Here is a 72,089-nt window from a genome sequence, read left to right as displayed (position 1 = left end):
TGGCCCCATCACCGTTACTTCTCTCACTAAATCCTGCATTCCACTAAGAATTAAATCTAAAATAGTTCCTCTCTCGTTGGTTCCTGAACCAATTGCTCCGTGAAGCAGTCATTTATTATATCCAGGAACTTTATGTCTCTAGCATATCCTGATGTTACATTTACCCAGTCAATATTGGGGTAATTGAAATCGCCCATCATTATTGCACTGCCAAATTGGTTATCATCCCTGATTTCTCTTAGCATCTGTCTGACCATTTTGTCCAGGTGGACGGTAGTATACTCCTAGCACTATACTCTTACCTAACACAAATGGGATTTCTAGCCATATAGATTCTACTGAACATTTAATCTCTTATATGATCTTTATCCTGTTGGACTCTCTACCCTCCCGGACATAATCGGGTAGATTTTCAAAGGCTACCCACGTAAGATATGCATGTAACCGGAGAAAATCTGCCCCTGCATGTGCCGAGCCTATTTTGCATGAAGCCATTTTGATATGGCTACCCACATAAGATATGCATGATATGGCTTACCCACATAAGATATGCATGTAACTGGAGAAAATCTGTCCCTGCACGTGCCGAGCCTATTTTGCATGAAGCTATTTTGATATGGCTACCCACGTAAGATATGCATGATATGGCTACCCACAGAAGATATGCATGTAACCGGAGAAAATCTGCCCCTGCATGTGCCGAGCCTATTTTGCATGAAGCCATTTTGCATGAAGCCAGTTTAAGAAAACTACCATAACCCTTACCTTACCTGGGCTGGAAACTAATTTACACATTCACAAAATTCAGTACGAGAGGACAAAACATCCCTTAAGAAAAGATAGGTAATACTAAAGAATATTTTTATTAACAAATAAAATGCTTTTTAAAGGGAAATGAGAGAAAAATAGTTATTTTAATTAACATTGGTACCAGCCGTTCACCCCCAGTGTAAATAGTATGGACCAAAACATCACCAGAAAATAGGAATCACTATGGTAACAAGGAGGGGAAGCAAAGCTGTATCCAAAGAAACATAGCAATGGCTTCCCTAGTTATATATGTTGGGTCCGGCACAACTATACTAACCGAGGTCAAAGCACAGAGACATAATTTAAAATTAGGAAAGGATCAAAAGTTACTAATGGTATTAAAAATTCATAAATACCCACAATACTTGAAATTAATTAATAAGAACGTAAACAAAGATTATTAAAGGAACTAACTAAACAGCCCCAGGTACTATTTCCACCAATGGCTTCATCTGGAGGAAGGATAACCCCAAGCTAGAAACCAAGAAAGTTAGGAATTCTCCCCTAGATTTGAGAGCGAGAGTATCTATGGTACCATCAAGCTAAGGTGAGATAACACAGTACAAAAGTTCATCTTTGTGAGACTTTCCTCATTCCAAATGAAGTCAAATCTTCACCAAGGTGTACTGTGCTGTTCATATGTTTCACTCTACATGAGAAACTGGCCCCTAAACCCTTAAGCACCACCAACACCTCACCTCGACCTATTAGATGACCCTCCTATAGAGATATAAATAGTTGCACACTGTGAGGCCCTCCCCAGAGGCTCTTTGTACTCCACTCCCATCTCCCCACTCCACTCCCCTCTCCCCTCCAAGCCCAGAAATAGCCAAAATGCAATTCTAAAAGTTTATCACAAATTACATTATGGCTATTTTGGCCATATCGCACAGCCTAATGCCAGGACAAAAGGTATAGTTATTTCTAGTGTTAAAACCATGCGACAGCATGCATTATGCTATCACACAGTGCAATATTGCCCCTCATTTCCCTAAATCCTGCCGAAACTCCTCCCTGATCCCATCCCTCCCAAAAATTTGCATTTGCGCTGTGTGTTAGTGTTATCGCATGTGTTATGGTGTTAACACATACATTAACACGTTATCGCATGCGTTAAAACCATAACGGATTTTGATTAATGACACTATTAGTTAGTTAGGAGTTGGTGTCCAGAGGTTGAGGAGGTGCTGCTAGCTACTGCTCTCCACACTTTGAGGCCTACAAAGTATAGGGAAGCCTAGAATTTAAAAAGAATAGCTATATTATGATAGATCAGTGAATTTTGTGAATGTGTAAATTAGTTTCCAGCCCAGGTAAGGTAAGGGTTATGGTAGTTTTCTTAAATTTAAAAAATTGTTGCACCGTGAATTAGAGCAAAATTAGATAGTAATATTAATCAATGTGATTGATAAATGAGAAATATGGTTACACTGAATGTTTGATGGTAAAGCTGTTTTTTAAAGTTATAGTGAGAAACATTATCAAGAACTAGTTTCACTTGATAAGAATAGTGATGGAAAGAGAGTCTGAATGAGAATATAAGCTGTTCTTTTGCATGAGAAATAGGATTGAACGATTACCATTTGTTTTAATAGATAGTATAAATACAGTATCAAGTAGATATCGCTGATACACACCTAGAGTACTCTACAGACTTAGGGCTGGATTCACTAATGCCGCAAAGCATAGTGAATCCTGCAGTAACGGGGGGCGGGGGGGGGCGAAGCGGGGGGCGATCCTGCACTAGCCAGCATCGATTGCACCTCTGGTCAGCCCCGGTGTCGCCCTGACTCCTCCTCTTCCGGGTCTGACACCGCCCCGACTCCGCCCCCATCCTGGTATCGCACACGATAAGGGACTTTTCGCGTGCGAAACGTCCCTTATCGCGTGTGATCTGCTTAGTAAATGAACCCCCCTTAGACTGCTAAAGATGTAGGGTAGTTAAGGGAGATAGACTTTGTTATTGATTTGCTTTAAGAACAGAGTAGAGAACAGAACATGCTTACCTTTATTGAAGTTCATCACCAGAACAGATTTTCATCAGGACTGAAAAAAAAAGTATAACACAAAGAATCAGTTCTTAGGAATTGAAAACTGTGGATTATATTTAGTTGATGAAAGACAGTTATAAGGTAATATTAAGGTTACGTATCTGATAGTTTGTCAATGAAATATTGATCATAGCCTCAATTTTGAACAGATGTCGCTTGAAAGTAATTAATTCCTTAATCTGGAAAATAACAAAAAGTTAAAGAATAGAGATGATATGTAAGAATACAGTTTTATTTTTCACATAGAATACAAATGTTGTACTAACTTGTTGTTATAAATAAAAAGAATATACTCTTTGCTATAAGATACTTTCAGTGAAAAGTGATATTGTATAAAGTGAGTGTTATTTATTAACCTCTACATCTGTGGTGCAAAGCACCTATTTACTTGCTGCCTGGTCACTCGACTACACTTAAGCCCGGATTTTAAAAGGCCTGTGAGCGTAAAACCCCAGGTTTACACGAGTGGCTGAGCCTTGCATGTGCAGTGCACATTTTAAATGGGCCCAGCCACGTGCATAAACCCGGTACACACACACACATACCGGACCTCTCTGAAGGGGTGGGGAGAGGGGTGGGCCAGGACAGCGCCATTCTACACTGTCCCGGGGAAGCACGCGCCAGCACCAGCTGGCATGTGCAGATTACTTTAGCTCCAGAGGAGAAGTAAGTAAGAAATAAAAAAAAAAAAACATAAGCTCATAGGAAGGGTTTAGGGGGTGGGAAGGAGAGGGGAAGAGGGAGGGAGTTTAGGTAGGGAGGTAGGGAATGGAGGAGGGCCAATTGCGTCACCACGTGGATTAATAGAAAATTCTCCCCCCCCCCCCCCCCCCCCCGTGCACGCATCCATCCGATTTTATACCGTGCGCACGCCGACATGGGCATGTTATAAAATTGGCGTGTCCATATGGGTGAACCAGGAACCGCACGCACGTGGACACTCGTGCTCCTTTTAAAATCTACCCCTTTTTTAACATCTTATTGGTCACGACAGAAGTCTTCTGTCCCCACAGGCTATGGTTTACGCCATTTTTCATATCCCCTTCATGTGTCAGGCTATATAGCGATTCATGGGATTACACTATTTGAATGCATGACCAGAATCAGGCTGGTTTGAATTCATTTCCACATTGGGTAAATGAGCTGTTTATATACTTATGATTGATGCTTTTTTATTATTTGCAGAACTAAGGAGAACAAAATTAGTTATTCATGGCAACAAAGGTAATAAATTCATGATGCCAGTTTTATACTATGTAACCTCTAAATCTATGAGATGCTGAAAGCCTGTCTCATACAGGAACCTCAGCCCTGTCTGCACCTGAAAGAAATGAGAAAGAAGAGCAGATATCAGTAAAAAAAGAAAAAGAAAATCCCCAGAAGCAAGCCTAGACGCTGAGCTAAAACATGTATCACGTGTTCTGTCTGCAGTGGGTAAATTTATAGTAACATAGTAATGACGGGAGAAAGAGACCAAATGGTTCATCCAGTCTGCCCAGCAAGCTTCTTAAGGTAGTAACTGCCACTCTGTGAAGGTTACTCCCATGTTTCTCTTAAGGGTAGTAACTGCCACTCTGTGAAGGTTACTCCCATGTTTCTCTTAAGGGTAGTAACTGCCACTCTGTGAAGGTTACTCCCATGTTTCTCTTAAGGGTAGTAACTGCCACTCTGGGAAGGTTACTCCCATGTTTCTCTTAAGGGTAGTAACTGCCACTCTGTGAAGGTTACTCCCATGTTTCTCTTAAGGGTAGTAACTGCCACTCTGTGAAGGTTACTCCCATGTTTCTCTTAAGGGTAGTAACTGCCACTCTGTGAAGGTTACTCCCATGTTTCTCTTAAGGGTAGTAACTGCCACTCTGTGAAGGTTACTCCCATGTTTCTCTTAAGGGTAGTAACTGCCACTCTGTGAAGGTTACTCCCATGTTTCTCTTAAGGGTAGTAACTGCCACTCTGTGAAGGTTACTCCCATGTTTCTCTTAAGGGTAGTAACTGCCACTCTGTGAAGGTTACTCCCATGTTTCTCTTAAGGGTAGTAACTGCCACTCTGTGAAGGTTACTCCCATGTTTCTCTTAAGGGTAGTAACTGCCACTCTGTGAAGGTTACTCCCATGTTTCTCTTAAGGGTAGTAACTGCCACTCTGCGCAGTTATCCCCAAGCCTTATGGTAACCCATAAAAATTGCAGCTAGCAACACTTTTTACCGGGTGATCAACTTTCCTGAAAATTCAGACATTGCTGCTTGACGTGCTTTGCTTATAGACTTGACTGTAGAAGCCGTCCTGTGCTTTTCCCTTTATGCCTGCACATGAGTACCCCAGACCATAGAAGTCGGGGCCCTCTTGGTTGTTGTCTGAATCCAATTCCTCTTTTTCCCCTGCTTTCAAAGTGGGGAGCAATGACGCAGTTGCATTAAAAGCCTCAAGGCTTATTGGTTAAGGTTAGTAATCTCCATGCCTTCTGCTAAGGGTAGTAAGTGCCACACCAGCAAGTTAGCCCCCTGCCGGCTTTTCTCATTCCCGTCCTCTAGCCTTTAGAGACCCACAGTGTTTATCCCATGCCCCTTTGAATTCTTTGACTGTTTTCGTCTTCACCATCTCCTCCGGAAGGGCATTCCAGGCATCTACCACCCTGTCCGTGAATAAATATTTCCTGATGCTGGCTCTGAGTCGTCCCTCCTAGAGTTTCATTTCATGACCCCTAGTTCTATTGTTTTCTTTCCAATGGAAAAAGTTCAAAGTTTGTGCATCATTAAAACCTTTTAGGTATCTGAAGGTCTGTATCATATCTCCCCTGCACCTCCTGCTTTCCAGGATATACATATTCAGATTCTTTAGCCTCTCCTCATAAGTATCCCGATATAGACCCTACATCATTTTGGTCACTCTTCTCTGGACTGCCTCCATCCTGTCTCTATCCTTTTTGAAGTACGGGCTCCAGAACTGAACACAAAACTCCAGGTGAGGCCTCACCAAAGACTTGTACAAGGTCATGACCACCTTTTTCTTATTGGTTATTCCTCTCTCTATGGAGCTCAGCATTTTTCTGGCTTTAATTTCACCATCTTCACATCACATCTTCAGATCCCTCTCTTGGTCCATGCATATTAGTCTTTCACCCCCCTCTTTTGGATTACAAAAATATTGAACAGAACTGATCCCAACACCGATCCCTGTGGCACTCCACTTAACACTGATCTTTCTTTAGAGTAGATTCCATTTGGGGGCAAGATGGCTACCGCCTAGCAGGTCCATTGAAGATGCTCAAGGAGAAGCTAATACCTTTTTATCGATTTTCTTCTGAAACAATGCCCCATACTAAAAGAAAAGGAAGGTTCGGAGGCGTGGGTAATAACTCACCTCTGGTTGACCCTTCCCAGCCCCGAATCAAGGTTTTTTTTGCGGGAGCAACAACATAGCTGTCGCTGGAGGAGAGACACGGGAGCAAGCGTCCTCTTCCCTGACCTATGACACCACTTTGAGCCCTGGAAAGCCGAGAAGGCCTGCTCATCCAGGTAACAATGGCACAACCTCTAGTGACTTGGAAGTGGCAGCATCTCCTCTGATGAAGTTTCAGAGTAGAGCGAGGACCATGGTTCAAGAAGGAAGCTCCAGGGAGAAGACCGAGAAATGGAAGCAGTGGGAGATTATTCCCCAGAACAGCATTGAGGGAAATGAGCTCGGGACCTCCCTTGAAGAACTTACAGGAGCTAAGAACAACTCCACAACAAGGTACTGTGCAGAGTGTGTGTGTGATAGTATTGACAAGGGAGGGAGCCACTTGAGAGCCCTGACTACAGGTTTAGAAATATCTGCTTTAAAAGACGGAACTTTGGAAGGCATTTGGACTGCTTTAAGGTCAATTGAGCTATCTACCAAAACATTATCACAGGTAACTCTGGACACTAGAGACCAAACTGTTACAAACTAATCTTATTTCATCATATAATAAAAAAACTGGAAGATATTGATAAAAGAATAAAATCCACTGAAAATATTCAACAGAAATTCACAGTATCGGAGAAGAATATAAATAAAAGGTTAGAAGGAGTGGAGAATGCGCTAAGAGTGCACAACCTGAGAGTGCTCAACTTTCCCGTGATTCCTTAGATCTCTCCCTTAGAACTCTTTAAAATATATATACAGCAAATCCTTAAAATTTCAGAGCCAGCCATTCCTGTGCTTGTTAAAGCGTATTACATGCAACAAAGCACCCAAGCCGAGGAACCAGTGCCAGCTGGGCTACAAGCAACTAATTTGGATCTAACTAATTTACTGGATTCTTCTTTTGGGACAGAAATTACTCAACGAAAATCTTTGCTTATCACTTTTGCATTTCTTTCCGAATGAAATCATGTTCTTAGGCATTTTCTTAGAAACAGACAGTTACCTTTCTTTGGCCATCCTGTATGGATATATCCCGATGTAATTAAAGAAACGCAAATAAGATGCAAAGAATTCCTTATGATGCATTCGGAGGTACTACAGTTAGAGGCTATCTATATTTTAAAATACTCATGCAAATGTTTTGTTAGGTATTTAAATGTTCAATATGTTTTTTATGAGCCTGAACAGCTCAGAGCTTTCTTGCGGTCCCACTCCCAAGAAGTTCATACTATAGTTTCGGCTCAAGTAAGTTTAATATAGTTGTTGTATTACTAGACGACAATGCCTTTTTCTCCTTTTGTAAGATTATTGCTTTATAATATGCTCCTTTTCTGGCCCCTAAATTCCTATAATATCAATGTTGAGTATGATATTGATATTCTTGGTAAAATGTGATTACATATGTTATTTTGCTTTATGTACCAACATCTAACATTTTCTGTAAAAGAGTTATTCTTGGGTAAGTTTCAAAAATTTGAAAATAAAGAATTTAAAAAAAAAGAGTAGGTTCCATTTACCATCACACACTGTCTCCTAGCAGTCAACTAGTTTGTAATCCACATCACCACCTTGGTGCTGACTCCCAAGCTTCTCATTTTATTCACAAGCCTCCTATGCGAAACCATATCAAAAAGCAAGTAAATCACATCGAGCGTTCTTCCTCAATCCAATTCTCTAGTCATCCAATCAAAAAAATCAATCAGATTTGTCTGACAGGACTTCCCTTGGTGAATCCATGCTGCCTCAGGTCCAGCAACCCATTGGATTGTAGATAGCTCACTATCCTTCCCTTCAGCAGAGTCTCCATTAATTTTCCCACCACCAAGGTGAAGCTAACCGGCCTGTAGTTTCCAGCCTCTTCTCTGCTAGCACTCTTGTGAAGTGGGACCACCACTGCTTTTCTCCAATCCTGTAGCACCACTCCCATTTCCAGGGATCTAATGAACAGGTCCTTCAGCGGACCCACCAGCACATCTCTGTGCTCCCTCAGTTTCCTGGGATGTATCTCATCCGGCCCCCATGGACTTGCCCACTTTCAGTTTGCCCATACATTGTCTTCTGTAAACAGAGTTTCATCTATCCCCTTCTCCAGGGTGTTCTTTAGTGAGCACCGACCTGAAGTATTTGTTTAATATTTCCGCCATTTCTTAAATTTCACTTTACCACTTCTGGCCTCCCTTCTTTCTCTGAAAAATGTTTTGTCACCTTGCTTTACCTCTTTGTCAATCCTTTCTTCCACTTGACCTTTTGTTTTCCTTATTTCTTTCTTTGTCTCCCTCAGTTTTAACTGATATTCTTTGCTGTGTACCTTTTTTTGGGATCCTTTATACTTCTTGAGCACTGTTTTTTTTTGTCTTTATTTTTTCAGCCACCTTCTTAGGGAACCAGATTGGTTTCTTTTTCTTCTTACTCTTGTTAACTTTTCTAACATAGGCCTGTATTTATCAAAATGCACTAAATATCACATGTGATAGGAAAAGGGGTGTTTTATGGTAATTTATCACAAAGTGCACTAATTTTGGTAGTTTTGAAGCTCCTGGAGAGGGAGAGAGAGAGAGAGAGGGGAGCCATAATGCCCTCAAACTAGATAGGTATTTATATCTCTATGGGAAGCTCACCTAGTAACTCATGGTGAGGTTTAGGTATTAGTGTAGGGGTTAGGGACCTCTTTGACATTCAAAGTGAGACATACGAACAGCACAGTGCTCTCTTGTGAAGATTTGAGGACCCTCGGAGGGAGGAAACTCAACCAAAGATGAGATTTGTGCAATGTTCTCCCAACCTAGCTTGATGGACTCTCTACCTGATTAACATCAAGCTAGGTTGAGAGAACATTGTACAAATCACATCTTTGGCTGAGTTTCCTCCCTCCAAAGGTCCTCAAATCTTCACAAGGTAGAAGATGGACTCTCTACCTGTTACCCAGGTAGAGAGTCCATCAAGCTAGGTTGAGAGAACATTACACAAATCTCATTTTTGGTTGAGTTTCCTCCCTCCAAAGGTCCTCAAATCTTCACAGGAAAGCCATCCATTGCTCCTACCATGTGACAGGGGCTGACCAATGGCACCGGTAGCCCCTGTGACATAGAAGGTCAAAGACTATCGGCGTCATTTTGAATACTGGCAGCCGAGGGTGTGAGTGCAGGAGATGGCTCCTGGACCCCCTGCTGGACCACCAGGGAGTTTTGGTAAGTCTTGGAGGAGTCAGGAGGGTGGGGGGTTGTATTTAATTCAATTTTAGCCAGGAAACGAATAAGCATTAATGCATGTACGTATTGGGGGCCCCCCCTTGCCGAATGCAAAGTATCTGCCCCCCTGACGAATACGAATCCCGAATGCAATGTATGGCATCCTTCTGCACATCCCTAGAGCTAGGTCCTCCAAACCCCCCTGGTTGTTTAGCCTGCACTTCTCCCATTAAATTCAGACCCCCCTCAAATACTTCAGAAATGCCTGGAAATAGTTGAATTAAGACTTGCACCTTGTCCTTAGCAGAAGTAACTATGCACTGAAATATACCTGAGTACGTGGCCAGATGTGTAGCTACTTGCGCGCATATCTCCTGCCTTCACCCTGGAACACCCATGTCTCATTCATATTCTGTCCCTTTTTCCCCCAGTGCTGGATATGCACACATCGGTACTTTTGCGCGCACGTGAGCAGCTTTGTAAAACAGGGTGGACACGTGCATGTAGTAGATGAGTGCACATCTCCTGATTATGGTGCCCTCCTGACTTTTAAAATTCACCTTATAATGAGAAGAGAGTCAAAGAAGGTGGTTTCTGGATGATTTGAGGTACCAGTTTGTTGTGGTATTTTCGATTAGCTTGAAGTATTAATCATTTTGAATGAATTTTTCATTAACCCACTTACGCATATACCTCATCAAACGTGCGTGCGCGCTTTTACACAGGGGTGTAGTATTGTCCCATGCACCACCATTCATAAGGTGGTAGACTCCATAGTGCACAACCCCACTGTGTTCTAATGTGCCTTTACTTCCAGATGCCCAACTTTGAAACGTTCTTTCAGCTTCTCTGCAATGCTGTGCGGTGCGCCTCCTCTTTCCTCTGCTTCCTCTCCTGGTCCCAGGATAACAGGGAAAGAGTTGAAGAGCTGATGGTTCCGCGGGCCCAGGGGTGCAGGATTAGCAACTGAAAACTGCCGCACGTTTTGTTCCCACGGCAACCATGTCCTCCTCGGGTCACTGCAGCCTGTGGTTTCTGGCTTGAAAAGGAAGGCCTGCACTGTGAGGGCTGAAAGGCAACCCAGCACGGTGGGGATTAGGAAGCGCAGTGGGTTTACAGCGCCTGCTGGTGCTGAGCAGCTGCAGGTGGAGGGAGGGCAGGAAGGCTGAGAGGCAAGAAGTGCCAAGGTGGAGCACATTTAAGAGGGAGGTTTTCAGCTTATACCCCCTCCCGTGCCCCACTCCTGTCCACTCCCACCTCCTGGTGATTCCAGAAAACTCTTTATTTATTTGGCAACAACTGGAATGAATAGGAACGGCAAATATGTCATCTCCCCAAACTCTGCCTAGCTACCTAGAATAGGACCAAAAAGGCAGGAAATCCTTGCCAAAATTAAAAGAAACAATTTTTCAACCTGTGTCTGCAGTTTGATTCCTGTCTATCCCTGCTTGTTCTCAGTCTTCTCTTAGTTTCGTCTCTGCCTCCTCACTGCATTTTTTTTTTTTAACTTGTTTTTCCTTGATCCTCTCTTTTCCTGAGCTTTTTTGCTCTTTCCATCATTTGTGCATCTCTCAGTGCAGCAGACAGCTCCACCTTTTCCCCTCATGCCAACCTGTTCCTTTCTCTCACCTCCTTCTAAAGTCTTATACCTCCTCCCCTAACTCTTGTTTATTTTGCTATTTACCCTGCCCTTCCAAGATTGCTCAGGGCAGGTTACACTAAAACATAAAAACAGTCAACATATAAGTAAATGCACAAAACATAAAATGAAGCAGAGTATCTCTTCCTGTTTTCTCCTATCACAACTTACCTCTCCTATCAGCCACGTTCCCTGTCTTAGAAAGCAGGCTTTGAGGTGGAAGAGGACCTTTCCTGGGCTCTCTTCCCACTCACAGCCCTGTTTTCCTGCCCTCAGCCACACTGGTGCACTTGGGAAAGCAATTTGTAAGAGGAAGGGTTGCCATGCACTATATTAACCTCTGCCCCTCCGCCCAATCTAACACCCGCCCCACCGGATTGCTGAAGACTGACACCCACCCTGCTGATGCCCAGCATCCCGCTCATTCCCCCTCCTGTGTAAGAGTGAGGGTGGACCTCCTGCTCCCGTCCAGGACCTGATCGCTCACACACACCCCAAGGGCAACTGTTTGCACTCTCCCACTTGTGAACTTTGCTCAAAAGCAAGTCATTCCTTACTGCCTGGAATAACTGATACCTCACACCTGAGTAATCAACTGACACACACACATCTGCCTCCCAATCAAGCAACTTACACACACATACAGCCCCCTCCCCACCTGAGAAACTCACAAAAACACACATCCTCCCACCCCATAGCAACTGACTCACATTCCACCCAAAACCCATCCTTCCCCACCCCCCTCCTCGCCACCACAGCAACTCGCCTCTCACACCCTCCCATGGAACAAGACATCCCTCACCTCCTTCTCTCTCTCAGAGCCACTCATTCCAGTTTTGCTTCTCCTGCCCCACCCCCACCAGAATGATGCACCCTTCATCCTCTAGAGAATTCTTCCTCCAAACCTGCTGCTAGGGCAAATCGTGCCCTGGATGATAAATGTTGATGGCGCTCCTAAAACATTCTCTCCCTCTTCTCGCTCTCCCTTGGTCCATTCTTTCCCTTCTTTTCCTCCCTCCATGTATTCTCCTCCCTTCTCTATTCTCTTTCTCCCCCTCTCTCCATCCATCCATCCTTCCTCTCCCCTCTCTCATCCCCCCCCCCCGGGCCAACTCTCCTTTTTCCTGGCATCCTCTCTCTCCTCCAGATGTTCTGCCCCCTTTCTTGCTTTTAGGCATTCTCTCCACCTTCTCTTCTCCCTCTTGGCATTCCCCTTCCCCCTTCTGTCTCCTCCTTCCAGGAATCTCTCAAAATACATAAAGATAGATATTGAAAGGCTAGCCACCTAAGGAAGTTAGCTGAATAAACTTATCCAGCTAGGCTTAGCTGAGAAATTCAGCAGCGCCACAGAACATACCAGATTACTTTGTACTTAACTGGATAGGTTTATTTGGCTAACTTTAGACTTTGTCAATAGCAGGTCTAATTTATCTGGCTATCTTAACCAGATAAGTCTCAATATCGCTATTTATCTGGCTAAGAGCTAGATTTACTAAGTTGTGATAAGGCGATATCTCAAGTTAAATAGCATGAAACATGTGTTAAATGCTGTTTATCATGTGATATCTCTGTATTGCAGCACTATCAAATGATATCACACAATATAACACAAGATTTACTCCCCCTATGGAAATAAGCTGCTATGCATGTATAAAATTACTTAATGCATGCAAAGCAGCTTATGCATAGGCAATCCAATGTGAATAAAATAACATAGCTGACTTTAACAAAATGTCAGCTCTGTTATTTAACATATTTGAGGGAGACGTCGCTTTTTTCCTGCAGGAGCATAGGGACACTAATGCGAGTCCCAAATGGTCCTGCAGGAAAATTAAAGGACCAAGGTGCCCGAAAAACACCCCTTCCAAATCACAAAAAACTACCCCAGAGGTCCTTGAAAAACCCCATTGCCTTCTGAGGCAGCCTTGCCCCCCCCCCCACCCCCCCCAGTAAGAAAAATAAAACATGACAGGGGCAAGGTCCAGATCCGGCTTAAGCCATATGTTCTAGGCATTGACAGGCCTGGAGTTAAGGGACACTCTGGGCCCCCTCTGACTATCAAAGATGGATTTTAGAGGTACGGTGGGATTAGGGTTTTGGGGGTCAAGGTCTGCCTGCCCCCCCTAGATCATCAAGGTCATTTTTTTGGTGGTGCTGGGGGGTGGGAACACTAGATCCCAGAGATTTTAATTTATTTGGAGGAGGGTTGGGAATGGATGGGAATATTTTGGGGGGTCCTTAAGCTTAAGGTAGCAATTTTAGCAATCTCTCTCTATTTATCTCTTTCTCACCTACCAGCATTCTAACTCCCAGCCTCTTCCTATTCCTTCTTCCCCCTATCTTATCTCCACCCCATCCCGAATAACTTAAAAACCTACCCGGCTATATTCAAACATAACCAGTTAGGTTTTTAAAAGTTATCCAGCTAGATGTAGCAGGATATCTGGCCCTTATATTGCTGTATAAATTTTCCACTAACCGCCCTACTGAAAATTGGGCTCTGGACACTTTTACTTTTCCTTTTTCCCTGTATCATAGAGTTCTCGCCTCTACTTTCATCCTCTGGCTTTTTTTTTCCATTTGTTACTTTACCCTTCTATGACTTCCCTTCCTTTCTCTGGCTCTCCTCCCTACAGCTGACACTGTTTCCCTTCCTTGCCACCTCTCTCCATCTTGCTTCTCGTCACTTTTCTTATTCTATTGTATTTCTTCTCTTTTTTAACCTTTCACCCCTGTATCTCGTATCTTATTCTTCCATCACCTCATCACAGCCTTTTTCTCCCACTCAGTCATCTTTCCCTTTTCTCCTTCACACACCTCTCCCAGCTGGCTCTCTTCCCTATCCCTTCCCAACCTTTCATCTGTCTTTCTTGTGCCACCTATCTCTCAATATGCCCTCTCTTTCTCTCTCCTCTCCCTCCTCTGTGCCCTCTTCTCCTCTGCTGCACTCCTGTCTCTAAGACAAGAACATCAGAACATAGGAAATTGCCATACTGGGTCAGACCAAGTGTCCATCAAGCCCAGCATCCTGTTTCCAACAGTGGCCAAACCAGGCTACAAGTACCTGGCAAGTACCCAAACACTAAGCAGATCCTGTGCTACTGATGCCAATAATAGCAGTGGCTATTCCCTAAGTCAGTAATAGCACATAGGACTTCTCCTCCAAGAACTTAACCAAACCTTTTTTAAAACCACGTCACTAACTGCACTAACCACATCCTCTGGCAACAAATTCCAGAGCTTAATTGTGCATTGAGTGAAAAAGAGTTTTCTCTGATTAGTTTTAAATATGCTACTTGCTAATTTCATGGAGTACCCCCTAGTTCCTTTATTATCCGAAAGATAAATAACTGATTCACATTTACCCATTCTAGACCTCTCATTATTTTAAAGACCTCTATCATATCCCCTCTCAGCCGTCTCTTCTCCAAGCCGAACAGCCCTAACCTCTTTAGCCTTTCTTCATACGGGAGCTTTTCCATCCTCTTTATCTTTTTGGATGCCCTTCTCTGTACTTTCTCCAGTGTAACTATATCTTTTTTGAGATGCAGCAACTGGAATTGTACACAGTACTCAAGGTGCAGTCTCATCATGGAATAATACAGAGGCATTATGACATTTTCCGTTTTAATCACCATTCCTTTCCTAATAATTCCTAATATTCTGTTTGCTTTTTTGACTGCTGCAGCACACTGAGCTGAAGATTTCAATGTATTATCAATTATGATGCATAGATCTTTTTCCTGGGTGGTGGCTCCTAATATGGAATCTAACATCATGTAATATATAGTTTGTTTTGCTTCCTTTTTGCTATTGTTCTATGTAAGGGCCTTGCCCAATAGTTCTTAGTTGTATGTACACCGATACGATGTGCAAATGGTTATCGGTATAGAAGAAATTCGAAATAAATAAATAAATAAATAACTACTACATGGGTTATCTTTCCCTATATGCATCTTGCACTTGTCCACATTAAATTTCATCTTCCATTTGGATGCCCAATCTTCCAGTCTTGCAATGTCCTCCTGCAATTTATCACAATCTGCTTGTGATTTAATTAGTCTTAATTTTGTATCATCTGCAAATTTGATTACCTCACTTGTCATAGTCCTTTCTAGCTCATTTATAAATATATTGAAAAACACTGGTCCAAGTATAGATACCTAAGGCAGTCCACTGTTTACCCTTTTTCCACTTAGAAAATTGACCATTTAATCATACTTTCTGTTTCCTATCTTTTACCCAAAGGACATTGCCTCCTATCCCATGACTTTTTAGTTTTTTTAGAAGCCTCTCATGAGGGACTTTGTCAATGCCTTCTGAAAATCTAAATACACTATGGGGTAGACTTTAAAAGCCCTGCGTGTGTAAATCCTGCCGGATTTACATGTGCAGGGCACTCGCACGCCGGTGCACCTATTTTGCATAGGCCGCCGGTGCGCGCAAAGCCCCGGGACGCGCGTAAGTCCCGAGGCTTCATAAAAGGGGCAGGAGGGGGCGTGTTCGAGGGTGTGTCTGGGGCCAGGGGCGTGCCCGGGGGCGTGGCGATGCTTCGGGAGTGGACCGGGAGGGCGGTCCCGAATCCCCCGGCACTGCGGCCTGTGCCGGGGGATGCTGAGGCGGCTCGCACAAATTATGCCTGCCTCAAGCAACAAAGGTAGGGGGGGCTTTAGGTAGGACTGGGGGGTGGGTTAATTAGGGGAAGGGAGAGGAAGATGGGGGGACGCGGAGGGAACGGAGGCAGGTTGCCGATTTTGCGCAGCCTTGCACGTGCCAACCCCGGATTTTATAAGATATGCACGGCTACGCGCGTATCTTATAAAATCCAGCGTACTTTTGTTTGCGTCGGTTGCGCGAACAAAAGTACGCGCGCGCATACTTTTTTAAGATCTACCTCTATATGTACCGGTTCACCTTTATCCACATGTTTATTATCTCCTTCATAAAAATGAAGCAGATTTGTGAGGTAAGACATCCCTTGGGTAAATCCATGCTGACTGTGTTTCATTAAACCATGCCGTTCTATATGTTCTGTGATTTTATTCTTTATAAAAGTTTCCACTATTTTTCCTGGCACCGAAGTCAGGCTCACCAGTCTATAGTTTCCCGGATCACCCCTGGAGCCCATTTTAAATATTGGGGTTACATTGGCCACCCTCCTGTCTTCAGGTACAATGGATGATTTTAATGATAGGTTACAAATTTTAACTAATAGATCTGAAAATTCATTTTTTAGTTCCTTCAGAACCCTGGGGTACATACCATCTGGTCCAGGTGATTTGCTACTCTTTAGTTTGTCAATCTGGCCTACTATATCTTCCAGGTTCACAGTGATTTGGTTCACTTCATCTGACTCGTCATCCTTGAAAACCATCTCTGGAACCGACTCTCTTACAGGTGTCTTCCTTCAGATATATTTTAATTTATTATGAGTTTTTGCCTCTATGGCCAACTTTATTTCAAACTCTCTCTTAGCCTGCTTTATCACACCCTGATTTTAAAAAAGCCGCACAAGTAAATGTCAGGGGTTACGCGTGTGGCCTGGCCTTGCACGAGCTGCGTGCATTTTATAGGAAGGTTAGATAGGGGTATAGGGAACTGGGGAAGGACTTCTTGCGTCACTGTGCACCATGTTATAAAATACCTGCATCCATGTGCGCATGCCATTGAAGACTCCTGGACCGGAAGCTGGAACAGATGATCCAGGAGCAGTCCAGCTAGGAACTGACTCCTTGTGAAGGCAAACTGGAATGACTGCAAGGCCCTTAAATAGGACTGATGATGAAACTATGCCCTGGGAGGAGTTCAGGTGGGGCCAGAGGGACCACTCCCTACTGGCCCTTTAAATCTGGAAGGAAGATGCAGCCCTGTCCCTTAGGGGAAGTGGGCAGGACCATGGACAGCGGCATACTTGCTGCTGCATCGCTGGAAGCAGGGCTGGGCTGAGGAATAGGCCCCGATGCGGGAAGGTGGCTTCCTGCTGCAGAGAAGACAGCAACAGGTGGCTCCATGCTGAAGGAGAGCCTGGGGATGCAGCCTCCAGGCCGTAGAACAAGACGGCAGAGGCGGTGGCTCCTGAGAGTCCAGGGATGCAGCCTCTGGGCCGCGGAACAAGATGGCGGCGGCGGCTTCTGAGCCATGAAGATGGTCTGGTCGGCGGCTTCCTGCCATTCCTGCAAGCCGGCACAAGGAGCAAGGTGAGAGGCCTCCCATGGCTCTGGCCACGGGAGGGGTCGCAACACTCCTTGTGGTCACATAAACATGCCTATATAGCCACTTGGAAATCTATGATAGTTTTTTTAAACCCAAAAAATCATAGAAACACAGTTAACATCTAGATATCCATTCGATAGTGAATCTCATTGCATTTTTTATTCGAATTATAATCAAAATACAAGACCAATAGAGGTGCTACTACTGCAGCAATATACAATACAACTCACATACCCAATCATTCATACATCGTGCATACCAAGTGCTAGAAACATGAACCAGTATAATATCAAGGGCATACCAAATCCAATCCATTACATACCCCAGCACTTTTAATTTATCTCTAACAGATAGAGGCAATACATAATTTAAAAAAATCATAGTCTTTAAAATAATCTCTAGCTACATGTCCTTGAGTATATTTGACATCCAGGCATTCCACTTGCATCCAGTCTCTCATCTTTTGATAAAGTAGCAGAAAGGATGGCGAAGACTGTATCCAAATAATTAGCAAACAAAATTTAGCCAACACAATTGTTATCCAAATGAATTTAATGTATCCTTTAGATAACCCTGCAGCCCAACATAAAGACCCTAATAAAAGGAAAGCTCCACCGTATGGAGGCTTGATATCTATAACTTTTTCTACTGCGGTCAAAACGGCATCCCAGAAAGGAAAGAGTTTAACAAATAATACAAAACTATGCACCAATGTGCTCTTTTCGATTTGACATTTAATACACATCTGTGTCTATTTTGCCCATCTTATACCCCCAAACTGAATCAATATAGCAATGATACAACCTTTTAAATTGAATCTCCTGATACTTAGAAGCTAAGTATTTTGTCATATCTTCTAATGTCATCTTTACTCCAGTGTTATCAGTCTAAAGCTTCACTGAATTGGAACACAAAGCTGGGGCATACATGGAGAGTCACGGTTTATACCAATAAGAAAGTGTGTTAAGTCATTCTTTTACTAGACAAAGTACTTGAGCCAATGAATTAATATGAAATAACATTGGAAACTGTATAAGCTGTGCCTGAACATAATGTCTAGCTTGTAAATAAGCAAAGAAATGATGTTGAGGGAGATTGTACTGCGTTTTCAACTGTGTAAAGGAAAAACGTGTTTGCTGTCCTTTGCAGTAAAGTTGTGAAATACTAACAATCCCTTTTTGTCTCCAGTCTTTGAAAATAGTACTATGCAAACCTGGCAAAAAAATCTGAATTCCCAACTAATGGAAGGAGCTCTGTATAATAGGATGAGACCCGCATCCCCCTCTATTTGCACAAATATCTCTAGGCTAGCAGAGTGGGTCTAAAAGGAGTATTAGATTTCACCGTATCTGAAATCAATTTATCACTAGAATGCATTGCAATAAACCTATGGGTGAAAATGGTGTAGCTAAAGTTTTTGTCCAATGTGGAATATCAAATTTATATATTTCTGACTGCCACTCTCAGTAAAATTGTAATTGGCATATTGTATAAACAGAAATCAAGCATATTTAATCCTCCATATTTCTGTGCCCGCATTGAAGTGGTGTATCCAGTTCTAGAAGTTTTACCTCTACAAAGAAATTTGGCAGCCGAGCCACATCTTTTCTGGTCAGCCAACAAAGAATCACTGTAGTGTATATAGAAGTTTAGATAAGAGGGTCATCATGAATAAGGCACATCTACTATGGAGTGAAAGAGGCAATTCAATCCAAACAGACATCTGCTCTTGCATATCATCAATAATTTTACTACTATTCATTTTATACAGTAAAGAGCACATATACTCCCAGATATCTAATCTGAGCATCTGCCCATTGCAATGGGAAGACATCAGCCCAATGCTTTTTAGTCTGCAAAGATAATAGATAGCCTCAGATTTGTTAACATTTATTTTAAGACCTGCAAAACTACCAAATTTCTCAAATATCTCTGAAAGAGCTGTGGCAGGGTTTTGGAGAAATAATTACATATTTTCTGCAAATGAGCATATTTGTACACAGTATTGCCAATTTTAAAACATTGAATCCCAGCAGACAACTTTACTTTAATAACCAGTGGTTCAATTGTCAGAATGTATAAGAAGGGAGAGAGTGGACACCCTTGTCCGATTCCTATTGTCGTCACTGTTACACACCCTTGTCAAGTACCACCTTGTAAGTCAAAGGTATCATAAAAACCCCATTAACTGTTATTCTTGCTTGGGGACTTGTACATAATAATCATATCCATCTGAAAAGAGAATCTAGAAACCCATATCATCTTAACACCCAAAACATGTAATCCGATTGGACCAGTCAAAAGCTTTTTCTGCATCTAGGCTAATGATCATTGCCTGTGAATTATCCAAATCTCTCAACCACAATGCCTCAATAAGCTTGTACAATTTCACATGAATTTTCAAAGGGGTTACATATGTAAATGTAACAAACTGTCATAGCAATTTTGAAAAGCCATTTACCTATGTTAAGTGCACTTAATGTGGGTAAAACCTATTGACAATTCAATTGCATATATTGTAGCAATTTTCAAAAGCCCACTTACAAGGGTAAAGTGCATTTATACATGTAAAACCCAGTTGTAAGTGTGTAAATGCTTTTGAAAATCAGGTTCATATGTTTGACCATGCCTATCTTTGGTCTAATGCTACCACAGTGGGTAAAACCAAACTTAATATATTTGTCAATACTGTAGAAATCAAGATCTTAGCATCAACATTTATGAAAGACTTAGGTCGAAAGACATATTTAGGGATAGATTTTAAAAAAGAACGCCCGCACGTACTTTTGTTTGTGCACCAGGTGCAAATAAGAGTACGCCGGATTTTAAAATCCGGGGTCGGCGCACGCAAGGCTGTGCAAAATCGGCAGCCTGCGCACGCCAAGCTACGAAGCCTGCCTCCGTTCCCTCCGAGGCCTCTCCGAAATCGGAGCGGTCTCGGAGGGAACTTTCCTTCCACCCCCGCACCTTCCCCTCCCTTCCCCTACCTAACCCACCCCCCAGCCCTATCTAAACCCCCCCTACCTTTATTGCAAAAGTTACTCCTGCCCAAGGCAGGCGTAACTTGCGCGCGCCGGGCCGGCTGCCGGCGCGCCATGTTCCAGTCCAGGGGCTGGTCCAGAGGCCGCGGCCATGCCCCAGGGCCAAAACCATGCCCACGGCCCCGCCCCCAGATGATGCGCCGCCGCGACACCCCCCCCCCCCCCCCGACACACACCCGACATGCCCCCCCAGGAAAGCCCCGGGACATTCGCACGTCCCGGGGCTTGCGCGCGCCGCCGAGCCTATTCAACTTAGGCTCTGCGCGCACAGGGGGAGCTTGGGGCAGGTTTGAAAATCTGCCCCTTTATCTTTACCTGTTTTTCAGAAAATAGCTTTTAAAGCCTGATTAGCCTCAGAAGGAAAAGCACTCTTTGTTAAACAACTAGTATACATTTGCAATAATGGTTCACAAATATCCTCATTTAAGATTTTATACAATTCTGATTCAAGACCATCTAATCTCAGTGCCTTTGCTAAATGAACAATCCCTATGACCAGTTATTTCATTTAAAGAAATGGGCTTCCCTAACAACTACAGTTGTGGGGATGCAACCTGATGTAAATGCAACCCTGACAAAATTTCATAATACCTCGTTCTGGAGGAATGGGCAGCAGAATATAATTCTTTGTGATAATCTACAAATATCTGAGATATCTGATCAGAAAAGTATGTATGTCTCCTTTTTTATTTTTCATCTTCAAAACATGGGGCCAAATTTTAAAACTTATGCGCAGGCGTAGATTTGTGTGTGCAACCCGGCGTGCACAAATCTACGCCCGATTTTATAACATGCGCACGCAGCAGCGCGCATGTTATAAAATCCGGGGTCGGCGTGCGCAAGAGGGTGCAAACTTGTGCACCTTGCGCACGCCGAGCCCTAGGGGAGCCCCGATGGCTTTCCCCGTTCCTCCGAGGCCAGCTCCGATATCGGAGCGGCCTTGGAGGGAACTTTTTCGGTCCCCCCCACTTTCCCTCCCTTCCCCTACCTAACCCACCCCCCCAGCCCTACCTAAATCCCCCCTTACCTTATTTTATTTCTTACGCCTGAGGCAGGCGTATCTTGCACGCTCTGGCCGGCTGCCGGCCTGCGAACCTCCGGCATGGCCGCAACGAAGGAACCTCGGGACCGCCCCCGGACCGCCGCCACGCCCCTGGACCCACCCCTTCCCGCCCCTTTTTCGAAGCCCTGGGACATACGTGCGCCCCGGAGCTTGTGTGTGCCACCAAGGCAATGCAAAATAGGCTTGGCGCGTGCAGGGGTAGATTTTCCTGGTTACGCGCGTAATCTTTGAAAATCTGCCCCATAATGCTTAGGTTTAACATTTTTTTTTACTAATCTGGCCAGTAACCTATTGGACTTATTACCAAACCTAAAAAGTTGACTGCAAAAGTGCAGAATAGAATTCACCTCCCTCTGATAGAACAATTCATTTAAATAGCTCATATTGGTATCCATCTTCATTTTAATATCAGGAACCATCTGACGCAGATGAAATAAGTATGACTATAAACATTTGGGGGTACATTTTAAGAGCTCGACGCGTACCTAAGCCAGGAAATACGCATGTCTCTTGGGCCGGCACACGCCGTATGGATTTTTAAAAACGTGCGAGTATGCATATATCTCCTGGTACGTGCACAAAACGTTTTGGCGAAAAAAGGGGTGTGACGTGGGCATGGGTGTTCCTGGATTTTAGTATTGAAACAGCGTGTAACTATTTACACACACAAGCTCGTGCTAAGGTCCCTTTCCACGTAGTAGTATTCTCTCAAGAAAATTTTGTTGAGGTATTTGTCGTGATGTTAAGTGATGTTGTGAAAGGGCTCAAATACCTCTACTAATTTTTCCAGATAATATTTACCCAAAATTAAACCAATTTTTTGTTTTTTAATGACCTCATACCGGGCTCAGAAGTGCATATTGTCACAGTCGTTCACCACTATGAGCGGGATGAAGAAGGTTTCAGCCAAAACACGAACCGTGTCGAGCGGCTTGCTAACACCTCTGGACACACTGGGTCTATAAGTGTTTCTCCAATTTAAGCTAAGTAGCTTTGAAAAAAAAACATATATTGATAATAATAATGAAATGAATTTATCTACATAAAAGTTGCAACAATCACGTCACAAAAAGCATGACTGTCACGATTAGCAGAAAGAAATATTTTGATGACCGCTCAGAGTGGCGAACAACTGTGCCAATATGCACTTCTGAGCCTGGTATGAGGTCATTAAAAAACAAAAAATTGGTTTAGTTTTGGGTAAATATTATCTGGAAAAATTAGTAGAGGTATTTGAGCCCTTTCACAACATCACTTGAGGTCCCTATCCACGCATCTTTACTTCTGCTATGGATGGCGGGTAACTAGTATAATTTAAAAAATGAGGCTAGTTAGTGCGGATTGAAGAATTGGGGGAAAAAGGGAGGCAGGTTAATTAGGGGGGGATTAGGAAGTCCTAGCCCTTACCTGGGCGAATTGGGAATGGACTGGGGAAACTGGTAATTGCATCTGTGCACATATGTAATAAAATCCCCCCAGTTACGCGGTAGAGCTGGCATTTGCATTCACGTGCTTGCACCCATATAAAATTGTACATACATGTACACACGTGCTGCCGATTTTATACCATGTGCCATATATGCGCATATGTTTTAAAATGGAACAAAGTCAGCATGGCTTTACCCAAGGCAAGTCTTGCCTCACAAATCTGCTTCACTTTTTTGAAGGAGTTAATAAAGATGTGGATAAAGGTGAACCGGTAGATGTCGTGTACTTGGATTTTTAGAAGGCATTTGACAAAGTTCCTCATGAGAGGCTTCTAGGAAAAGTAAAAAGTCATGGGATAGGTGGCGATGTCCTTTCGTGGATTACAAACTGGCTAAAAGTCAGGAAACAGAGAGTAGGATTAAATGGACAATTTTCTCAGTGGAAGGGAGTGTGCAGTGGAGTGCCTCAGGGATCTGTATTGGGACCCTTACTTTTCAATATATTTATAAATATCTGGAAAGAAATAGGACGAGTGAGGTAATCAAATTTGCAGATGATACAAAATTGTTTAGAGTAGTTAAATCACAAGCAGATTGTGATAAATTGCAGGAAGACCTTTTAAGGCTGGAAAATTGGGCATCAAAATGGCAGATGAAATTTAATGTAGACAAGTGCAAGGTGATGCATATAGGGAAAAATAACCCATGCTCTAGTTACACAATGTTGGGTTCCATATTAGGTGCTACCACCCAAGAAAGAGATCTAGGCATCATAGTGGATAACACATTGAAATCGTCGGTTCAGTGTGCTGCGGCAGTCAAAAAAGCAAACAGAATGTTGGGATTATTAGAAAGGGAATGGTGAATAAAACGGAAAATGTCATAATGCCTCTGTATTCTCCATGGTGAGACCGCACCTTGAATACTGTGTACAATTCTGGTCGCCGCATCTCAAGAAAGATATAATTGTTATGGAGAAGGTACAGAGAAAGGCTACCAAAATGATAAGGGGAATGGAGCAGCTCCCCTATGAGGAAAGATTAAAGAGGTTAGGACTTTTCAGCTTGAAGAAGAGACAGCTGAGGGGGGATATGATAGAGGTGATTAAAATCATGAGAGGTCTAGAACGGGTAGATGTGAATCGGTTATTTACTCTTTCGGATAATAGAAAGACTAGGGGGCACTCCATGAAGTTAGCATGTGGCACATTTAAAACTAATCGGAGAAAGTTCTTTTTTACTCAACGCACAATTAAACTCTGGAATTTGTTGCCAGAGGATGTGGTTAGTGCAGTTAGTGTAGCTGTGTTTAAAAAAGGATTGGATAAGTTCTTGGAGGAGAAGTCCATTACCTGCTATTAATTAAGTTGACTTTAGAAAATAGCCACTGCTATTACTAGCAACAGTAACATTGGATAGACTTAGTTTTTGGGTACTTGCCAGGTTCTTATGGCCTGGATTGGCCACTGTTGGAAACAGGATGCTGGGCTTGATGGACCCTTGGTCTGACCCAGTATGGCATGCTCTTATGTTCTTATGTCCATTTGCACGAGTCAGCATACATGTGTACATATACGCCCGCGCGGCTGTTTGAAAGTTACCATTTTGGAGCGTTTATGGAGCATACCATTTTATGCTCCATAAAGCGTTTATGGAGTTACCATTTTGGAGCGTTTATTGGAGCATACCCTGACTCCAATCAGACCTAAACCCCCTCCACTGCCACTTCCAATTCCCTTACCCCTTCTAATCCGTTGATGCATCCTAGGGAATTGCTGATTTTGTAAATTTGTTAATTTTTTATTCTCAGTTTTTTTTTTTTTAACACAGTTCCTATCAATTTCTCTCTCCCCTAGCACTTCACTACCTTTCTCCTTCCCGCAACTTCTGCGCTTACTGTCACCTGACCCCCATCCTCTCCTTTTTCCTTCACTGCTCCACCTCCCCCCTCCCTGTTATTTGTAATTTCCTCTTCCTCCTTTACAATGTTGATTGTGAACCGGCATGATATGTCCTATGAATGTCAGTATATTTTAAAAGCATTTAAATAAATAAATAAATAAATAAATAATGTTGCATAAACCAAAATGGATGAAAAAGAATGCCACTATCACATAGCATCCTTCTTTATCGATAATTCTTTTACCCCATGTTGCCTACTCGGATAAAATGCATAATAATATTGGACCTATCCAATCTCTTTTTAATTTTTTATGTTCAGCATCAGTGAAGTGGGTTTCTTGTAAATACAATATTTGAGCTTACTATTTTTTAAACAGCATTAAAAGCTTCTCTCTCTTAATAGGGGAGTGCATGCCATCAATATTAAGAGAAAATAGCTTCAAATCACCTATTACCATACCAATAAGACTTATCAAACTAGTAAAGAACCTTTTGTAGTGACTCAGATGCCTCCCAGCTTAGACATCCCAGTCCACAACATTGAAATACAAAACTAGTCCTAGAGCACATTCCAGCACTCATCCCTCACCCATGCAGCCTCTCTTGACCATTCCTTCTTATAAACACACTAACTTTCACCCACACAAAACACATCATATAAGCAGAAATTACAGCTTCAAAGGATCACATCTTAAGTTGAAGATGTACCCTGTGTGCACCCCATAAACTGAAAGAAAAAGTATTAAATGTAGACACTAGAGAAGATGAAACACAGCAGATGTCCATACTGTCTCTCCAACTCAGTCATATGCAGAGCAAAATTTGAAATATAGCTTGTTGTTGCCCAGGTAGAGTGTCCATCAAGCTAGGTGGAGAGTACATTGTCCAAATCTCATCTTGGAGTGAGTTTCCTCACTCCGAAGGCCATCAAATCTTCACAAGAGACCACTGTTCTGTTCGTACGTCTCATGTTGAATGTGAAAGTGGCCCCCAACCCCTACACTCATACCTAATCCCCACCTCGAGTTACTAGGTGGGCCTCTCATAGGGATACAAATACCTGTCTAGGGAAGGGACACTATAGCAAGTCTCTCAGTCTCTCTCTCTCTCTCTCTCTGTGATATATACTCATAGTGCAACTTGTGCTAAGAGTGTGTTGCAAGCTGTTATTGTGATATGCATGCTTATTAGCATAAGGTAACACCCCTTTTTGGTATCATGTGCAATATTGGAAAATGAGGCCCTAAGTTTGTACCTGAAGTAATGGAGGGTACAATCTTTAAAAATGGCGTGGGCCATCCGTGCTCCTACCATGTGACAGGGGCCGGCCAATTGCACGGATACCCTGTCACATGGTAAGGGCAAAGGGCCATCAGCACCATTTTGATTAGTGGCAGCCGATGGCCTGGGAGCGGGAGATCGCTCCCGGGACCCCCACTGGACCACCAGGTACCTGTAAAAAGTTTTTGGGGGGGTTGGGAGGGTGGGGGAAGCTAAGGGATTAGTTTTAAAGGGTCGGGGTGGGTTTTTTGTTTATTGGCTCGGGCGCAGCCAATAAACAAAACCGCGATCGGGCCGGACGAAAAAAAAACTACGATGTGAATCCGAACCGGAATCCGAACCGATTCCGGTTCCGATTCACATCTCTACTAAAGATATACCCAGTTTACCTTTAGAAGTATTTTTGGACATTTACCATGTGGGGAGGTTTTTTGGATTACCCTCCCCACTGGGATGCTGTGCTGGCATAGCCTGATCCCCTTTTGACTTTTCCCCAAGAGAAGTTCACAGTATGAACAACTAAGAATAAAGGAGCAAGATTGGGAGCCCCCAATTGGATCTCCACCCTTGAGACCAGGATGAGCTGGGTGTCAAGGAAGGATATAAAGTCAGGTAGAACTGTTTTGCTGTGAAGTTGAGGACCCCTCCAATAAGATTCCTGGTTAGCCACTGGGTCAACTTTGAGGAATTAAAATCACCATGGGAGCTCTACCCAGATGCCAGAAACAAAAGGACACCTATCTTTACAGAAATAAACATATACCTGCAGTCAGATGTAACTTCAACATTATTGACAAATGGACTTTAAATTAATTATTACCAATCAGTAAACTTTATTTTAACACCCAGATCCTGATCCTATCTGATTTGTCCCAGCATCTCAGCACCTACTATCTATACACACTGAAAGCAAGATACCAACGCCTGGGCCAAAAGCGAGAGCTTCCCCCCATAAAAAGAATCTCCCCAGGATAAAGAGTTAAGGATGGGATAACTTGCTAGCTAGAGCAGCCCCAAAGAACAATAAATTTGTTTGTGTGCCCTCTAGTAAATAGCATGTCTATCTCCAAGATGACACTTTATGTTAATGATGCAGTAATCAAAGTTCCTTCCAACTGAAGATCTGCGGTATAACTCACATATTTTGAAAAAGAAAATTAATAAGTTCCTCTTACTATGTATTTTAATCCAAATCACTAAACAGGCATCTAGAACAATAAGTAGAACTCAGAGGTAAAACACAGCAAATCAATATCAACACAGTGGTCACAGGTAGATCTTCACAATGAAATTATCAATTTGTTCTTTAGTTTGCAAAAACATTCTTTACTTCATGAGTCATTCTTAGTTTCACTGGAAAATATAAAGAAAATTTTATACCTTTGCAGTATTACTCAGAGCGAATCGATCTTAGTAATTTTCTGCTTTCCGAAACCTTTGCTGAATAATTATTGAAGAGTAAAAACTTATGGCCCTTACATTCAAGACTGCCTTTTTTCTTATGTGCTAGCCAGTGCCACAGTTTTACATTGTCAGCGTACTTTAATATTCGAGCAATCACCGACCTCAGCCACAGTCTGAGCCTGTGTGCACGCTCAACCAAGACAGGTTCTGTTTCAAGAGGCAGGCCAAGGCTCTTTGAAAGCCATACTTGGATAAGCTGTAATAGTTCATGATCCTTCACTAATTCTGGCAGACCAATTACACAGATGTTATTCCACCTGCTGAGTTTCCTTGATCCTCCATTCTTTCCATAAGCACCTATTTTCTTTTCATAGGGTTTCTAATTGTGTTGCATGCTGATCTGTAACCAGCTCCTGAACTGCCATTCTGTTGTTCAAGTCCACAATTTTATTCGCATGACATTCAAACCCTTCCTGGATTTCATCTAGAGAGGTCTGAAGCTTGCTCAGTCTATCCTCCAACATTGCCAACATTTTTTTAAATTGCTTTGATCAGTTTCTCTTTAAGACCACTTAAAGAGATCTCAGTTTCCAGTGCCATCTATACTCCTGCCTTTAATGTATGCCATCCTCAGGGTCTTCAATGACATAATATCAATGAAGCTAAGGTAAGTACTTTAGAGTCCGCAACACAAACTCTGATATCCACAAAGGACCAATATTTAGAAGTAAGCAGATTTAGAACAGCTCCTCCAGTTTCAAAATATTTTAAAGCTGGGTCGCAGCAAAGCTTCTCTTAGCACAACCTCTCAGCAGGAATCCAAAATGGAAGTGCTCTACAAAAGTATGCATATCAGATACGTGCATATTATAAAATACTAGGGATGTGCATTCGTTTAAAATGAAATTGCAAAATGCAACAAATAAAGCTAATTCATTCCATTCAAGGGCCCCGAAACAAATCGGGGACACCCCGAATGAAACAAACCTTAATTGTTTGTTTTGTTTTACACAATTGCATCAGGCCTAGGTTTAGGCCTGAAGCTGGGGCCTCACCTACGGCATAGGGTGAGGCCCAAAGCAGGGGCCGTGGCTTATGCCCTAGGCAAGATGCTGGTTTCAGGCCTAAGCAGAGGTGCCGGCATCATGCTCGGGCATAGGCCAAAGCCCGAAGCAAGGACCATGGCGTAGAATCGAGCACAGTGCCGGGGGTCTCAGCTGAAGCCAGAAGCCTGGGCCTCGGCCAAGACACACACACATCCCCTCATTCAGGGTCCCTCTCTCTTGCATACAGACCCACACAAGTTCCCTTTCTCTCTCACACATACATTGTCACACAGGCTACCTATGTCTTTCTCTCATGCACCCCTTCACACAGGCTCTGTCTCACACACACAATCCCTTCACACAGGCTAGAACTCTCACATACAGATGATCCCTTTTTCATACACACGAGCTCCCAATCTCTCACACACATACATACTCCTTCACAATCTCTCACACACATACACACTCCTTCACAATCTCCTCACATAGGCTCCCACTCTCTGGCATCCACACTCGAGCAACCCCCCCTCTGCTCTCTCACCTCCCATGCTCTCTCTCACACCCTCCTGCTCACCCCCCTGCTCTCTCTCACACCCTCCCCTCCCCTTTCCTCTCTCACACCCCTCTCCCTATTCTCCCACCCTCCCCTCTCCTCACAGCCCTACCCCTCTCTCTCTCCTCTCACACACACACATTCACTCTCACCAGGGCCTTCATCTTCGCCATGAGCGGAGCACACTCCGTTCGCGGCACACGGGGGCCTTCATCTTCGCTGCGAACGGCACGCCGGGGCCTTCATCTTTACAGCGAATGGAGCGCGTCCTGCGGCACACATCTGTTCGGTGCATGCCGGGGTCTCTTCTGCCATTTTCTGCATAGAATTTGGCATTTCTGTGCAGAAAATGGCAATTCTGCACGGGGGAGATTTTGCACAAATTATGTGCCGTTCAGTAGTGCAGAATTCTCCCAGGACTAAATTACTTTCCAAATGTAGTGAGATAATTAAAACAAGATGTTATATCTATACGTGTTTGAGTCCTTGTATTTTCTTATACATTTTGAAGTCCATATTCAAATGGCTTGTCCAGCTAAATTTAACACTTAGCCAGACAAAGCACAGGATTTGAATTTCCTACTAAGTGCACAGCCCCTCACTTATCTGGTTAAGTTTTATCCAGATAAAAACTTAGCCAGATAGGTTGAAGGTGTTCTGTGGCAGGGCTGATTTAGCCAGATAATGCTGATATTCCGCGTAATCCAGCTATCTGGATGTCTGATCATGCTATGGAACAGTCCTAAATTTATCTGGATATTTTCAGCAGCACAGTCTCACTGCTGAATGTCCTGTCTAAGTTATCCGGATAAGTTTATCTGGACAACGTGCCTGGATTGCCCACAGCTGAATGTCAATCTCTTTACTGTAATAAATCTGCTGATATGTGTGATACAAAACTTGAGTAATTTTTTACATTTTAGTCTTTAGCACACTGAATCTTCCCCATTGTTTCCGCTGGAGCAGGGGAATGTACGTGCTTTAGAGCATATTTTAAGGAGAGTGAATCATGACCGAAGTTCGGGCAGGCATTTATAGCATCTTGCCCTTACTTTGTGCTGATATCACAGCATGAACCTGCTTTGTATGCTGCCTTCATCCTAATTCAGATGTTGGTAATGTCAGCAGAGTGACTTTGCATGTCAAAAATGGGGTAATAAGCTGATAATATATGATGCAACAGATAGTGCATCATATATTATCAGCTTATTACCAAGCTGATAATTATATATTATCAGCTGAAACACCAGAAAAGGAGGTTTATTTGCCTTTGCCAAGATGTGTGGTGCCTCTCAGGAGCCTTTCACAAGCACAGGTTATTAATATTTGTATTTTTCCAATGTAGCAAATACATTTTTGCCCCTACTTTTTGTAAGTTCAGCATGGAAGTAAATTGACCCCTGTGTGCACAGCACTTATAAGTGGATTTACTAAGGTGTGATAAGGTGCTACTGTGAGTTAAATAGCATGCAATGGACATGATAGGGACAAGGTAATGTCGGAGCCATTTTTAAAAATGACATCGAATCTAGAGCCAGGGGGCACTTTGGGGCCCTTACTGAACTCCAGTGTTTGCTATTTGAGGTACAGGAGGGTGGGGGCTAGGGGGTGGTGATCCAGAAGCCCCCGTAGACCCCCAGGCAGATATTTTTGGGGTGGGAGGGAACCCTAGAATCCAGGGATTGTATTTTATTTGGATGGGGGAGGGATGGGCAGGAGGGAAGATCTCGAGACTAAAGGGAATTTAATCACTATTAAGGGGATGGGGTGGGGAAGGCAGGGGGCCATCGTAGGGTTGGACACTTTCTAATTTTTTTGGGGGGGGGGGACGCATGGGGGGGGGGCGCATGCTTCCCTGGAACAGCGGCTAATGGCCGCTATCCCGGCTGGCCTCCATCCCACCACACCCCTCCCTGCCCAGACCATGCCCCCTTTTTCAGGGCCTGGCATTTGTGCGTGTATCAAGGACTTACATGCATGGCTGATCCTTTTGAAAATGCGCACGGCGCGCAGAGGGTCCAACCACCCATGTAATTCCCGATTTTTATGTGCATGGTGCTTTGAAAATTCACCCTTAAGTGTGTTATAAGGACAGGGATACAGGGACAGTGGCTTTTGGTGGCCAGATTCTATAGGGTTGCCACACTTCTTATCAAATAGCACTCCTTAATTCCAAACAATCTATGTAAATCATATGTAGGACAATTTGTGTGGATGAATATTGATTTACTCCATGTAAATTAACTGTCTGCAAACTTTCCTCCCTCACTACAGTTAAATGCATGTGTGCTGTTCCACAGCATGCTTACTTTGAGTCACATTTAGCCGAGGCGTGTTATGGGGGGGGGGGGATCATAAAATAGCATGTACAGATTGTATTTTAAAGGCTACATGTGTTATTTTCCTTATGCAATCTACCTGCACTGAAAGCGGATGCAAAAGTCCACCGGTACTTTGTATCCACAGCAAGTTCCAAAATGATAGTGTGTGTGCGCTTTCTCTTTGAAACTTGGTTCAAAGTCTGAGAATAAAATGTACTCACAGACTTTGCCTCCAAAGTGGACATTTGGAAATTGGCTTCCTGTGATGGCAAAACTTACCGTAAAACGTGGAGTTAGGGTCATGTCGGCCAATTGCTCTTTCTTTTCCTTCTAACCTTGTTGGAAAATATACAGTAGATGAAAAGGCTAACAAAAATGAGCGTAAACAGTGAGCAGGATAAGGTCATTTAGAAAGCTGAGCCCCAGTGTTTAAATGAACCAGTTTCCTCATTTTAAAAACTATTGTTCCAACATCTCCTCAACATTGCCAGCTATAGACTGAAATTGTGTACAGCATCGCTACAACTAGCAGCTACTGAGCCTTGAAATGAATTTAGCTAAGGAAAATACATAAGCCTTGCCAGCACTTGGATGCATTTTATCAGCTAAGCCATTTATAAGGATTAGTTATATTGAACTTCATTGATGCTTGAAGCTAGAGATCAACTAGTCCTGAATGCCCAATAGCAGCTGCATTCTGGGTAAATCCCCTATGCTGTTACCATAGAGCATTATCAATCTCCCAATCTCATTTCTTTTGCTTCTTATTCTTCAGCAAGTCATTGCTTGTATACCTTTAATCTTATTTCTTTCTTTGATTATGTTCCTCTGTACGGCATATAATATATAATATTTACTTTGGAGGAGCATATTCCTTACCTTATTGTCCCTGGAACAGCATCACACTGCCTTTTTTTTTTTTTTCCCTGTGAGGACCGTCACATATTCTCTAATGTTTACTGACACTCTCATTGGGGATGCCATCTTTTTCTGGTGCCCGCTACTCTCATGCTATTACAGTTTTGACAATGTCACACAGATTCTGGTTTGCCATGCCATCATCCACTGTCAGAAACTGTCATATCAATGTTCTTGCATAGATATCTACCAAGCATCTCATTTTCTTTCTCTCACTCTTTATATATAAGCCTAGGGAACATGGAGATTGTGCACTCCCTACAAAGCCACTAATTAGGCAACTGGTAATAGAATGCAGGGAGATTATTACTGGACCTAGCCAATGAGGAAAATGTTTCTAAAGTCATCACAGGTGGGCAGCTGAGTTCCAGACTGTCTATTTTACAAGGTCCCTAGGATTAAGGAGGGTTTACAGTCTCCAAACTGATCACATAGTTGGTGTACATTGTTATGGTCAAGAACCTCCTGTTCGGAGAGCAGGAAAGTAAGAGAATACAAATTAGTTGAATTATTACATCTAACTACTGTATATTGCCATTCATCCCCTTATCTGTTGTTTCTACTGAATCAAAAAGCAACCTCTAGTAGTTTTTTGTTGTTTTTTTTTCATTAAAGTTTTGGAATGAAGCTTTAAAAATGAGTAGGTTTCATTCTAATCAAACCAACCCCCTTATTTTTTTCTGAGGCAACCCTGATTTCCCCCTTTCATGATACAGTGGACACTTCTTGTTTGGGCTAGAAAGAAAAATGACTCTCAACACAGATATTTTAGAGTCTAATGAAATAAGGGTTTTCTCCCATTTTGTATCAATGAGGAAAACATTTACAGTCCATGAGATAGGTTTTAGTTTTTAGCAATTTAATAGCAGATGCCACCTGGTTTCCTCAATACTATCACAATCCAGTTGGCGATTAGCTTGCACATGACCAGCTGGGACAGTATGCTAGGCCATTCCAGGTGCAACTCGCTCTCCTTAGACTGCTAAATGCCCTTGGAGTCTTTATTGATCTGGGTGACAGCAAAGTTTATCCTCATTTGACTGATATAAACAAATTGCTTTTCAAAACTGAAATATGGACTTCCATTTTTCCATTGCTCAGATAAATTGGCTCGATCTTTGACTCTTAATCCCAAGAGTATTTATGTTCCAGAAAAAAACAAAACCATGATATATAATACAAATGTCAGGACTGCTAAGATCCTTATTAATTTAGTCAGTGCCCCTTTTGTTCAGGACATATTTGTATAGTGTAGTAAATGGTAGGATGCATTTGAAAGATCACCCCTTTAGGAGGTTGCTGGACTGGATTGTCCCTGCAATGGTATGTAGAGACCCCTAGAGTTTTCTAGAGAGTTCTGTGAGATAGTGTGAAGAGATGGAACAGTTTTTCTCTCTGCCCTGCAGTATGAGTTGCAGGAAGGCACACAGGCAGCATGGAAACCATTATATGCTAGAGCAGCAATTGTCAGGCCCAACTGAAAGGGCTGGTAGGCTCTCTCCCTAGTTTTGGAGAGTAAAGAGGAGTTAGCATATCCGAAACTTTCTCATCTCATTTTATTTTATGTCCTAACATTGTGAATAGGAGAAGGAGTGGAGAGTTTTCCCAGAGTAGAAGACAAATCTCACTCTTTTTTTTCTCAAGGAAGGAGAGAATCCTGTTTTTGGTTGCAAGCAATTTTCCAGTTGGTTTGCCAGTAAGGGATCTGGAAACCTTGCAGTTGATCACCGTAGCTTTGGTAAAAAGAAGGAATTTTTCACTAACTATTCCAGTATATGGCACCATCCCGGTACTGCACATCAAGGGAGAAAGAAGCTTGTACCCACATGGTACTCAAACTGAGGAAAGAGAGAAAAAGAAACTATCCTGCAAGTTCAGCAGAGCAGAAGCACTGGAATTCAGGTACTAGGGATGCCATGGAAAGTAAAGGAACCCTGTGGTAACGTGAGCAGTTTTGGGGTTGGCCAGAGAACAGGTCAAATCTTTATTTAATGACAAGAAACAAAACAAAAGCAGCTCTGCTATTCTTCACAGTTATTAAAAGTGAAATAAAGTAATGGATCATCATAATAAGCACTATCAGTCTCAGACCTTCATTGCTTTTTAAATAATCATTGGTCCAGAGAATTCAGGGGGTTATTTTATTGAGATAATGTGCTGAAATAAAAAGGAAAACCATAAGCAAAGGGTTCTATCTTGTAGCACAACACATTAAGAGCTATACACACTGTCTATTGTGTGCTTGTCTCTTCTCTGGGTTCACCCAGGCTTCCAATTGGCAACCAGATAAAATTAATGATGTTACTAGTAAGTTAGTAACTATGCTCAAAAAAACTTAAGTAAGGCCTTCAGAGGAAAAAAAATAAAATCCAAAAAATCATTAAAACAGTCAATTTCAGCATTTAAACCATGTGGAGCAATAGAATTTGCTGTGAAAATCCAAAATTGTTCTCTGAAATTTAATTTGTAATCCAAATTCAGTTCATGTCCCGTGGATGTTATCTGTTCAATGATCCACCATTGTAAATTGGCAAACTGATGAGAATTTTAAAAACAATGGGAGACCATCGGAGCTTGCAATTTTTTGCTGAAGATGCATCTTCTCAGAACACTGCTTCTCTCACCACAACTCTGATCCAAGAGGTATATTGAGACCCTCTCCTTCCTGTTGATTTTTTCTACATCTCCTGATTTTTCCTAGTCTATTCCATTGAATGGAATTCTCCAGTTCCCAACTCCCATTTCACTCTCCTTAATACTCTGTTAATTTTCTATTAAAAGCCTAACCAGCTATTTTCAAACATAGCTGGTCAAGTTTTTAGTTATCTGACTATATGTAGCTGGATAATTTTAATCAAATATATTTAGCAGGACATTTCTCCCACTGAATATATGGGACAAGTTATCCAGCTAACCTTAGCTGGATAACTTGTCCACAAACTGCCTTACTGAGAACCAAGGAGAGAAGAGACACCTGACCCTCCCCTCATTTGCATAAATTATTTTTAAATTTTATGTATGTTCTTTATTATCTGCCATAATCTATATTGTGTAATATGTACAGAATATAATTTTGTATAAACTAAACTAAATCTGCCACCACTACCCCTGAACTTGCCTTCTCTCTCTCTTGTCCCTCTATTCTTTCTATTCTAGCATCTCCAGGACAGTGGCAATTGACAATCTACCAATGGATCAACAGAACCAACAGAGCTATCAATGAGTGATGCACTCATGAATCTATTTGAAACACCATAAGAATGACAGAGCATAATCTGCATAGATACATGCATTCCATTAATTGTGTATGCACATGCATAGTTTGGTTCATTGATCATTTTTCCCCAAAATTAATCATCCTCACTCTTCACTGATCTCTTCTCAAGGTGCACTCACAGCTGGCTGAGGGATCCAGATATAGCACAGCACAGCACACAACAACTTACATTCAGCCTTTGGGTTACAGTACTGTTAAGATTTAAAAATTGTGCTGAATTTAATTTGATACTGACAACAAATTGGCAATGAATCCTCTGAAAAAAAGTGAATTACAATCACAATATAGTAAACCTTACATTCCAATATAGCACTAACTGCCAGCACTCGAATAGTAACAACCCTACCTATGAAAAGGCAACACTTCAAATATTACACTAGACTATACAACACCAGTACACCTATCAGGAAACTAGAACAAGTCAAGCTGCTATAGATATCTGCACAGGAGCCACATGCTAGCAAAATACTTTATCTTGGTCACACATGTAGAATACAGACAAATCCTCATCAAACACAGACTAAAGAGACTAAAAAATAGAAATAGAAATATGCAGACAAACAACTTGAAAGTACAAGAAGCCAGACTCTGTATGCAGGGCAACAATGGAAAAACACAATTATCATGCCACATCAAATATAAAAAATAAAACCAAGAAATATAAAACATTATAATAATAAAACTATACTTAGAAAAAGAATAGTAATTTCAAAAGCATCTGGAAAAATGAATATCTAATAATTAAAACTTGTATAAAATGTTTTAAAATTTTTCCAAGCTCCAATAAAATATTTCAAAACAGCAGACACAACAAATAATACCCAATAATGAAAACAAATAAGGATAGAAAAATCCCTTACTACTCATATCTGGGAACTTTTGATTTCTGGTCACCCCTAGATTCTCATGGATTAGTGGGGGAAGGGCATGCACAAATTTTCTTCTCTTTCTCACATACACACACTCTCCAACACACCCACACTTGCTTGCTCATATTCACATGCTTTCTCTCGTAGCCGCGCATATCTTATAAAATCCGGGGTCAGCGCGCGCAAGGGGGTGCACATTTGTATACCTTGCGTGCGCCGAGCCCTGCGCGCACTGCCCGTTCCCTCCGACCTCCCCCCACCTTCCCCTCCCTTCCCCTACCTAACCCACCCCCCCCAGCCCTATCTACACCCCCCCCCACCTTTATCGCGAAAGTTACGCCTGCCCCAGGCAGGCGTAACTCACGTGTGCCGGTCAGCCGCCACCGCACGATTGCCCGGCCCGGGAATGATTTCAGAGGCCTCGGCCACACCCCTGAAACGCCCCCGGGCTGGAACCACACCCCCCAGAACGCCCCGAACGTCGTGCCACCCCCTGACACGCCCCCCTAGCAAAGCCCCGGGACTTACGCACGTCCCAGGGCTTGCTCGTGCCGCCGAACCTATGCAAAATAGGCTTGGCGCGTGCAGGGGGGGTTTTAAAGGGTTACGTGCATAACTTATGCGAGTAACCTTTTTAAAATCTACCACCCAGGCAACAGCAGTCTCCTTCTTGGACTCGTGCAGTGTCTCGCTGACACACACATACAAACATGCTCTCTGTCTCTCACACATGCACAAACATGCTCCTTGTCTTTCTTTCACACACACACACACACACACACACACACACACACACACACACACACAGGTGTCCTCTGTCTCTCTCTCTCTATATTACACACACACATACACACTCTCATGCTCTCCCGCACACACATAGACTGTATAATTTTTGTTACCCGCTAAGGTACACAGGTAATAATACATGTCTCTGTCTTATACATATGTAGATATGCTCTCTGTCTCTCTTTCTTCAGAGCATGCAGAGTGCAGATAGGCGCAGCCTTCTTCTTCAGCCCTGCAGGCTGACACAGCAGTCTCTTCCTGGGCCGCGAGAGCCCAGCCAACATAACAGCAGCCCCTCCTCCTCTTTGGGCCAAGCAGGCTGGCTGAGACAGCTGCAGCCCCTCCTTCTCAGGTCACATAGGCCCAACCAATATAGCAGCTGCCAATTCATCATAAGAACATAAGAAATTGCCTTACTGGGTCAGACCAAAGGTCCATCAAGCCCAGCATCCTGTTTCCAACAGTGGCCAATCCAGGCTACAAGTACCTGGCAAGTACCCAAACACTAAGAAGATCCCATGCTGCTGATGCCAGTAATAGCAGTGGCTATTCCCTAAGCCAACTTGATTAATAGCAGTTAGTGGACTTCTCCTCCAAGAACTTATCCAAACCTTCTTTAAACCCATCAACACTAACTGCACTAACCACATCCTCTGGCAACAAATTCCAGAGCTTAATTGTGCGTGGAGTAAAAAAGCATGTTCTCCAATTAGTTTTAAATGAGATGAGATGAGGTGAGGAGGGATTCAGTACTTAATGCCTTGCGGAATCCGTATTGTGTTGGGTACAGTATTTTATGATCTTCCAGGTAATCGGAGAGTTGAGAGTTGACTAATTTTTCTAATAACTTGGCTATAAAAGGAAGATTGGAAATAGGGTGGAAGTTGTTGTTGTCGTTTGGATCCAAATTTGGTTTCTTTAGAAGGGGTTTGATAGATGCTAGTTTCAGGGCATCTGGGTAGATTCCTTGTGCTAAAGAACAGTTTATAATATCGGCAAGGGTGTTTGATATGGTGTCCGGTATTAGCAGGAGACGTTTTGTGGGGATTTGGTTGGATGGATGGGAGGAAGGTTTCAATTTCTTTAGGAGAGAGTGGATCTCTGAAGCAGTAGTGGGTTCGAACGTTTCGAGAGATATTTTTTTGTTTGTTTGAAGATAGTGGCTGGAACTAGGAGATGGGCCAGGGGGCAGCAGTGCTAATAGGTTGGATATTTTGTTTTGGAAGAAAAGCGCCAAATCGTCTGCTTTGGACTGTGCCTGATCGATGGGAATCGTTGGGGCATTGGTTTGTGTTAGATCGGATACGTATGAGAATAAAGCTTTGGGGTCGAAGATAATGTTGTGGATCTTGTGGGCGTAGAAATCCCTTTTTGCTCTTAAGGTAGAGTTCCTGTATTGGTGGAGAGCAAATTTGTATATGGATAGTGTGCTTGGACAAGGTATTTTACGCCATTCACTTTCTTTCTTTCTGAGGGATTGTTTGAGTTTTCGGAGGTCTTTGGTGAACCAAGGTTGTCTTTTTGGGGTGTTAGGATTAAGTTTTTTTTGAAGAAATTGGACATAATTTATTTGCTACTGACTCTGTGATGTTATTCCAAGAAAGTAGGGCAGTGTTGGGGTCTGCCAGGTTGATGTGTGGGAGTTCTTTAGCCAGGTGGCTACTGAGGTCTTCAGAGGAGCAGGATTTCCTGTAGAGAAATGAAGATTGAGTGGGTTGGGTGTTGCGGTTTTCTGTCAGTTTGAAAGAGGTTGAAATTACTGAATGGTCCGACCAGGGGACCTGGGTGCATATAGTGGGGGATGAGTGTGTAATGCCAGAGTTTATGAACAAAAGGTCAAGGGTATGACCTGCTTTGTGGGTGGGCTTGTTGATGATCTGTTTAAAGCCCATAGATGAAAGTGTAGTTAGAAGGGCCTCACAGCTAGATGTAAGAATGGTATTGTCGACGTGGAGGTTGAAATCTCCTAGGATCAAGGCGGGTGCATCTAGGTTCAAGAATTTTGCAATGATTTCTACGATGGAGGAAGGATCTGAATCAAGAAGCCCTGGAGGGGCATAAACGAGGAGGATTTTGAATTGTCTAAATCTGATTTTAAATTCGGAAAAAACCGAACTCCTCTTCATTTCCCCGGAAAACAGCAACACCACACAAAATACACCATCAAACATCTTTGTCTCCCAAGCTAGAGACCTAGGAGTCCTAATCGACAACCACTTAAGTTTAAAAACATTCATCAACCGTACCACCAATGACGGCTTCTATAAACTACAGGTTCTGAAAAGAATAAAACCACTTCTTCATTTTCAAGACTTCAGAACTGTCCTTCAAGCCATAATTTTCTCCAAGATAGACTACTGCAACTCTATCTTGCTGGGTCTCCCTTCGTCTTCCATAAAACCACTCCAGATGCTGCAAAATGCTACTGCCAGGATCTTAACAAATGCCAGAAGAAGAGATCACATCTCCCCCATTCTCAAAAAATTACACTGGCTCCCAATTCACTTCAGAATCCTCCACAAGTCCATCACCATCATCCATAAAACCATCTACTCGCAAGCCCCTCTCAGCCTCCAAATCCCGCTCAGACTACACTCCTCATCAAGACCAATCAGAGAAGCATATAAAGGATCCCTACACGTTCCACAAACAAAAGTTACACACCATCAAACACTCAGAGATCGGGCTTTTTCAACTGCAGGACCATCTTTATGGAATGCCATTCCCCCTGACCTCAGACTGGAACCTTGCTTATTAACCTTCAGAAAAAGGCTAAAGACATGGTTTTTTAGGCAAGCCTTTCCTGATCACAACTGACTCTCCTAACTTTATCACCAGACAGACAACATCAACTTGTAAATTTCCTGTCAACACCATGTAAATAATTCCTCTCATTGTTACTGCCTAAATTATTGTTTCTACTCTTCTTCTTCTCCTAGTTCCAATCTCCCTTGTTTTATTGTAACTTACTCTTCTGCCTCTCAACACCTGTTTTTCGTTCAATGTTATCACTCCCCCTTGTTTTATGTAAACCAGCATGATGTGATTTTATCATGAATGCCGGTATAAAAAAGCCTTTAAATAAATAAATAAATAAATAAATAAATACATAAATAAATGTGCTGCTTGCTAACACAGCTGCAGTCCTTACTCCTCAGGCCATGCGGGCCCAGCCGACACATCTGCGCGGCAGCCTCCTCCTTAGTGGGAGCTAAGGCTGAGATTCCAGGCACTGAGGTTTGGACTTGGGGTAAGTGTCCCTTGTACCCGGTGTTAACGATGCCCCTGGAGGCAGTTTACACACATAAGTCATTTACCAAAGTTCTTGCTTTCTTCGAGTCTCATCTGGGGCTACCCTTTCTCTTGGGGTCCTAGCGTCTTATCCTTTTCCCCAGGGAAAATATCTAAAATATCTTGCAGCCAGGATTCTTTTGTGACTGTCTTAAGGTGGACCAGGTTAGATGCCTGGTCCTGGACATTTAAGGAGGATCTAACATATACTCAAAGCACACAAACTTTAAAACTTTTTTTTAAATTCTAAATGTTTCCTCTTCATCCTGATGTGTGTGTGGGGGGGGGGGGGGAGGGACAAGAGTGGTTGGGTCTTGTCGCTTCTTTGAGGACCGGGAGGGTGCTGTTTCCACCTCCAGGGTGGAGCACGTCCTCTTCCTCCTCCTACTGATCCTACAGGGAGATTATGAACCCCACAGAGAAAGCATCAAGTATAAAGCCGGAAAGAAGTTAGCAGACACAACTACACCTACACTAGGGGCATCTCTAGAACAAGCCCCGTGCAATGCAAATATCCATTCGCAGACTGCCTGGACTGCAGGACATCAGCTTTTTGGATGAGGGAAAAGAGAAGAAACTCAGATGCAAAGGGATAACAAATAAACAAGAACAAAAAATGCAAAGGCAGAATGCATCGAAAAGACATGCAATGTAGCCAAGAAAAACAAAGACATGCATTATGACAGACACTACTTAAGGGCTAATGCACTAAGTTGTATCATGTAAAAAGTCCTTACCATGGGGTGCACTGGCTTTAAAGGGTCATGCAGCCTGACAAATGGGGATCTTGCAAGTCCTCCTCCCCCATACGGGACTGACTTTTGAGGCAGCCCCTCAAAAAAAAAATATATATATATATAAAGTAAACTGCGCAGTGATGCCCCACCCCTCTCTCCAAACTCCTCCCCATTACATCAACCCTCCCAGATCCAATACAAGCCCTCCCACTTTAATTAAACCCTCCACCCCCAAGAGCTGGCCCCCAGCTTTGGCCCCCTTTCCATTAAAGCAAACCCCAGGTAGGGCCCCTTTTCTCCCAACTACCCAAAATTCAAAAATGACTCTGGTGGGCTAGTACCCCCACCCTGACTTCCCCTACCTTTACAAATGTCATTGGTGGTCTCAGTGGAGTATCCAGGGTGCCATTTTCAAAAATGGCGCCCACCAGCCTTTGCCCCTACCTTTTTGGAAAATGGTGCCGACTTGGCCTGGGGCTAGAAGGTGCTCTGGGCCCTCCACTGGCCACCAATGACCTATGTAAAGGTAAAGGGTCAGAAATGGGGGAACTAACCCACCAGGGTAATTTTGAGGGGTTGGGGTGAGGGGGGGACCCTACCTGGAATTTGCTTTAATGGAAGGGGGCCAAGGGGCAGCTCTTGGGGGGGGGGAGTTTAATGACAGGGGGCTCTGGGATTGGATTGGGAGGCTTTGTTGTAATGGGGAAGGGCTTGGGGAGGAGGTGGGGGTGTTGCCATGCAATTTACTTTGTATTTCTTTTTAAACTTTTTATTGTGGGAACATCTCAAATGGCAGCCCTGGCGTGGGCGGGAGTGAGATTCTAGTAAGGCCTCCAGGTGTTTGGTGAATGCTTTTGAGGGGGTGGTTTCAAGCCACACGGCCCTTTAATTCTAATGTGGGAGCTGCAGGATCCACATTAAGCTTCCAGTGCTCTCGTGCTAGAATAACGATTTTTGAAAAGGTGTAGCTAAAATAATGTGGCTGAAATTTTTCTAAATCAATCGTATTATTTTATTTATAGAAAACTGAGTATGCAAAGCTGCTTTACATGCATGATGTGATTTTAATGCATGCAAATGCTTGCAAAGAATTAATTGTAATAGGGGGTTGATTTTAGTTTTAAAATACGCACGATATCACAAATATGATGTGATATAGCTACAATATGTCTATATTGCACGATAAACAACATTTATCACATGATAAACACTGTTTAACCCATAATAACCACCTTTTACTGCTTTATAAACGATCCCCTCTGCTGCCAGAGACAGATCACGAAGGGGGTGTCTGTTGCTACACTAACCTCTGCAGCATCAGAGAGGTGAAATTCTAGTGGGTGCCAACAACTTGAACTGGATGCTTATGAAGCATCCTGAATTCTTCCTGCTTCTCACGGAGAAGCTGCTCTCTTCTTGCTTTGATAGAAATGCCTCACTAAATTTCTGCACCTTTCTATCAAGACCTTCAGGACTGGAGTCCTGTGGTCCTTGGTCCCCCTAGGCATCCCTGGCATTGCCAGGTGCAGCAAGTGTGCAAAGCAACAGATTCCCCAAAAGCCACCATCTACCATTGCCCTTATCATATTTGCACCATTGTCTGTCACAAAGAAAGCTGTACTCCTGCCTCTCTGCTCTAGCTCCAAAACTCCAGCATCTGTCTTATCACTGATAGAATATTGCATGAAGTATGAGGGCTGTCCATCATCTGGGTGTGCAGCACAGCCCACCTGCAAACTGGTGCTCAGTCCTCTTGGTCAAATCCCACCAGAGTGCCTTTATGGAGAGGTAAGCGTGTGTGGCATTCATGCTGATCCAGATATGACTGGTGAAATACAGCTACTCCCCTCTTCCTTAGAACCAGCTGCACCTTAGCCAGTACTAGTTGTACAAGGTGGAGATAGCCTGCCGAGAGAGGATAACTTTCAAACCTGCACACGTGCGCACATTTACATGTGTATATGGGCACACACAAAGTTGCTACTGTATTTTATAACCTTCGCAGAAAGGATATGTGCAGGCTATAAAATATGAGTATATATGCATGCACAAGTGTTTGCATATATAAAAATCATGAGTCATGCAAGTTTAAACTTATCTAGATAAATGCTGAATTATTCAGCTAAGTAGCAGCACATAGCTAGATGAGTCCAAAAAACACCACTTAGGCCTGCTACTACTTAGCTGGATAAATTGAAATATAGCCAGGGCAGTGCCATTATTTATCCAAATAAGCTTAAATTTGTCTTTCTAAAGAGCGGAAAAGGCCCTACTTAGCCAAATAAGTTGAAATTAGTTGGATAAGTGTGCACAAATCATATACCCATGTATTTATGCTTCCAATTTTAAAAGGATATGTGTGTAGAGATTTTAATCGTGTTAATTTGATGCTTTTATCCCCTGTAAGTTGGCTTTTATACAAATAAATCAAGGTATTTTATAAGATGCACAGGACAATGCAATAACCATTTTTACCAATTAGTGTGCCAGTTTGCCAGTCCATCTTTAGCTCGTGAAGACTCTTCTGGCTCGTCAGCCTGAAGTCTCCCCATTGTACCCAGACCTTCTACTCAGTCATTTTTTCACTTTAATGATGTTTATAATCACTTATACCAGATATTGAACAGAAGTACCGGTAAATATATGGAAGCAAAAAAGTACATGCGTCACTTTTGCAGGTTTTAAAATAGCAACTTATTTGGTAAATGCTGGCCCCACCACGGAACACCCCTAACACTCCTCTTTCTTATGTGCACAATTACTCATGGACACTGATTTATGTATGTAAGTTGCAGTTTTGAAAACAGTATATATGTTATGGTTGTGGACCCTTGGGCTGGGACGAGTGATGATGTAACCACTGAGGGATTGCCCTCAATGGATCTCGTTTCCGGTAGGTGGAGCTGGTGAGGACAACCCGGCAGGGCCTTCATCTACACCAGCCCTTGTTCCCCGCAGGTTGAGCCCTTGGGTGCCGGGGCCGGCAGGACTTAGGTGCGGGTGCCTCGTTGAAGACGATGAAGCTGGGGATGAAGACAGGATCAGAGGTCCGGGTCTGGGGTGGCAGCGAAGGTGCGGAATGGGGTCCAATCTGAAGGTCCGGGGCAGGCAGCAGACAAGCAAGAGTGAAGTACCAGGCCAAGGGTCAAGATGGGCAGCAGGCAAGCAGAGACGAGAAGATAAGCCAAGGTCAAACCAGGAGATCAAGCCGAGGATGGGGTCACAGGAACTGAGGATCGAGGAGAAGACCGGAGATAGGAATGAAGGCACAGGCAGGAAGGCAGGAGCTGGGATGTCAGGACAGGACTCAGGAACTCAAGGTCCAAAGAAACAAAGCGGAAATTGGTCAAGCATAGACACAAGTGTGAAGAAAACAAAAACAAACTAGACCGATATCTTGGAAGATATAATATTTATTCCAATTACAAGTAAAAGTGCCCGACTCTGGCCGAGTTTCGCCTTTTTGGCTACATCAGGGGCTGCTTGTTGTCCAAGAGTATATTTAAAAATGTATTTTTTCAATATTCTCTTTCTTATTCTTTTCCTCCACGTACAGAATAAGAAAGAAAATATTGAAAAAATACATTCTTAAATATACTCTTGGACATCAAGCAGCCCTTGATGTAGCCAAAAGGCGAAACTCGGCCAAAGTCAGGCACTTTTACTTGTAATTGGAATAAATATTACATCTTCCAAGATATCAGTCTAGTTTGTTTTTGTTTTCTTCACACTCAGGAACTCAAGGACTGGAACAGAAGCAGGAATGGAACCAGGATCAGGATCAAGGCAGGAACAGGAAGAAGAGACGTCTGGAACAGCAACTAGCGCTCCGAGAAGTTGACCTGTTGCAAAGACAAGGAGCTGGAGACTGCTATGGGGTTTAAATACCTCTCCAACGTGAAGTCATCTCCCAGGGCCGGGCTGAGGTTTCCTGCCGTGGCCCCTTTAAAGGGCGGAGCCTCCCGCACGTGTGCACCTAGGGAGAGCCCCGTCGAATGGAGGAGGATGGCGTTTTCAGCCAATTGGAAGTCCGCGGTCGGCCTGCCACAGAGCAGGGCATGCTGCGCCAGGCTGCGGCGGTGGTCGACTAGTGGAGAAGGTAGGGGGGTCCGGCTGAGGCCTGCTGCGGCCGGGAGCCGCAATAATATATTTACATATGTGCTATTTTATATGCACAAGTGCAAATTTTTACGCGTAAAATGTTTGAAAATTCACCTGATAATTTAGTCATGGAGGGAACATTGTAATTGGGGACTAACACATGCAGCAAATACTTAAAGCTTACATTCTTCACTACCTGCACTAGCCGATCATCCAGGGCAGCATTTCCCAACCAGTGTGCCATGGCAATGTTCAGTTCTTCTTTTACCTACAATAGCTGGCTTGCAAGATATCCTCCCGCCATCAGGGGGAGCCAGAGAGCAGCGCTTATTTGCTGCTGCTTCTGCTTTCCCATCTGCTTTTCTCCTCTACAATTGACACTGCACTGGGTCCTGTAGTCTCACAAATCCTGCTGGCCCCATGCAGTTCCCATTACAGAGGGAAACAGGCAGAGGACAAAGAAGCATCACTAAGTAAGTGCTGCTGGAAGGGATAGCCAGATGTTCTAAGAAGCTGGGAGTTTTGGGAGAGAGGGAAGGGAAGGTGATGGGGTAAGGGGGGGGGGGGTAGAGAGAGGGAAGGAAAGAGAAAGTGCTGATGCAAAGGAGGGGAGAGATTAAGAAATGAAAGGTACTAGAAGATGATGTCAGTGGGTAGAGGAAGAAAGTAGGAAGGTGATGATGCTAGGAGGGTGAAGGGAGAGAGCAGGGAAAGAAAGGTGATAGTGATGATACAGGTGGGGAGTAGGGAGAGAGAAAAGAGGGGAAGGTGATGATGAAAGAGTGTGGGGGAGAGAGATAATACCAGGGGGTGAAAATACAGGGGGTGAGGGAAAAGAGAAGAGAGGGTGATGATTCCAGGGGGTAAAGAGAAAATGAAAAGAAGATGATGATGCTGGGAGATAGGGGAGAGGGATGGGAGGAGAAAGTGATGATACCAGAGGTGGTAGGGGGATAGAGAAGAAAAGAAAAGGTGATGATGCCAAGGGTGGTGCAGAGAAGATGATTGCAGTGGAGTGAAGGGAGAGGGAAGCAATGGGGGTAAGATTGTGATGTGAGGGGTGAGAGATAGGGGAGAAGGAAGGGGGAAGGGAAAAGGTGATGATACAGGGGAGAGTGAAGGGAAGGTGATGATGCCAGGGGTTGGGGAGGAGAAGAAAGAAAAGAGAAAATGATGATATTAGGGAAATGGGGGATAGGGAAGGTGATGTGCTATGATGAAGTGAGCCCAAAGCCAGATGTGCCACGACACAAAAAAGGTAGGGAACCACTGATCCAAAGCAATTATTTCTCTGATTCACCTTGTTAAAACTTTGGATGCTACCTGCTCCTTGCTCCAGGATAGTGATATGGAGCACCACCCCATTTTCTCTATGGGCACATGACAGGGGGGCTGCTGGTCTGCCACTTGACTGCTGGAAGGAGTCGAGGGATCAGTTTGAGTTAAAGTCTTCCCTTTTTCAACCCCTTTCCACTAGCTTTAACTTTGAGTGGGAAAAGAGCTCAAAAGGCTAGTACTGCCACTCTCCTCTGATGCTAATTCTAGCAGATGATCCTTCATTAGGTGATCCTGCATACCTTTTATCAGAAGCCCCATTATCTTCCATCTGTTGATGGCCATACTGTAGTAAAACACTGAGCAAAATACAGGTCATCCCTCACTTTAAAATGATTCCAGACCAGGAATGTCTTGTGAGGTCTCTTCTCTGCATCCCTGGGGGTTTATTTTGGCACTGAAGCTGTGGTTGAGGGTGAACCATATGGAAAAAGGTCAGAGGCATCACTCACAATCTCTATCTGCTCTGCCTGCTCTTTCCAGAGGTTGCTTTCAACACCGTCAGTATCATCTTTCTCTCTATCACGTCAGTGAAGGATAAAACATTATTGACTAAATCTCCCACATTTTTTCAGCTATTAACTCTTCAATTTCTGTTTCAGAGAATCCCAGACAAGATTGTTCCTCAGAATCAGTTTCTGAAAATAGTGCCTCCATTGCCTCAGAAGCAATAATCATAGGGGAGCATTCTGCTAGTTTTGTGAGTTGCATTTTCTGTACCTTTCCATACCCCTGCCCTGCTAATACCAGCCTCAGGTTGCTCTCCCACTTTTTGTCCCTGCTCCAAAACACACGGGAGAGGAACAGGTTTCTTGGCACATGCTTTCCAAAGTTCAATTTTTTCTGTCTTGAGCTGGCTTCACTGCTGGCATTCTGTAACTAAAAAAAAAAAAAAAATCTCTTTTAAATTTAGGGACAGGACTGCCTTTTTTCTTGTTGCCACTAGTACTTCTTCTTTTTTTTTTTTTAATTCTTTATTTCTCACTTTTCTAATACCATTGTATCACAAAGTTTTATAAAGGAAACATGTTACATAACATTAGATTGAAATTCATTCATTTCAACTTGAATATTATCAGGCAATTACAAATTTCTAATGAAGTAACCAACTCTCATTTAATCAACCCAAGGGAGGGGGAACACTTTTTAGGAGAAAAAAAGGAAAAAGAAATTTGTTTCCACTAGGACTTAACCTGAATAAGGGAGCTCTTTATATCTTATTCCCCTGGAATTATGGTGTTCTCAGAGGGGGTCTGTAAATCTAAATAAAGCTTCAACTGCTCAGGGGAAAAAAAATAAGAGTATCTGCTTCTTTTTTAATAATACATTTGCAGGGGTATCTTAAGAGAAAAGTAGCCCCCAGAGATATCACTGCTTGTCGCATGGACAGGAACCCTTTCCGTCGTTCCTGGGTTATTTTTGAAATATCCGGAAACATGCGGACCTTACTACCATGAAACAATGTATTAAGATTTTTAAAGTAAGAGATCATTAACCTACTAACATCCTGTTCCATTACCAAAGATACTAATAAAGTGGAAAAGTCTATGATTTCAATTACGGAGGATTCTAGGAAATTAGTTAAGTTTTGTAAGTCCATAGTCGGTGCCGCTTGTTGATCTAAGTGGTTTGGTCCTGGAAGAAAATATGCCTTGTTAATCATGGGAAATTGAGTTTCAGGCAATAAAAGAACTTCTGCGAAGTATCTTTTTAAAGTTACTGTAGGCATTTCCCCCAAGACTCTCAGAAAATTAATCAGTCTTACATTTAGACGTCTATTCCAATTCTCCAATAGCTCCAGTCTTCTGGATAGAGCTGCTCTGTCCCGAATAGTGGCAATATTAAATTCCTTTATTTGAGAAACCTCCGTTTCTACTTTGCCCACTGATATTTGAAGTTGAGAAAGGAAATTCTCTTGAGCGGAAATTCTGTTATTAGTTTGTGAAGCAAATAAATCCAGTTTAGCGTTACAATCTCTGACTGCTAAGCTAACCCTGCAGAGAGTTCCCGTAAATTTTCCAGGGTGACGACCACTGGCCTTACCAGAGGGTCGGGTCTAGCCCCCGCTATCGAAGGAGTCGCTTCGGAGCTTGCTGATGGTACTGCTGGTTCAGCATGGGTTGAAACACCTTCCCTCGCTGAACTTTCTCCATTCCCCGACTCTCCTCCGACGCTTGGCGGCAGTTCTCCCAGCAGCTCTCTCGCAGTGACCTCATCGGTCCTCGACGGCTGCTGCACGTCCGGGGTCGGAGTTCGTCTGGTTGCCGGAGGGCACGTCTCGGGGGGGCTGAGGGAAACCTCTGTCCCAGGTGAACTCGCCTCTCCTCTAGGCAAATTCACAGCAGGACTCACCGCCTCGAATTGTTGAGCTCCCTGGGCGAGGAAGGTTGTAATCAGGGCTTGCTCCAATAGTTGGGTAGGTATAGAGGGAAAAACCCTCACCCTCCCTTTTCTTTTCGGCGGCATAGTAGAAGAAATCAGTAAGAAGTAGGAGCAGCTCTATCCCATACACCCGTTCAAAACGCCATCTTGCCCCCCTCCCCCCTGCCACTAGTACTTCTCATACCTCTCACAAATTGGGCTAGCTCTGCAGCAAATCTTCTACCCTTGTCATTCCCTCCTCTGCTCTTTCCTCACAATGGCATGATGGAATCTGAAATGCCTACTGGGGGTTTTGATATCACAAAAGAATTTATTGATACTATACCTCCACTCATACCACACTAATGTGTGCAGAAATGTCTGTCTCACACACACACACACACACACACACACACACATATACACACACACACACAAAGACACATTTTAAGGTGAATTTTAAAAGCTTAGCATGCATTAATTAGGTGATGCATGATGAAGTCCAGCTTGCACGTGCTAACCATATTTTGCTCAGATACATGCATAAATGCTGCAGCTCACACATCTCAAAACTTTTCAATAATGGGCTGGGAGAGGGAGTGTGGTCTGGGTGGGGCACAGGCATGTTAAACTTTGCCAAGAGATGTACGCATAAACACTTATGTGCACTGGCATGCACCAAGCTCCCCTGCTGCATAACATTACTTCTACTATGGATGATGTGTAAGCCGTAAAAGAAAAAGATTGAGCCATTTCAGAGGGGTTTAAAGAGTCTGGGGTAACTGGGGGGGGGGGGGGGGGGAGGGTACAGGCTATCAAACCAGGGCATTCTGGAGGATCTAGCTCTTAATTGGACTAACTAATAGATGAACTGGTAATGGCGTCAATGTGCGCCCCTTTTAAAATCCCCTGACTTACGCAGTAGAAGCGGGATTTGCATGCCCACTTAAGATCTGGAGCACATGTGTGCATAGTCAAGCTATTTTATAACATGCATGCATATATGCATTCAAGTTACAAAATGGCAATGTCCCTGGAAGTGGGCCAATGTATGCGTGCCAATGTGCACTGGTTAGAAAGATACCATCATACAGAGTATGTGTGTGTATTGCTGACTGACTTCTTTTGCACACACAAAAATGCTATTAGAAACAGAACAAGAAGCCTGGCAAGGCTCTTCTTCTCTTCAATCTACCTGCAGATAAGCTCACTGCACTGCTGCATCAGACAGAGATACTGGTACTGCTTCAATCTCCATTCCACTACTTCCCTACCCATAGTGAACGCAGAAAACTGTGCTACTGCCTCTCTGTTTTTGTTATAGTAAATGAGAGACCACTGACTATAGCAGAAAAGATTAGAAAAAGCCCTTTACTAATTCCAAAGCCTACAATTTTAAAGCTTTTTTTAAACTCCAAGAGTGCTTCTGAAAATAAATCCTTCTCTGCAAACTGCCAGACAGCAAATAGAGAGTTTCTTGCACATGCTCAGAACTTTTAGTGGGAGAATGCCAGCATCACTTGATCCATATGGCAGCTAAAGGTTAGTTTAAAAGTTGCTTCACTGTGAGTTGTCCTCCATCCGGTCTACTTGCCAACGTGTTCTGCCTCGGTTCCCAGAAGGCTGTGATATCACACAGGCAAGAGTTTGTTGCTGTAGTTGCCAGTTAGACCCTACAGCTGTTTGTTTGCTCAGCACAGTCATAGATTTAAATGGGCCATAAAACTGAATGAGAAACATTAACAAATGAGATGAAAATTTTTGTTTAAATTTGTGGGCAACCTCCATTCATTTCATGGGTTCACAAATGAAACAAAAAATGGACTCATTTGTTGCATTTTATCCATTGGTTTCAAACAAATGCATATCCCTACTTTCTTCCCTTCATTTACTATTATTATTATTACATAGGACTATATATAATCTATAAAGTTGTAAGTCATGTACCTGTATACAAATCATCACAATAATTCTCTGTATTTAGGATATATGCCACACAACCCTGTTTCTAGATGAGATTACAGGAGCAGCATTTATATTCCCTCCACTGGCCATAAACATGCAGATTCTTTTGTCTGAGATGAATAATTAGGCGTACTTTTCACATTTTCTTGTCATCATAAAACCTTACAACATGCTGTGTTCTAATGACTGATTTTAGTGCTTTTCATGTGAATAGCACTTTTGTAGCAAATGTCAGCATCTCTGTATTTCCTTGATTATTGTACACGAGTAGGTTCATTTTGAAGTTCTGCTGCACACTTTGCAAACTCAGCATATAAAATAAAGAGCCAAATAACACAGCATGCAATGTGTAACAAAAAAAATCTCTGGTTTGAACATGGTAAATAGCTGCATTCTGGATGACCTTCCACAGATTTCTATAACAGCACCGCCAAGGAACCGTTCAAGCCAATCCTTCTCAGCACTGGAGATTCCGAAAATTAATTCATCTGGACTGTAATGTTTCACTGATCTATAATGGTTTATTATAAAGGAGAATATGCTGTGCTGATGTGGTATTGGTGGCTTGATTATAAGTATACTCTATGTTGCGTATCATGCTCTGGCTGTTATTGAAACAGAAAAAGAGGAAACAGCAGAGTTAAGACTGAAACCAGTTTTAAACATGCTAAAAATAATTATTATTCTGCTCGGGGGCAATGTAGTCAGATGTTATTTTTGCTTATAAATTGGAGTTTGCTTTCTAATTGAAGTAAGTCTTGTGGCTGAGAAAAAAAGTCCATGTCAACCGTGTGAGAATAGTAAGCAGCAGGCTGCTCCTTACAAATTGAATTCTTTTATTTTTAATACAATTTATATTTTATTAGCATGTAAGCCATATTTACATGAAATAAAGCAAGGAAATAATGAATTATAATATCAGTAATACAAGCTAAAGAAATAACAAAAACACAAATTAAACTTATAATACATTCCAGGTCCCCATATATAAAGAGGCAAAAGCAATATAAACACAAAATAAATTCAATAACACCACTCAAATTTACAACATCCTGTTCCCCTATTACCTTATCCCCAGAACCACTGATAGCCAAATGATTTAACTAACAGCTGATTTATCAAAAATAAATTGTTCTAAATGGAAAGGGTCAATAAAACTAAATTTGGTCCTCTGATGAACAATAATACATCTGTACTTAAAAAAAAGAAAAGAAAAAGAATGTTATGATTTGTGGGTATGTGGACCCATGGCCCGAGGCGTGAGTTGTTACAGCCTGTGGGGAGGAGCCCCGCGGGTCCATGCTAACAGGAGGCGAGGTACCGGCATAGTGGGGAGCTCTAGGCACAGTGGTGGAGAAGCCCCAAGGACCAGGAGATAACCCCCGCAGGGTGGTAGGCTGTAGGAGGTTCTCCGGGAGGTTAGCCCCAAGAGGGCGCAGCTGCAGCATGGTGGACGTAGGTAAGGGACGTAGACTACCCAGGGGATAGGATAGTCCGGTCCCGAACCCAGCTGCTGATATAGGCAGGAACCTGGAGAGCGGAGGTATTGCCACAGATGTAGCAAGGGACTGACCCGAGGAACGGGACAGCTGACAGTCAGGAACAAGCTGGAGTCTAGCCCCGTGGAGCGGGGTGGGTCTAGGTAGTTCTCTTGAGTAGAAGACCGGCCCAAGGAGTGGGCAAGTGCAGCCAGTCTTGGCGAGTGTATGGGTGCAATCCCGAGGAGCGAGGAGGGCCAGACGAGGAACTCACAGGTTGCCGCAGTATTCCGATGGAGACTCGCGTAGCTGGAGCCAATGCAGAGTAGGACCCAAGAGGCGCAGGGCCAGCCCGAGGAGCGGGGTAGGCCAGGGGAGCAAGTCCCAGAAGGAGCGCACACTAGGGATGTGAATCGTTTTTCAACGATTAAAATTATCGTCCGATAATGTTTATATCGTCTTAAATCGTTATAGAACACGATACAATAGAAATTCTAACGATTTATCGTTAAAAATCGTTAAATCGTGTTAGTGCGCACTAACTCCCCGTTAGTGCGCACTAACTCGATTTAGTGCGCACTAACTGAAAATGATACAAATAAACACTTTCCAGGTCACTGAAGGTCAGTTAGGAATGAATATGTGTTCCTATTGGCTGGCTGCCCTCTTATCTATTGATGTTACCAAGGTTACCACTGAGGTGATGGTTGGGGGGATGGGAAATGGAACTGGAAACTAACGAACACCAACAGAAAATGAAACAAAGTGTTCACACTTCCCAGGTCAGTAAAGGTCACTTAGGAATGAATATGTATGTATGTATTCCTATTGGCTGGCTGTGCTCTTATCTATTGATGTTACCAATATGGTTGGGGGGATGTGAAATGGAAACAGTTGGAAGCTTGACAAAAAAAGTAATGTAATGATCAGCACTCACGTGACTAGAACTTGTTTGTTTATTATTTTTGTTAGCAGGCACCTGAAATGCTAGTGCATGTTGAATTTGCCAATCACTGTGCATTGTAGAAAGGTGGTCCTGGCTGGAACTGTACACAGTTCAAATATATGTAATTGATTGTTGGTAAGTGTATTTTTTAAGTAGCCACACTGGCACCAGTATGCTTACTTTTCCTCCTACTTAACTCACTAGCTCAGCTTTGTAAGAAGGGCTTCTCTGCTTGTGTGTTGTTTTTGTTTGGTGTGAGGAGAGCAGAAACATCAGATCTTTATTCAATCTACTACAGTCATCTCTTACAGTGCCCTATCCCTATTAATACCAGGAGTGTTGTGATCTTCCTGCACACAGTGCCCTAACCCTGATACCAGTCTGAGACAGCTCCCTCCCTGCATTACTAGTGAGAGGATGGCTTCACAGACAGGGGGGAGCTGCCTGACCCTCACTCCTGACTTCCCCCATGTCCCAGCTAGTGAATGGTGTGTGGGTGAGGGGGGGGGGGGAGGATGGTGAAGTCTGAGACAGCTCCCTCCCTGCATTACTAGTGAGAGGCTGGCTTCACAGACAGGGGGGAGCTGCCTGCCCCTCACTCCTGACTTCCCCCATGTCCCAGCTAGTGAATGGTGTGTGGGGGAGGGGGGGGGGGGAGGATGGTGAAGTCTGAGACAGCTCCCTCCCTGCATTACTAGTGAGAGGCTGGCTTCACAGACAGGGGGGAGCTGCCTGACCCTCACTCCTGACTTCCCCCATGTCCCAGCTAGTGAATGGTGTGTGGGTGAGGGGGAGGGGTGGATGGTGAAGTCTGAGACAGCTCCCTCCCTGCATTACTAGTGAGAGGCTGGCTTCACAGACAGGGGGGAGCTGCCCGTCCCTCACTCCTGACTTCCCCCATGTCCCAGCTAGTGAATGGTGTGTGGGTGAGGGGGGGGGGGAGGATGGTGAAGTCTGAGACAGCTCCCTCCCTGCATTACTAGTGAGAGGCTGGCTTCGCAGACAGGGGGGGAGCTGCCTGACCCTCACTCCTGACTTCCCCCATGTCCCAGCTAGTGAATGGTGTGTGGGTGAGGGGGGGGGGGGAGGATGGTGAAGTCTGAGACAGCTCCCTCCCTGCATTACTAGTGAGAGGCTGGCTTCACAGACAGGGGGGAGCTGCCTGACCCTCACTCCTGACTTCCCCCATGTCCCAGCTAGTGAATGGTGTGTGGGTGAGGGGGGGGGGGGGAGGATGGTGAAGTCTGAGACAGCTCCCTCCCTGCATTACTAGTGAGAGGCTGGCTTCACAGACAGGGGGGAGCTGCCTGTCCCTCACTCCTGACTTCCCCCATGTCCCAGCTAGTGAATGGTGTGTGGGTGAGGGGGGGGGGGGGATGGTGAAGTCTGAGACAGCTCCCTCCCTGCATTACTAGTGAGAGGCTGGCTTCACAGACAGGGGGGAGCTGCCTGACCCTCACTCCTGACTTCCCCCATGTCCCAGCTAGTGAATGGTGTGTGGGTAAGGGGGGGGGGGAGGATGGTGAAGTCTGAGACAGCTCCCTCCCTGCATTACTAGTGAGAGGCTGGCTTCACAGACAGGGGGGAGCTGCCTGACCCTCACTCCTCCGGGGTATTGTGATCTTCCTGCACACAGTGCCCTATCCCTGATACCAGGGGTGTTGTGATCTTCCTGCATGCAGTGCCCTATCCCTATTAATACCAGGAGTGTTGTGATCTTCCTGCATGCAGTGCCCTATCCCTATTAATACCAGGAGTGTTGTGATCTTCCTGCATGCAGTGCCCTATCCCTGATATCGGGATGTGTGCAAGAAGATCACAACACCCCCGGTATCAGGAATAGGGCACTGTGTGCAGGAAGATCACAACACCCCCAGTATCAGGAATAGGGCACTGTGTGCAGGAAGATCACAACACCCCTGGTATTAGGGATAGGGCACTGTGTGCAGGAAGATCACAACACTCCTGGTATTAATAGGGATAGGGCACTGTGTGCAGGAAGATCACAATACCCCTGGTATCAGGGTTAGGGCACAAGTTCTAGTCACATTGACTGATCACATTACTTGTTTTGTCAAGCTACCAACTGTTTCCATTTCCCATCCCCCATATACTGTCAGTAGGAAACTTGGTAACATGAATAAATAAGAGGGCAGCCAATAGGAATACATATTCATTCCTAAACTGACCTTAACTGACCTGAAAAGTGTCAAATTGTATCATTTTCAGTTAGTGCGCACTAACTCCCAGTTAGTGCGCACTAACTCCCGTTAGTGCGCACTAACTCGAGTTAGTGCGCACTAATCGGAAAAAACGATTTTTTAACTAAAAAATCGTGCCTAAGACGATTTTCTTGCCCTGCCACACGATTTCTATCGTTAAGACGATATGGAAAACGATTCACATCCCTAGCGCACACTGACCCCCAAGGAGCAGGTGCCAGAGAGGGTCCAAAAGCGAGGCAGCAGGCGACATCTCAGGAATATGCAGTAGTTCAGATCATGGATGGAACTTGTTGCCAAGTCGGCTTGCTGGGGGCAAAGGTGGAATTTAAATCGAGAGGCCGATAATGTCATCACAGAAGGATGCCCCCGAAGTTCCTGCCGAAGAGGCTTCAAAGGTGGGGCCTGTGACGCGCGCATGCACGCGCCTAGGAAGACCCAGCATTGGAGTAGGAAGTAGCAGTGTCCATGCCGCTGAGCGAAGTCCCGTGGGGCGCAGCGATGTGGACAGGCCCGCGCAGTGAGCAGCCTCAGGTAGGGCAAGAGAGCAGTGCAGGATATGAGTACTCGCGGTTGCAGCTGTCTGCGACCGACAGGCATAACAAAGAAGAAGCACCTAAACCCAATACACATTGTTTAAATTGTAAAAACAATCTCCTTTTCAATTGGGTTTCCTTAGCCACATCATGGAATCTTTGAATCTTTTGAACACAAAATACCTGTGGCACTTAGAAGTTCGTGGGTCTTCCTCGCAAACCGATGCACTTACTACCTGCCGGTCCTGACCCACTAAAGGATTCCAACACATCAAAGACCCCCCTGTGCGACCACATGGCAGGCTGCTGTACTCTGAGGGGCCAGATGTGACTTGCAGCAGGACGCCACCAGTTTCCTCCATGGCCGCCCATAGGCACTCGTTCACCCAATGTCACCAGAGTTAAAGGGTCAACGGTGGGAAATCCCCCGCAGCACGCACAGATGACCTCACAGGTGCTGGTCTATAAAAAGGCCTCTTGTCCCTTCAGTAATTGCCTCAGCAACAGATCCCTCTACTGTCCAAGTAGTGTGAGTTGCTTCAGCGTCATGTTCTCTGGTTCCTGCTTCCTTCATCCTCATTCTTCAGTTCCAGCATTTCTCATCCTTGTTCTTCAGTTCCATTGTTCATCATCCATGCTCTTCAGTTCTTGTGGTCAGTTCTTCAGTGTTCCACATCTCCTCATCTGCCCACCTGTTCTGCTCCTTGCCTCCATGCCTTGTCTATTCATCCCACCTTCCCTTTGGAAGGATACCCAGTATTAACTTTAGTTTGCTTCTGGATGCTCCCTTGAACACCGCCTGCCACTGACCACTGCCTACCTTTGGGACCTCCTTGATTGTGATCTGCCACTGACCACTGCCTGCCTCCTGGACATCCTTGAATGCCTCCTGCCACCGGCCTCAGCCTGCTTTGTGATTTGCCTGTACTATCCAGTGACCTCAATGGATCTTCCGACCACAAGCAGAGGTCCCCACCAAAGTCCTGCTGACTCTGGCACCCAAAGGCTCAACCCGAGGGGAACATTGCTGGTATGGGCAAAGCTCCAGTTGGGTCTCTGCCTCATCCGACTTTGCCCACTGACATTGGGAACCTGCAGGGCTCCACCTTGCAGGTTACACCTACTCTACCTTGGTCCAAGGGTCCATGCCCACAATAGACTGCTGAGGCCATGGACTCAGAAAATGCCACACCTTTGCAGGCTATCCTGGATCTCGCACACAAGTTGCAAGAGCAACAGAAATTTCTGGAGATCCTGGTGGCTTCTATGGAAAGACTCTCCACATGACTGGATGCTGCCATGACTCCAGTAATCCAGTTGCCTCCTGCCTCTGTACCACTTCTACTCAAGGCACCCAGTCGCCCTATACTGCAGCTGCCAACTCCACCCCAGTATGCCAGGGACCCCAATCAATACCATTGGGATCCTGAACCAATGTCACATGCACTTCACATTGCAGGCTTTATTGTTCCTGGACAAGTTGACCAAAACCACATATATTCTTTCCCTTCTGGACAGCAAGGCGCAGGCATGTTCAAAATGATTTTTGAGGAACCAGGCCAGTTGGCCAACATGGGTTCTGACCTACTCCATCTCTGCCAAGGCACCAGAACCTTTGCAGAATATGCCATTGAATTTCAGAGCCAGGCAATGGAGTTTAATTGGTTGGAGGAATGTCTCCTCACCATTTTCCTGGAAGGTATGTCCCCAGGATTAAAGACAAGCTTGCAGTTTGGGACCTCCCTACTTCCCTGGAAAGGCTTATCGAGCTGACAGGCAAAATTGACTGCTGATTCCAACAAAGGGTGAGAGAACTTTAACCACCTCAAAGAGCAGTTATGCTGGCACTCTGGTTCAAAAGGCTGCTTTTACCTCCAGCCCCTGCTCCTCCAACTGTCAGTTCTCCCGAAGAACCCAAACAGGTAGGTCACAGCCTTTTAGCCCCTGAGTAGAGTCTCCACCAAAGACAACTTGGCCTATAACTGTATTGTGTGGATCAGGGCTATCTACTTGTTGAATGCCTGCTGAAGTCGGGAAACGCAAGTGTCTAGGGTCTGGTGGGGGGATGACCCTAGGTCTAACTGTCCCAGCTCCCCAACTACTACTCCTTGTGACCATAAAAGTGGGTTCCCTAAGTTTCACCACCCAGGCATTTGTCAGCATTATCCATTCCATTGTCCTGGGATTACCCTGGCTCCAGCAACATCATCCTCAATTTGACTGGGCTATCCTACAGTTCTCTCGTTGATGGCAAGAGTATAGGGACAATTGTCTGGAAAATGTGGAACCCCTTCACTGCCTGACTGTGGCCACCACACTTCTCAGACTTCTTCCTCAGAAAACCAACTTTTGAAGACGTTTTCTCAAAGAGAAAACCCTATATTTTACCACTTCAGTGCTAATATGACCGTGGAACCAAACTCCTCCCAGATACAAAGCCTCCTCAGGAAAGGATTTACCCCTTGTCACTCTACAAGACTCAAACCATGTCAGTCTATATCTAAGAACATCCCAAAAAGCAAGAAGGTAGGCGATCTAAGAAAGCCGTCAGGAAAACAACAAGAATTAGATGCCACGGTCTTTTTCAAAACTTTATTGAAGTGGAGATGTATATATTCTTATAGCCCAACTCTGGCCAAGTTTCACGGTTAACAGAAAGGCTGCCTCAGGGGCTTAGATATATTTGGTCTCAGGTTGAAACAACTGTGATCTTGTATGACACATTTGTTTTTTCAAGAACAATCATAGAAACAGAGAAAAATAGAAATGACGGCAGAAGAAGACCAAACGGCCCATCCACTCTGCCCAGCAAACCTCGCACTTTTATTTTCCTCATACTTATCTGTTACTCTTGGCTCTTAGTAACCTTTTGGTTCTATTTCCCTTCCACCCCCACCACTAATGTAGAGAGCAGTGTTGGAACTGCATCTAAGTGAAATATCTAGCTTAATTAGTTAGGGGTAGTAACCGCCTCAATAAGCAAGCTACACCCATGCTTATTTGTTTACCCAGACTATGTAATTCAGTCCTTGTTGATTGTTATCTGTATATAGATCTACTTTTCTTCATTCCCCCTGCCGTTGAAGCAGAGAGTTATGCTAGATATGCATTGAAAGTGAAGTATCAGTCTTTCTCCCCTGCCGTTGAAGCAGAGAGCTATGCTGTTGAAAGTGAAGTGTCAGTCTTTCTCCCCTGCTGTTGAAGCAGAGAGCTATGCTGTTGAAAGTGAAGTATCAGGCTTATTTGGTTTGGGGTAGCAACCACTGTAACAAGCAAGCTACTCACCGCTTTTTTGTGAATGCAAATCCTTTTTTCCACATTTCCTCTTGCCGTTGAAGCTTAGAGCAATGTTGGAGTCTTAGAGCAATGTTGGAGTCGCATTAATCGTGTGTATGTTTATTGAATAAGGGTATTATCTCCAGACAGTAGCCGTCATTCCCGCGAGCCACCAACTCTTCATTCACGTCCTCTAGACTTTATGGATCCACACAGCTGGATTTTAAAAGGGTTACGCGCATAAGTTATGTGCGTAACCCTTTTAAAAAACCCCTGCGCGCGCCGAGCCTATTTTGCATAGGCTCGGTGGCACGCGCAAGCCCCTGGACGAGCGTAAGTCCCAGGGCTTCGCAAGGGGGGCATGCCGGGTGGGCGGCATGATTTGCGAGGCATTCCGGGGGCTACGCGCGTATCCTATAAAATCCGGTGTACTTTTGTTCGCGCCTGTGCGCAAACAAAAGTACGCATGTGCGTAGATTTAGAAAATCTACCCCAATGTGTTTATCCCACGCCTCTTTGAAGTCCTTCACAGTTCTGGTCTTCACCACTTCCTCCGGAAGGGCATTCCAGGCATCCACCACCCTCTCCATGAAGAAATACTTCCTGACATTGGTTCTGAGTCTTCCTCCCTGGAGCTTCAACTCGTGACCCCTGGTTCTGCTGATTTTTTTCTCTCAGAAAAGGTTTGTCGTTGTCTTTGGATCATTAAAACCTTTCAAGTATCTAAAAGTCGTATCATATCACCTTTGCTCCTCCTTTCCTCCAGGGTGTATATATTTAGATTCTTCAATCTCTCCTCATAAGTCATTTGATGAAGACCTTCCACCTTTTTGGTCACCCTTCTCTGGACCGCCTCCATCTTGTCTCTGTCTCTTTGGAGATACGGTCTCCAGAACTGAACACAGTACTCCAGGTGAGACCTCACCAAGGACCTGTACAAGGGGATAATCACTTCCCTTTTCTTACTCGATATTCCTCTCTCTATGCAGCCCAGCATTCTTCTGGCTTTAGCTATCGCCTTGTCACATTGTTTTGCCGACTTCAGATCATTAGACACTATCACCCCAAGATCTCTCTCCACTGTAACACTGATTCTTTTTATTTTATTTGCGATTCATAATCTTGTGAATGTGATACGTCTATTGGATCTCCAATTCAGACAATGCATTAGTCATGCACTGCGGCTAGAACAGCTTGTGCTTCACATCCAGATGCTCGTCTCCACTCGGACTGTGGTGTCGACCAGAAAACTTTGCAAAAAAGTAATAAGGGCTTGGCCCTTGGAAAGCCTTGGATAATCTGAATTACAAGTACAATTATAGTAAACCTCCCAAACAAAGACAGCACCAAATGCCAGCACTCAAAACTATCTATGAAAAACAAACACGTCAAATATTAGAACAGGCTCTAAACCACCAATACACCTCCTATTAGGAAAACAGAACATGCCAGGCTGATATAGATCCCTGCAGAGAAATTAATCGCTAGCAGAATCCCTCATTTCTATTATACATGCAAAATACAAACCCTAACCAAATACAGAGTAGAGATACCATAAAAATATAAACAAACACACACTGTCTATTAATGCACATATTCATTCTCACCCACATGCTCACCGACACAGATGCTATCAGTCAGGCTCACACATAGGCTCAATGCTCTAGAGCATAATACACTCTTGTACTAGGAGGTGCAGATTGGAAAACAAAACAAGTTCGACTACTACAGATCCTTTCACAGAAACTACACAATAGCAGAATTCCTCACCTAGATCCCCAGATACAAAACATTGATTGACCCTCACCAAATACAGAACTGACTACAAATTAGAAATAGAAATAGTGAGACAAAGCTTAACTCTAAAACCCAAAATGTCAGAGTCTGTCAGAAGTGTAACACCAGAGAAATAAAAACAAATACATTTATCCTGTACTGTACACAATAGAAATATTCAGAGATGCACATTTCCCAAAAATAACAGAGAAAATCAATTTCTCCCTACTTACTATCTCAGAGAAGCAGAACCAAGAACAGCTACAGCTCATACCCTATCACCCCTTCAAGTCCCCAGCAGTTGAATCCCTCAACCCCTTCTCCCCTCCCAGTCCCCATGAGTCCCTCAACCACTTCTCCCCTCCCAGTCCTCAGCAGTATTGCTCCCTAGCCCCCCTCCGCTCCCAGACCCTACCAGTCTTACTTCACAGCCCCTTCCTGACCTCCCAGTCTTGCTCCCCAGCCTCCCTCTCAGTTCCTACACCATCCCCAGCAGTCTTACTTCTGAGCCCCAGACCTCCCAGTTCTCCCAGTCTTACTTACTTACATGGGGTAGAAGATGGGACCTTGCCTCAAGCCGAAGCAAAGACCCGCTTTGTGCCCCATGCTGTTCTGCTCTGCATCTCATGCAATTGCACATAGGCCTGAACTGCATCTACTGCTGATAGGCCCCATTGCCATGAAGATCCCTTCCTGCATCTAAGTGCTTGCTCCAGCAAGCCTTCTTATTGGCCCGGCAGCCCTGGCCCCTCCCCTCCTCTGTTATGCCCTTTTAGGGGACGGGATGCAGTCTGTAAGCAGTCACCGGCTGCTGTTGCTGTTCCTATAGGCCATAGCCTGACCTTGCACACAAACAAGCGACTTCGCGGCTGAAAAGAAAAAGATCAAAGGCTGGGGATTCACTGAATTCCTTGAAGGCCCTGACCGCACACCACCGAAACATAATAAATTTGAGAGATTGGTTCCCAAATTTGTCTTTTTGAAAATTTACTAGGTATGAGTTCCTAAATTTAGAAGCCCAAAAAGTAGGTGGCTACATGGAAGAGTAAGGACAGGAAACAACAAACTGGGTCATTTATCAACTTGTCTTAATGCATGTGACAAATAACACGATAGGCTTGCGTTACAAAGAAAATTTAGCGCAGAGAGAGAGACTCTGCATAGAGTCAGTCTGACACTCTATATATGTACCTGTGTAGAGGAGCACTTTGAATTGGGCTGGGTTTCAGAAGGTTGGAGGGGGGGGGGGGGGGGGGTTTAGGGGGTTGGTGTTACAGAAATATTCTGAGGTATTCATAGTAAAATTGACATCACTAAACATTTGTAGTCATTATAATGGATGAAAAGTACAACTAGAGGAGTTGATTTGTGCTGTACAAACTAGAGGATTTGTGTTGTGTATAAATCTAGTCCAAAGTTAGGCACTTAGCTCTGATTTTCAGTACTAAGCAGCACCTAACTTAGGGGCCTCTCTTAGGCCTAGATGCTTTAAGCCCTGATTTATTTTCACAGGAAGAGTACCATTATTGCAGAGGGTAATGTCGCCACAATAGTGGGACCCCCATCCTCCCAAAAAATATTGCAGCTCTATGGCATGTTCTTTTGTCTCGTGGTCAAATATCGAGGGACAAAAGAACGTGGCCAGTGGTCCTTTAATGCAATGGCGGCCCCAACTTTAAGGAACTGCCATTGCCTTAAAGGGCCTGCCACTGAAAAATATCCCACCAAAAAAAAAAAAAAATAGGTTGAATGGGGGTCAGGGCTTACCCCTGGCTCAACTGCCCAAATGTGCCCATACAGTGACCCAGGAAGTCCAGTCCCCACACAATGCTTCAGTCACGTGGCAACCCCAATGCTTACATTTTACCTTGTGGGGAGAGGGAGGGGGCTCGGAGCCTGCTATGGATTTTATTTTACATTTGGGGGAGGGGAAGTGGGGCTTGAGGGTCACTGACCCCCAATGAGTCTAACCTTTGAGGGGAGGAGGAGGGGGTGGAAAGCACATTGTCTTTTATTGTATCTTGGGTGGGGGGCCATTGCCACATGGGCACATTTGGCTACTTTTTTTCTTTTGGGCAGTCGGGGCCACTTTGAATGGTGGCCCTGAGTTGAGCTGGGGGGTCAACCCTGACTCCTGCTCAACATTTTCTTGATCCGCAGATTTTCGAGGGGAGATGGCACTCTCGCCTCACATTTACTGCAATTCAAAAAGGCCGACCATTTTCTTGGCTGGCCATGATAAAATATTTACATTAAATTGCTGTTTAATGCACATTAGACCATGACTGCTGCCTGATGCATCTCCTAGTTAGATGTCAAAATGTAGGCACTCAGCTTTTTTTGAATTTTGGTCTCTAGGCAACTAACCGGGGCCCTAAATCTAGGCAAATGAATAGCAGGCTTAATTTATGTCCCTATATTTTAGGTTCCTAAATTTAGATGAATTTTCAGCTGAAAATGTATAGACTGATTTTCATTAGGTTTAGGAGTCTAACTTTTGGGGATTTAAGACCTTAATTGGTCCTTTTGAAAATTGAGAAGGGCTAATTCCCTAAATTTAAGTACCTAGTTTCACTAGGATCCTAAATTTAGGAATCTAAAAACTTGACAGCGACAGAGTCAGATTTAAGGCAGGAAAAAAAGTTAGGCACTTGGCAATGAATTTCAGCAAAAGACACTTTACATAGGAGCCTAAATCTGGCAATGAATTACATTTTTAAACTTAATTCCTAAGTTTTAGGCCCCTAAAATTTAGGTGAATTTTCAGCAGAAATGTTAGGTCACTAATCTAAGTTTGGCTGAAAATAGGGACCTAACTTAGGCCCAGATTCTTTAAGTCACAACATATTTTTGCAGAAGAGGGCCCCACTATCACAGGGGTATATAGCCATGATAGTGGGCTCCTCCTCCGAAAAAATAACACACCTGTATCGCCGCATTGTTTTGTTTTCTGGCCTTGCCCTTTACCATGCAATGGCGGCCCCAATTCACAGAGCTGCCATTGCCTTAAAGGGCCAATCTAAAAAAAAATCCCTGCAGCCAAAAAAGGAGAAAGTGCAGGGTCAAACCTGTCTCCCTTTCTCACCCAAGGACCACTTCGAGTGGTATCCCCAACATCCAAAATTATCAACTGATCATGCGTTGACACCCCCCAGCCCTAACATAGAATTGTGTTCCCCCCACCCCTTTCAATAAAACCAAGTCTCAGCATGTTCCCCCCCAGAATAAAAACTAATCATTTATTTTTGTATAGAAGAGGTTAGGGGGACCCAGGGAATCCAGAAGTCCCTCTAGACCAGCAGGCTACTATTGTTGGGGTGGGCAACCCCTAAACACCAGGGACTGTACTTTATTTGGATGGGAGGAAGGAATGCGCCAGAGGGAGGTCTTAAGGTAAGGGAGCATTTTAGACATTAAATAGAGAGGATGGGGAAGCAGGCCATCCCCATCACTCATTCTTATTTTTTATTATTTCAGGGTAACAGTGTTGCCTCAATGGGGGGGGTTGGCCTGAAGTCTCCAAAACCATCAGGGTGGTTTTTTCAGGATTAGGGAGGCTACAATATTTTGGGCCTTGGCCTTTAATTTTCCCTCAGAACCATTGGGGACCTGCGTTAGCATCCCAATGCTCCCTCGGGAAAATAACTACAATTCCCTCAATTGTGCTAAAATAACAGCACTGACTTTTTTCTAAACCAGCCATGTTAGTTTATTAACACAGTATTGCCTATGCATGAGCCACTTTGCATACATTAGGACATTTTATGCACGCAAAGCAGCTTATTTCCATAGATGGAGGAAATCTTGTGTAATATCGTACAATATTGGTTGATAGAGCTGCAATATGGCCATATCATGCGATAAACAGCATTTAATGCATAGTACATGCTATTTAACTTGCAATATCATCACATTGCAACTTAGTAAATCCAGCTATAAGTTAGCTAACTTTGAATATCAGAGTTAGCTGGGCAACCTAGCCAAATAACTGAGTTATTACCAGTTTCGCCCCTAGAACGTCACTAACTATACCCTAGATTCATCAAAATGCTATAAATTTCACATGAATAACACCCACAATAAGGAAAAGGGGTGCAGGTTAGGATAATTTTTGAGTTACTGTTTTGGGCTGTGAGTGAGAGAGAGACAGACAGATAGATAGATAGATAGATAGATAGATAGATAGATAGATAAATTCTCTCTATAAGGCTTGCATATAAGTCATCACTTGAGGTGAGGTTTTGGTGGTGGTCTAGGGTTTTGGAGCCAGTTTTACATGCATAGTCAGATGTATGAACAGCACAGTACACATCAGTGAAGATTTGACATTATTTGGAGTGAGGAAAGGTACACAAAGATGAGATTTGTACATTGTTCTCTCACCCTAGCTTGATAGTACACTGGTAGAGATGACCCTGTATGCTGGCTAAATTGTAGTTGGCAAAATGATTAGCCAGCTAAAGGCCCAAATATTCATTTTATTTCTGAGTTATCTGTCTAAATGCTTCTGAATATCAGTTCTCTGTGGACCCCTATACGTGCATATCTGGGGCCACATGGAGATGTTTGAAAGTTGGGCTCCCTGGTTGCAAATTTAAATAATACAGTCATACCAGATTATTCCAAATTATATTTTGCAAATACTGTTGTTGTTGATGTATGTATATTTTTTAAAAATAATATTTGAATTAATCTGCTATGATGATTCAGAATCTGTACAATATACAACAAGCAATTGTCAGTACTAAATCTAGTCACATACATTTTCTAATCTTATTAAAGTACAGCAATTTCAACAATTTGATTCATGCATATTTAATACTACTATAGAAATGTTTGTCTTATTGCCTCAACAGATATTTATCTCTTTCATTTTTTGGGTGTTTAAATTTATTGCTGCTGAGGTGCCCCAGTTATTGCATGCTTAGAAGCAGCAGGAACAGAGGAGTTTACTAGTTAATACAAAAAATTGCAACCAAATCCCATCCTTAAAAACGCAAAAAAAACCCAAAAACGAGGAGGTTGCTATATTTTGTTTCTTCTTTCCACTTCAAAAACTGTGTTGCAGAGGAAGCAGCTATGGGGTACATTTTAAAACACAGCACGCGCGTGTACTTTTGTTCCCGCACCAGGCACGAACAAAAGTATGCTGGATTTTATAAGATACGCGCGTAGCCACGCGTATCTTATAAAATCCGGGGTTGGCGCGCGCAAGGGGGTGCACATTTGTGCAACTTGCGCACGCCGAGCCCTGCGCGCGCTGCCGGTTCCCTCCGAGGCCGCTCCGAAATCGGAGCGGCCTCGGAGGGAACTTTCCTTCCACCTCCCCACACCTTCCCCTCCCTTCCCCTACCTAACCCACCCCCCTGGCCCTATCTAACCCCCCCCCACCTCTATCGCACAAGTTACGCCTGCTAGAGGCAGGCGTACCGTTGCGCGCGCTGGTCCGGCTGCCGCACGCCATGTTCTGGTCCAGGGGCTGGTCCGGAGGCCGCGGCCATGCCCCTGGAACACCCCCGGGCCGAAACCACACCTGTGGCACTGCCCCCAGATGACGCGCTGACCGCGTCATGCCCCCATGACACGCCCACCCCAAGAAACCCACGGGACTTATGTGCGTCCCGGGGCTTTGCGCGCGCCGGAAGCCTATGCAATATAGGCTCAGCGCGTGCAGGGCCGTTTTAGAAGTGTTACGCGCGTACCTTATGCGCGTAACCCTTTTAAAATCCGGCCCTATGTTTGTTACATCAGCACCACCTTAAAATAATGCTTATTTATAGGAAATATTGGTTCAATGTTGAGAAGTATGACTGATAAGTCATCTTTAATATATCTTTAATATATCCGAGGCCCCTCCAAAATTGGAGGGGCCTCGGAGGGGACTTTCCTTCCGCCTCCCCCCACCTTTCCCTCCCTTCCCCTAACCCACCCCCCAGCCCTATCTAAACCCCCCCCCCACCTTTATTATAAAAGTTATACCTGCCTGAGGCAGATGTAACTCACGCGTGCCAGCTGGCCACCGGCGCGCGATTCCCTGGCCTGGGAGCAGTTTCGGAGGCATCGGCAACGCCCCCAAAATGCCCCTGGGCCGGAAACACGCCCGTGGCCCCACCCCCGGATGATGTGTCGCCACGACAGGCCCCGACACTCCACCCCAGGAAAGCCCCGGGACTTACGCGCATCCCGGGGCTTGTGCGCACCACCGAGCCTATTCAACATAGGCTCAGCGTGCGCAGGAGGAGCTTGGGCAGGTTTTCGGGGGGTACACGCGTATCCCTTTGATAATCTGCCCCTCAGTGTGATTCTTTTTCGCAAAAAGCCTTTGAAAAAAGATACATCTTTAACACCTTTTTAAATGATCAAGCAAATATAATGGAGTGGCCTTCTCCCTATTTAACTCAAGATGAGCTGCCTTTGTAGATGGAATCTCCAGCAGATTTTTATTAGTAGACCTAAGTGTGCGAACTGGTTTATATGGCATTAAACCATGGAACTGAACCATGATGAAGTAACTTATGAATTACGGTGCAAATCTTGCATTGTACTCTGCATATCAAAGGGAGACACATGCAAGGATGCAAGAACCGGGGTAGTATGGTCATGCACCCTTGCACCGTTCAGTAGGCACACAGCAGAGTTTGAACAATCTGTAAGGAACAGGTAGTACTAATGGGAAGATCAATGTAAAGAGCATTACAATAATCGAGACCAATCAAAATCAATGCCTGCAATGCAGAGCAAAAATCTTGGGGGGGGGGGGGGGGGGTGTCAAGACATGGTTTGAAATGTCTGAGAAGACGTAATTTATAGAAAGAACATTTAATCATAGAACGAATGTGTTTCTTCATGGAGAAATTGTTATCAATAGTTACACCAATGTTTCTTACGTGTTGCTTGACTAGAATACTTCAATCAGAGAAATGGAATGATGAAAGAGTATCAGCAGGAAAATTTCTCATCACAGTGAGATTGAAGATCTCAGTTAATCTACAGTTAATAACAGCGTGTTGTGAAATAACCAGAGTCGGAATCAAGGTATAATGCAATACATTTAAAAGTCCCAACTTCAGCAACTGTTGATTTATTAGGTCAGCACTAGACACTTTAACAGTTGAAGTAAATAATAATCTAGCCTTAATTAAATTGCTATATTGCTGAAACTCCACATGAAACCAAGCTGTACCGCCATCATCTCTTTACTCATGTCTTCTTTATCACAGGCTAAACTTTGATGTGCCCTTTAACTCTGCAGAACACTGTACATACATAAGAACTCACTTGGGAGGTAATTTTAAAAGGATTTACACATGTAACTGTAACATTGTAGCAATTTTAAAAATCCAATTACGCACATAGAGGGTAATTTTCAAAGGAGTTGCATGCATAAATGTAACATACTATCATAGCAATTTTCAAAAGCCATTTACTCGAATAAAGTGCCCTTATATGAGTAAATCCTATTGACAAATCAATGGCATATATTGTAGTTATTTTCAAAAGCCCACTTACTCAAGTAAAGTGCATTTACTCAAGTAAAACCCAGTTTTATGCATGAAAATGCTTTTTAAAATCAGGCTGATAAAGTGCACTTCCACATGAATATCCTATGGACAATTCAATGGCATATATTGTAGCAATTTTTTAAAGCCCACATGCAAGGGTAAAGTACATTTACATTTGTAAAACCCAATTTTAAGCCTGAAAATGTTTTTTAAAATCAGGCTCTTAGAATTTTAAAAACAAACTGCTCCACCACAGAAACGTCTCTACCTGGCTGAGAAAACACACAGTTTTAAACAGAAGCTTGTCTGACCATTTGTTCTTTCCTTGGAAGGTTCTTCCTCTCTTGGCTTTTAGGTCCCTCCTCTCCTTGTTGCCCTTTTTACCTCACCAAACTTTCCAGTGAAGTTGGAATCTCTGCCCTCCCAATCTCCTAGAGACTTTGCTCCATGAGCCTCATTCACTAACATGTTACTTTGCACTCTGGGACTTGTAGTATTCTTTCCCTGCTCTAGGGGGCGTTCAGATCTGTCACAAACTGATTCTGATGCGATTTCACCTCCCTTCCAGACATGAATGGAATGTACATTCTACCACATACTTCTTTTTTTTTTTTAATTATCTCTTTATTAAATTTTCATGAATAAACATAAGCATTATTACATGCCATGAATTCCAGGCAAGATATGTAAACTTTTCAGAAAAAGGAAACAAATATAAAACTTTGAGAAAAATTATTAAGAGTTATACTTAAGCAAAATAAGAAAAAGAATTAGTATTATAATTATAAATTTTCTCTCACTGTTTCTTGCCTGAATTTACTATGCAAATGGGAGAACAAAAAAAGAAATATAGGAGCGAATTTACTAATCTCAAATATAGAAATAGCTGAAAGAAGAGAGTAATGAGGCTATCTAAATTTTACTGGTATTACTAGGTGGATCAGCTCTAGATTCACTTTTTGAATTCAAGAACATTTCCAATTGGTCTGGCTCCATAAACACATATCTATTGTTTTCTAAATTGAGTACATATTTACAGGGAAACGTTATCATTATTCTTGTGTCCAATTGACGCGCTCTAGGGCAAAGAGTCAGAAATTTCTTTCTTTGCATTTTCGTTGATCTCATAATGTCTGGACACATTCATGTTTTCCCACCGAGGTAGAACTTATTTCTATTTATTTATTTATTTATTTATTTATAACTTTTATATACCGGCATTCGTAAAAACATCATGTCGGTTTACAGGTAACTATTTCGGAAATAACTCTTTAATTGCTGTGATAGCAGATGGTTAACATGTAATAACTATTGTATATGTATTCAACTAACAATCAAACCCCAAAACCTTCCTTCCTGATGACTTTTTCCTACTTTGATTTTTGTAACCAAGATTATTTCACGAGCACTGTAAACCGTTCTGATGGCGAAACTAAATGACGGTATACAAAACATGTTAATTAAATAAACAAATAAACAAATAAATAATACCATGTCCCTTTCAGCAGGTATTGCGAACTTCACTAGCAAAACACTTCTCTTTTATATTTGTTCTTCTTGTGTTGTCTCAAGAAATCCTGACAGATCTTCAAGTAGGGATAATGACTCCGGATGCCAACCTCGATCTTCACTGTCCCCTGTCTCTCCACCACTTCTCTGCACTGGCCCAGATAGGTAATAGGCTTTCAAAATCGTGGGAATTTCACCACTAGTAATAGACAATGTTTCCTGGAAAAACTTTTTAAGCCGTTCATTGGGGGAGATTAATTTGCATTTGGGAAAGTTAATTATTCTTAGATTATTTTATCTAAGATTAATTTTCCAACGTTTCCAGCCTTTTTTGTCTAGCCTAGAATCCCCCTGAATCAAGCCCGTTTGAATTAGCTTAATCTGATTAATTTGTTCATCCATTTCATGAATTTTGGTTGAATTTGCTAACACAATGGGGTTCACTGTGTTAAATTGTTCTTGAAAACCTTTAATCGTTACCGCCCAGGAAATACTACCAAATACTTCTAACCTTTTCAATCCTTGCTGCTATCGGTGCCCTGGAGAAGAGATTAGTGTTCAGGCGTTCCTCCTCCAGTCAAGCTCCTGTGCTGTATTGCAGCTCCTCATCAATTGGGCATTTGAGCCCTTCTCTGGCACAATGTTTGGGTGGGATGGGGGGTGTAGGAGCCTTGGATACAATGCAATTCTTTTTTTTTTAAAGGGTTGACAGGAAGGAGTAATGGGAGGGGTCCCCAGGGCCCAGCATCATCAGTTTATCAAACAGCAGGTGGGATGGGGGCTTTGGGAGGAGAGACCATGAAATTTAGTTTCTTTTATTTCATTTTCACATTCACTAAATTGTTTTTCGGGTGCACTAAAATGAAATGAAACCCAAACAAAATGAAAAAAGAAATAAAATTTAAATTTAAATATGACACGAAACAAAAATTTTCACTGCACGCTCTTACTGACCAGCATGGAATGAAATGGACTGATCGGCATATTTCAGTTCCTTAGACCTTCCAGTCTCCTTATTCTTTAGATTACTTAGGCAAGTGTAACCCCACCCCGGTGTGCCGGTCTAGCACAGGTGACGCCATAAAGTTATTTATACTCTTTGGAGCAGGAACCCTGACTAACTCTCGTGCCTCCTTTACTTCCCAAGGGGTGGATTCTCTGGAACGGGGGAAGAAAGGAATCCTCTCAGGTCCTCATGTGACGGGGGTGGTTTTCTTACACATTCCCTTGCGTTTCCCCTGGGGAGGAGACTGGTCTCTGTTATGAGTGCAGAAATAAATACTCGGGAGCCACTTGGTTAGTGTCCAAAATAAAAAGCTTTACTGTTAAGCACTGATGGTGAATGTCACACCACAGAAATCTCTCTCAGTTCCTTTACAGCTTCTTCCCTCTATCTGTGCAGGACTCTCTTCACAGTCAGGGCAAGGGAGGCACTTGCTCTTCTTGGATTAAGGTTAGGTGGACCTCCCAGGTGGGCAGGGTCTTTAGGATGGTCAAAACCCCTTCCAGGCTGCTGAAAATAGCAAAGTCTATGGCACAGAGAGTAAATCCTCTCTTTTTCTTCCCAGGGTGGGGAACGCCGGATGGATGTCCCCACTGATGGTTTTTCCTTTAGATCTTCAGGATCTTCTTGATCTTACGCAATCTCTTTAGTACTCTCTCTGGATCCTGGATGTACGAGGACCCTCTTTGAAACAAGCAGTTCTCTTGCTTCTAGCAGGAAGGAAGGGGCAGCCGAAAGCCTTCCTCCTGGATCTTCTAACAAAAATGTTCTTTCCCCAAAAAGGAACAGAAACTAACAGTGGGGTCTCCTCCTCCCAGCAGATCACCACCACTTCAGGGGTGTATCTTCCTTACCCCTGGGCGGCTCACGTGCAGAGTTC

The sequence above is a fragment of the Rhinatrema bivittatum genome, chromosome 3, assembly GCF_901001135.1.
Source record: "Rhinatrema bivittatum chromosome 3, aRhiBiv1.1, whole genome shotgun sequence".
Classification (NCBI taxonomy): Eukaryota; Metazoa; Chordata; class Amphibia; order Gymnophiona; family Rhinatrematidae; genus Rhinatrema; species Rhinatrema bivittatum.
This window is presented reverse-complemented; position numbering follows the sequence as displayed.